This window comes from Chenopodium quinoa, unplaced genomic scaffold (assembly GCF_001683475.1).
Source record: "Chenopodium quinoa cultivar QQ74 unplaced genomic scaffold, ASM168347v1, whole genome shotgun sequence".
NCBI lineage: Eukaryota > Viridiplantae > Streptophyta > Magnoliopsida > Caryophyllales > Amaranthaceae > Chenopodium > Chenopodium quinoa.
Genome location: NW_018742441.1, coordinates 146,426 through 218,514, shown reverse-complemented (window position 1 = coordinate 218,514; position 72,089 = coordinate 146,426). Strand labels below are relative to the sequence as shown.

Here is a 72,089-nt window from a genome sequence, read left to right as displayed (position 1 = left end):
AACCCATATGATTAGTGATTTCAAAGATAGCCTTGTTTTCTTGTTCGGGAGATAGAGCTTGTTTCATGAGTACATCCTTGTCAAATTTGTCAATATCTTCACCTGAGCCCCTTCTATCAATCTTACCTCATTTGCGCTACTCATCAGATGAAGGTAGTTGTAAATCTCAGTTGGTTTGTCAATCAATTCAATTTGTAGGCTGTTGGAGAAGAAAAACAAAATAGGCTAGATATTGTTGCAAGAATTTTTAGAGCAAAGGTATTTGCTTTGAAACATTTAATTTGAATTAAACTTGTGTTTCTGGTTTGATTAGGACGGTGTCCACTCCTGATTCTTGACTTTTCTTTGGCATGAGAAGAGTTGTTCCAAAATGGTAATGGATCAACGGAAGCTTTGCCTCGGCCTCCACCTCCTGCAACAGAAATTGCTCCGGATGTAGTATCAATTAAGGGTGAACCAGTTCCTCTTGAGAGGAAATGTGTCCCTAATACATCCTTGGCAAAGTTGTCAATATCTTCACCTAAGCCCTTCTATTAATCTTGCCTCATTTGCGCTACTCATCAGATGAAGGTATTTGTAAATCTCATATTTGGGAGGGAGTGGGACGAGAAAGAGAGAGATAGATCTAAAGAGAAAGAAAGGTGAGAAAGAGAAAAGAGAGGGGTCGGGATAGAGAAAAAGAGAGATAGAGATAAGCCAGGAGGAGAGGGATAGAGAGAGAGATAGAGGTTGGGAGAAAAAGAAAGAAATAAGAGTCGGAAGAGAAAGAAATACAGATATTAAGAGAAAGATGGACAGGGGAGAGAGATAAAGTGATAAAGAGAAAGATGAGTCGGGAGAGAAAAAGAGAAGGGACGGGAGAGAAAGAGAGAGAGAGCGAGGGAGGCTTACTAAACTGCTCAAACTACACAAGAAAAGTGGATAGGAGGAGGATAAAAGGAACAAGAAGGTGAAAGAAAGCAAGAATGAATAGAAAAGGGAAATGAGATAAGATGAGAATGAAAGAAATATAAGGGAGAGGGTATATATGAAGGAAGAATAGATAGGAAGAACTTTAAAACAAGTTAGTGACTACCACACAAATAAGATCCCTTTATCATCATGTTAATAACACCCCAAACTACGAAACATGATCACAACCACGAATCTTACATATGCTTTGGATATAGGAAAATGTCCAATAAAATTTCTTAATGCGTTTCACTTTGGAGATTGTATGTATATGATACTAGTATATATTTACATCGTGACATATACTTTTGATATTTTTACAATTGCTTTTGGTATTACCCTATAAGTCATGACATTCTACAAACAAGAGAGAGAGAGAGAGAGAGAGAGAGAGAGAGAGAGAGAGAGAGAGGCCATTAAAAAGGAGGAAGGAGAAGAGGGAAAGAGAGACCAAGAAAGAGACATAGAGAGAGAGAGAGTTTAAGGAAATAAAGAAAGGAAGGAAAGAGAAAAACTTTTAAGAGTGTTATAGACACCCATTTGTGTCTCCCCAAAACCAAACCCAGTGATGAGTACCTTTCACGTCGAATCATAATCGAATGAAACGAAAGTGTGGAAAGGTCTAGTGTTGCGGAAAGTTTTATTTTCTTTTCTTTTCTTTTCTCTTCTCTCTGTTTTTGAAAACTTTATTTTAAGAAAACAGCCAATCCAGTTTGGTTGGTCCATGATATGGGTCCAATAGTGGTGTAGTTGTATGGGGCTTGCAAAGACCTTTCCAACGATATATTATAAGCCCAATTCTGATGAATATTGAGGAAGTTATGACCAATTTACTAAACTGGGCCCGGTTTGAGTTTTAAGTACGGCCCAATGATCTAGGGGAGGGCCTAATATGATTTATCATTCCTAATGTAATTAGGAATGGTTTTGGTCTTCTAGAACATTCTAGAAGGTTCTTATCATTCTTAATTCAATTAGGATTCTTTAGAGTTTTAATTAGATCAAATAGCATCTTCGACTGAAATTATATTATTTTATCTTCCAGTACGGGAATTTTATCTGAATTTCGAAAACGCGTTAAAAGCCGGTTTGGCATCCAACCCCAGGCCTTAGCGCCTGGAACCAGGATTGGCGCCAGACGCCAGCCATTGGCGCCTGGCGCTAGCCACTGGTCCTGGCGCCAAGGTGGTTATGTGGTCTTCAGACTCTGTTTTGATAAATTATCTTTTTTTGGCTGATTTTCTCTATAAATATCGTATCAAAACTCCGTTTTCATTCACGGATTGTCAACACGAATACACCAACTATCTTCATCATCTACATCTATTAATCAATTCATCAATTTTCATCAATTCTCATCGATTCTCTTCATTCATCATCTTTCGTTCATCAATCATCAATAACATTGATTCTTTAGTATTCTTTTCTATTTTGCTTTTTAATACAAAATTCCGCATTCACAAGATCTTGATACACCTAGACATATTCGAAGTTGCCTTCGCCCTAGACGTGAAAGGTTTTAATTTCTGAGGGTTTGGTCCCAAATTTCTCTTTCAATTATTTAATTTAATTGTTTTGATTATTATTCTCCTTGAAGTTACTAACGTGTGTATTTTGTAATTAGAAAGAGGTACGAGGCATCCAAGTAAGTACTTTAATGGTTTAATTGATATTATGATGTAGATATCATGCTTAGATTGTTATTTTGATTCCTAGTATCATGTCTAGGGTAACTTTAATATCAAGTATGATTAAAAGTATGATGCTTCCTATATTCTCCCTAATATTTATGATTATTATGATTATGATTGATTATTATTATTTATTATGTTGCTTGATATGCATATTATTATATATTGTTATTGCTTGATCACCTTTTATTGCAGGTTAAAGGGAATTGGTATTTGTAATCACGCTTAATAAGATAATTAATAATCTTGTTAGGGCTAATTGTGATTATAATTCAAGTGATCGCCAATAATAGTTTATTTGTGCATTAAATTTAACCAACATAGATTAAACAGGTTTAGGGTTAATCCTATTGATTGTATGTTAGTCAGAAAGCGCACATGAATACGATCAGAATAAAGTAGAGGCCTATTATTAAGGCAGGTTCAATCTCTTTTAGGTTGGATTTGTACCATCATCCCCGAACCCTTATTTGGTTCATGACCTTATGGAGTTGGCGATCTCTTGGATCGTTAAGGGGTGTAACCTTCACCTCGTGAACGGTTTACAAGTTCCTTAAAAACTTGTTGGCGACTCTTTTGCTCTATCTTCTTCCCTTTTGGACGCCACCGTACTTTAGTGTATGATCACAGTAGGGTTCAAGCTAGTGGGATTTTAAAGGCTTGAAACTATTCCCTACAGTTTTTGGCAACTCCACTGGGGAGGATTTCTATTTTAATTCTTGAATTTGTTTCGGCAATGATTTAGAATGAGTGGATGAGATTCGAAAAGTTCTAAGTATTTCATGTGCGTAATTTTGAGTAACATTATTGTCATATGCATAAAAAGGTTCTCATTGGAAAGACCATCCCTAATGAGTCAAAAACATAGGATTTTACACGTAGGAAATTTGAGAAATGTCTTTCACAACTAGGACTGAAATAACACCGCGCGAAACTGGATGATTTTATCGAGCACAGAAAGCTGCTGAGGCATGTGGGAAGTAGCGTCAGGGGCCAGAGCTTGGTGCCAAATTTTTAGCCGTAGCGCCAGACGCCAGTATTGGCGCCAGGCGCTACAGTTAAAAGTTGGCGCCAATCTCTTTTTGCTGGCTCCAATTTCCCCCAATACCGAGCCAGAAATATGCGTTCTAATTTCGACCGGTTTTTCGTATTGTTTGCTCGATCCTACTTCCTGATTGAATTTTTTCTCATTTTTCTGAAACCCATATGTGTTCTACATATGGACGTAACCCTCTGGGAATTCATGCTCTATCTACCCGATTGAACGCTCCTGGCAACAAAGGGTACATCTGAGATGTTGAGTTCACCAAACCATGGAAGTGAGTTTTTTCTAAAAACTCGCGGTGTTCTATCCACACACGTTAACCCTTCACGGTTAGGCTTCTACGCGGTGCATCTGAACAATTAACCATGGACCCTATTTGACTAAACCATATCCCGAACTTTAGAGAACTAGCGCCATGGTTAGGTTGCGAACTCATTGCATTATATTGTGCCTACTTGACTAATTGTGCATTATTTGTTGCGCATATATATTCTATGCTCCTCCTAACTGTTTGTTGATTTGTGTTGAGATTATAATCAATGACTTAAAGAACGTTTCCTAATTAATTAATTAATTAATTAATTCGAGTCAATAAAGTTTTTCTTCTTTTAATCCGAATTGACCTAGTACGACTTTAGGCATACCCAAGTTGACTAATAATATCGAAAACAGTCCCAGACCGAGGCTCCAATATTGGTGCCAAAATCTGGGCTGTAGCGCCACTGTATGGTGTGTAGCGCCAGACATTTACTAAAAATTCTGGCGCCAACCACCATATTGTGACGCCAGTCCTGTCGCTTGGCCGACAGTTCAGATTATTTGTCGAGTCATCACCTAATATCTAATTTTTCAGTTTCCTGTTTAATTCGGTTAATTCTGCTTAATTGAATCAATATTCGAGTTTAGGCACTAAGTCCCATGGTCTTACACAAGAGTCCAAGCATGTCACTTACACTCAATACACACACTAATACACATGTCTTGACCATGTTTAAGGGAGTCTTGTGTGCGCGCGTTATTTTTCGTCATTTTTTTTAGGGGGGTAAGTCGGATATTAATCCTCCAATAAATAATAGTACTTAAGTTCCCTAAACACATGTACATTATTTCTCCCTAAAAATATGCATACTTTTTTTTTAAAAAAAAAAGCCATAAAGTCAAACTGATTCGAGTCAAGTAATTAAAACGCAAACTGGCTTAATCTACAGTGCGTGGTCAAGAAAGGAAAGACGATTAATCAAAGATAACCTCTTCGTACAAGTCCAACTTTTCGACAAACCTATAGCTCGCAAGAGGAAAGCAAGAGTTATAATGGCAGCTCAGGAAGAAGTTAACGATCTCAAGAACCAACTGGCTACTGTAACTGAGACACTAAAGCTTCTCGCACTTAAGATCGAAGATCCCGCGAAGCAACAACAAATGGACCTCATGCAAGAAAGCCTAAGCAAGTTGTCCAGCGACTACAAGTTTCAAGAACTCACATCCCAAGGGGTCTCGGTGGATAAGGATCTTCTTCCGCAGAAGTTCAGTGCCAACGACATCCCAAAGTTTAGGGCAATCGACAACCCCTACTTCCATCTAAGAGCATTTGAAACAATAATGAGTATCAAGGGTATCGATAAGAAAATTTTCCCTTCTTTGTTTTCGCTATCTCTCGAGACTGTTTGCCAACAATAGTTCTTTTCTCTTGAAAAAGAAAAGACCTCTACCTGGGAATCCATAGCAAACACTGTCGTCGATAGGTACAAGTGCAACGTTCAAGTCGAAACTGACCATAGAGAACTTGAAATTCTCAAGCAGAAGGAGAATGAAGGCTTCACATCTTTCTTTAACAAGTGGAGAGAAACCTCAGCTAAAATGATTGAGGTACCAAGTGAAAAAGAGTCCATGAGATTGTTCATTAAAAATCTCCAAGAAAAATATTCAAAACATCTTAAATATCAAAATAACCTTCATACCTTTAAGGCTGTTTATGATATTGGGATTAATATTGAAGATGACTTAGCTAAATCTAAAGCTGCCAACAATAACTCCAACAGTGGCTGGAAAGGAAAGAAGAACGACAATCCTTCTTCTTCCAAAACCGCCCACTCAAATAATGTTAGCGCCTTTAATCTAGGAGAAGTCCTTGCCATGAACAACCAAGGACAAAAGAAACCGTTTAGGAGAAACTTCACTCCTATTGGCATGAGTTATGACACTGCGTTTGATCGGATAAATGCAAAAGGTCTTATAACTCCCATTGGACCATTTGGAGATCCACCAGTCGAGAAGAGGTTGCCTAATTGGAACCCCAATGCACATTGCAAGTATCATCAAGGAAGGGGCCATTCTACTGAAAGCTGTTGGAAACTTAAGGAAGCTATCCAAGACCTGATTGACAGTAATAAGTTGTCGTTGCCTCCTGCCAGTAAGAAACCGAGTATTGACAATGCACCTCTAGCTCACACATTGGTTATCTCCGATGAAGAAAGCGAAGTTGACCCCTCATCTCTCATTAAGCCTATCAAAGTGACCGAAGAAGAAGAAGAAGAAGAAGAGATCTTTTTCTATGTCGAGGATAATCCTCCAGAACTAGCAAATGAGGTAGAGATACGAATACTCACACTATATCTGAGGGAGACATCACAATTGTTACATGAAACTTTCAAAATTCTGAATGAACTTCGCAAGGAATATGATCAAGAACCTAAGAGAGAATTCACACCAGTAAAAACGACTTATGAGGCAAAACACTTTCCCTTACAAGTCACCGAAAGACCCAAGAAGAGCAGTAAAATTTATACTCCAATTGGGATCCCGTATGCACAAATGTTTAAAATGCTCTCCGAGAGTGGCAAGGTCAAACCTCTCGAACCGAGACCATTTGAATCATTAAAAAGAACAGATAGATATTACTGTCAATACCATCAGTCAGGAGGACACACCATAGAAAACTGCTTCAAATTCAAGGATTTGGTGCAGAAAATGATTGATAGAAAGGAATTAGTCCGAATTCAACAAGAAGAGGATATAAATGTTAATGGAGTATGGGACAGTGATGAAGAATATGTCTATCTAAAAGACATATTAGGACCTTCACCTTCCATATCATGCACCACGGACGACATTTGGGCTGAAGAAGATGCATCAATAGACGTCCTCACAAGATCCGGGAGAATACAACCTCCTGTTTCAACGCAACCCATGCCTACCGTACAACAAGTTCCCATACCTATCATCGAAGACAATGACATTGTTAAACAATTCAAGAAGACAAAAGTTGAGATGAATGTATGGAAGCTTCTGGCAACATCTCGAGAACATAGGTTGGCTGTGATGAATGCCTTGGATAAAATCGGGATAGATTCTGACACCACTCCTGAGGGACTAGCTAACTTCCTCACAAGTGATCTCCCTAGTCCAATTAATCTAATCACCTTCTCTGATAAAGATTTACCCCCGGAAGGCGACAAGCACTACAAAGCGTTAAACCTCACAGTAGTCTACAAAAGAATGAATGTTTCCATGACGCTTGTAGACAATGGATCGACTATTAACGTCTGTCCACTTAGAACTGCGAGGATGCTCGGCATAAAGGATGAGGATTTAACTCCGTCCACACAAGGAATAAGAGCTTACGATAATACTCGACGTCAAGCTCTTGGCAAGATAACCCTAAATGTGACGGCAGGAGCAATAGAACATGCTACTACTTTTCAAGTGGTAGACATCAAAGCCTCATTCAATCTGTTGTTAGGACGCCCTTGGCTCCATGATCTAAAGGTCGTCCCTTCATCTCTCCACCAACAAGTGAAAGGTATAGTTGGAGGAATCCCCATCACCATTGATGCTTCGCCAATGAGGATCAAGTCAATAGAGAATCCAATCATCAACGTGGAGCACGACGAAGATGATGAAGACCTATGGGGCTTTAACGAAGAAGTCTCCTTAATCCAAGAGGATGAAAGGACATCTCTTTGCCACGACCCCCATTCCAACACGATTATCAACACTATGCTGAAGAAACAAGGACACTTCCCTGGGATGACCTTAAGAAAGAAGAAGGGGATAGCAAAATCGATAGAGTCACCTGGCCTCCCTAAACTAGATACTTTCGGACTTGGTTTCAAACCGACTCGGAAAGATCTCAAGCGAGCCCAGGACAAATTGAAAGCACGTAGGGACGCTCGCATTCAAAAGAAAGCAATTCCAATGGATCAGTACCCTCTTACGCTTAATGGTCAGTTTATAAAAGAAGGAGAGGACTATCCATGCTATGAATTTCCCGAACCATTTGTTGTAAATGGCATACGACAACCAGGATTCGAGATTTTCTTGGATTGCTATTTCACTGATGAAATCCTAACTCCCGTCCATAAGGAGAAAGCACCTCCATGCTTTGACTTTAACGTCATGGGATTACTGTTTGGGCGAGAAAAGAATGAGCCAGTTTATGAGGAAGACAACTCCTCACTCATTCAAACGGTCCTACAAAGAGAAAACTTCGACCCCTCGAAGCTAATTACTCCAGCTGAGGGATCACTGCAAGGGTGGCGCAAGACTATCAAGGTGATTACTCCGAGTGGGAGGAAGATATCAATCAAGACAGGACAAGGGCCAATGTTTGAAGAATCGTCAGGGTCAGAGTCAGAGTCTGAGTCTGAGTCTTTCCCTTTAGAATCTTCTAAGTCTTTAGCTATTTCTTCTCCTAGGATAGTTAGTGATCCAGTCCCTGAGGACATATCACTCTTTGATGTAATGATCTCAGAGTATAATAATATCGCTCATTCTCCTTACTTCTCGTGTTCTTCCCTAACCCAAGATGACGAACATTGCTTAGCTAACGATGAAAAAGATAAAGAATTTATTAAAGCAATGGAAACACTTGAAAAGAAAACACCAGTAATTGAAGAGACTGAAACAGTTGACATCTAAAATGATTCAACTCATAAAAGAGAAGTTAAAATCGGACTAACATTGAATAAACAAGAAAGAACCGATTTAATTAACTTGCTTATAGAATTTATCGATGTATTTGCTTGGTCATATGAAGATATGCCAGGCATTAACAGAGAAATAGCTCAACACATTATACCATTAATTCCAGGAATGAAACCTGTAAAACAAAAGTTACGTCGAATGAAACCCGACGTAGCACTTAAAATAAAAGAAGAAGTTCAAAAACAAATAACTGCAGGTTTCATCAAGGTATCCAAATACCCTGAATGGGTCGCTAACGTCGTCCCAGTTCCAAAGAAAGATGGAAGGGTAAGGATGTGTGTCGACTATCGAGATCTAAATAAGGCAAGTCCAAAGGACGACTTCCCTTTGCCACACATCGATATTCTGGTAGACAACACAACAAATCACGCGCTCCTCTCATTCATGGACGGATACGCAGGGTACAATCAGATTCTCATGGCGGAAGAAGACATGGAGAAGACAACTTTTATCACACCGTGGGGCACTTATTGTTACACGGTAATGCCATTTGGGTTGAAAAACGCAGGTGCTACTTACCAACGTGCAGCAACTGCCTTGCTCCATGACATGATGCACAAAGAAGTCGAGGTATATGTAGACGACATGATTGTGAAATCAAAAGACCGTCCAGGCCATCAAGTAGCCTTAAGGAAATTTTTCGAAAGGCTAAGAAAATACAATATGAGGTTAAATCCTTCAAAATGTTCTTTTGGAGTCACCTCAGGTAAGCTCTTGGGGTACGTCATAAGCTCTAGAGGAATAGAGATGGATCCAACCAAGATTAAAGCAATCATGTCAATGCCACCACCCAAGACCGAGAAACAGATTCGAGGATTCATTGGCCGGTTACAATACATAAGCAGGTTCATATCAAAACTAACAACGATATGTGAACCAATCTTCAAAAAGCTCAAGAAGAATGTACCAGTAACATGGGATGACGAGTGTCAAAAAGCCTTTGACTAGATCAAAGCCTATCTCGCAAATCCTCCCGTATTAGCGCCAGAACTTCCCGGAATACCTCTTAGGTTATATTTGACGGTTACCAAAGAGACAATGGGAGCCATGCTAGCACAAGAGATAGAAAACAAAGAGAATGCAATCGAGAAGCACAAGAGCCTCGCTTTGGTGTGGGCCACAACTAAGTTGAGACATTACATGTTGGTGCATACCGTTTTCGTGGTATCTCGATTGGATCCACTCAAATACTTGTTCGAGAAATCAACGCTCAATGGACGTATTTCAAGATGGATAGTCAACTTAGCCCAGTTCGATGTACGGTTTATGCCACAAAAAGCTATTAAAGGATCCGTCGTGTCAGACTTTCTGGCAGACTTTCCAATAGAAGACTCGACACCAATACAGGACAGTGAATTTCCAGATGAAGATTTGATGGTCACCGAAGATGATACTTGGACCTTGTATTTTGACGGAGCCTCAAACCAAAAGGGATGTGGTGTCGGAGTGCTACTAGTATCACCTAAAGAAGAACACGTCTCAATCTCAATAAAGCTTGATTTCGACGTTACCAACAATGCTGCTGAATATGAAGCATGTGTGGTAGGCCTTGAAACAACCCTGGCATTGGGAGTAAAGAAGTTAAGGATATTCAGAGATTCCTCTCTAATCATCAATCAAATATCTAAAAGGTGGAAAGTAAGAGCGAAAGCCTAGCTCCTTACCAAACTTATCTGGAAACTCTTACCAATCAGTTAGAGAAGGTAGAATACACATATCTACCCAGAGAAAAAAATCAATTTGCTGATGCCTTGGTAAGATTAGCCTCAATGGTTAGGATTCCCACGGATATCGAGCAAATGCCTCTAACTATCGAAAAAAGGCACAAACCGGCATATATACAGGCTATAGAAGATGACGACCCAGTCCAAGACGAAGATGAAGAACAAAAAGAAGATCCATGGTACACAGACATTCTCAACTATGTCACCAATGGAGAATACCCTCCTCATGCTGACAAAAGAGCTAAGCGAACCTTGAGACTTTTGGCTTCTCAATATGTACTCATAGACAACGAGCTACATAAAAGGGTACCTAAAGGTCGAGCTCTCCTATGTGTAGGGAAGGTGGATGCACAAAGAATAATGGGAATGGTCCACGAAGGAATCTGTGGAACTCATATAAATGGCAAAATGTTAGTCCAGAAAATAATGCGAGAAGGGTATTATTGGACTACCATGAATAGGGACTGCCATCAATATGTGAAAAGATGCCCTAAGTGTCAAATTTATGCCAACTTACAGCACGTTCCTCCATCTTTTCTCTACACCTACACCTCACCATGGCCATTCTCTACATGGGGAATTGACATAATTGGCAAGATCGCTCCTCCAGGGAAAGGAGGCCATGAATTTATTCTAGTAGCAATTGATTACCTTACAAAGTGGGTTGAAGCACAATCATATGCTAAACTCACCGCAAAACATGTAGCACTTTTTATCGAGAGAAATATCATTTGTCGATATGGAGTCCCACATGAAATGATAAGTGACAATGGAACTCACTTTCAAGCCGAATGTGAAGAATTGCTACATAAATATGGTATCCAACATCATCATTTGTCCCCTTATAGACCTCAAGCAAACAGAGCAGTCGAGGCAGCTAATAAAAATTTAAAGACTATCATCGAGAAAATGACAGAAAATTACAAGGATTGGCCTGACAAGCTTCACTTTGCATTGTGGGGTTATCGCACGTCAATCCGTACGTCAACGGGAAATACACCATTTTCTTTGGTATATGGAATGGATGACGTACAACCTGTCGAACTAGAAATACCGTCTCTACGTATTGCACTAGAGAGTAAACTCGATGAAGTCGAATGGGCTAGGGCACAATATGAAGAATTGATCCTACTCGACGAAAAACGACTAGAAGCTCTACATCACACTCAGTGTTACCAAACTCGTATGGCTAGACATTTTAATAAGAAGGTCAAGACAAGAAATATCAAAGTAGGAGATTTGGTATTAAAGGCACTAAGGAAAAATGTTTTAGATCCAAGGGGAAAGTTTAGACCTAATTGGTCTGGCCCCTACATTGTCAAAACAATCCTGTCAGGTGGTGCAGCAAAATTAACCGATATGGATGGCAATGAATTCTCAAACATGACCAATCTTGACCAACTTAAAAAATACTACCCATTATGGGTGCGGCCACTTTACTTTTCGACATCTCCGCGTTCCAGAATCAACAAAAAGTCAACAAAAGTCGGAAAAGCAACTGGCGTCGCAGAACAGAGCCTGGCGCCAGCAAAAAGCCATTAGCGCCAGACGACGGTATTAGCGCCTGGCGCTAGACCTCAATACTGGCGCCAATTCGCAATTATTGACGCCAATTCAGTAATAAAATCTAGGCGAATTTCGGTGTTTTTTCGGAAAATTTTCGACTTCCGTACTCGAAGAATTTCTGGAAAATCAATATTTTCGGTTTTTTCATTGCTTTAATAAAATAAATTTAAAGTAACAATTTAATTGAAAGCTGAAATTTCATTAATGAAATAAAATTACATTGTTAATGGAATTTAAATAAGGCTGAAATTAATTAACTTTAAATAAAAACTAAGAATCTAATAAATCTAAAGCTAAGCAATGTTCTAGTCTTTCTTCTCCTTCTTTGCTCTTTTCCAATTCTTTTCCGTCTCCTCCTCTTCATCCATTACTTTAGCCAGTAGGCATCCTTTAGAGGACCTACATTCAATCTTAGAATAGATTGTTTCTCCTTCAGCTAGCACCCCATGCTTCTTTTCCACCCAAGCCTTCTTGTCTATAACTTTCCTTTTCCCCTTTTCTTTAGTGGTATTCTTCTTCTTAGGCATTATAGGTGTCTTGAACTCAATTCTTGCACCTAAGAGTTCCTTGGCCAGTGTCACCCTGTCACCTAGACGATTCTTCACATCAGTTCTACCCTGATCAATTGAAGACTTCTTCAGCAACCACTTCTTTACATCATTAGGCAAAGAAGGGGGAACCTTTTGGGTAATCACTTCCCATAAAGGTCTAGCGCTCCAGTACGTGTCAAATTTATCTACTTCTTGAGATATGGGATACTCATAGGGAGGACGAAGATCCCCGGAAGGAATATTTTGAAGCAAGCCATATTGTCTCTTTACTCTGCAGGGATAGTAATATGTCATGAGAGACAAGCTTGGAAGACGGCAGAAAGGTTGCTTGTTAACACCAACCATCCTTTTTATTTTCCACCATGGGATGACCCACTTGATAGAAAAGTCACGTGATTCAAAGACTTTCTTCCACCCATGGCGCCCAATTTTAGGGATGCGCTTCTTTCTTCTTACAAAGCAAGTGGGCGTATAACTTTCAATGTCGTCCGGAGGGCTAATTAACCCTAGCCTTTCCATTAGCCACATCTGAAAAAAAAAAAATTCAATGCAAATAAATTAATATTACAATACAAAAATATATTTTTTAATTTCTGTAATTAAAAATATTATTTTTCTACCTGTAATAAAATTGGAGAAGCGCGAAGGGGTGCTTTTGGGTCCCTTTTCAACTCATCTAGACTAATCATAGTCTCTCCAACTATTAAAGGCATCGGATTTCTCCCTGATTCAATTTGTTCTAGCACAGTGGTTATAATTGATTGACCCTCATTAATTTTACCACTACTAAGACAATATTGATTAAGCATGCAGAATAAGAACGCCCTTCTTCTATATATGTGAAAAGATTCAAAAAGCGGTTTATCAAAATAATAGCGTGCGAATTCTTTTAAGTTCACCACATTTCCATTCACTATCCTTGATAAATACCTTTCCTTCAAATTAAAGAAGCGCTCAAAATCCTTATAGTAATATGCATCTACTCTAGGGATCACTACCAGGTCTATTGCAGGGAAGCCTAAAATAGCACCAAATTCCTCTGGCAAAGGGATAATTTCATCATACCCTATTCTAAAACAATGTGTGTCAATGTTCCAATATTCTAAAGCGGTATGAATGAAGTCTTTGTCTAGATCTACCCCTTTAATGCCATATATTCCCCCCAAGTGAAATAAATCCAATTCTTTTCTTTCTCTAGCATTGAGAGATCGACACCATTCATGAGAATATTGGGTGAAGGTTTTAGTGGCTAGAGACATGATTATTATTTTTTCTAACGAGAAGAATAATTTTTTCACTGGAATTATGTGAATAATCAGCTGAGCAGGGGGCCATTTATGCACAAATTGCGAGGAATTTCAACCTGACTGGAATACGTAGTCAGCGTCAATTGGCGTCACACACCCGAAATTGGCGCCACACAACAGCTCTTGGCGCCACACGCTAGCCATAGCGCCTGGCGCCACGCGCCACAGGCTGGCGCCAGCTGACGCCAAGTCAGCAGGACAGCCGCGCGTGCTCAGTTTGCGTTTTGATATTAAATCAGAGTCGGTTAATGACTTTATGGCCCCGTTTTAATTTCTTCTAAATATCTTTCTATCCTTTTCTTAATTAATTAAATATAGCAATTATGTTTAGTTAATTTTTTTTATTCTTTTTTTGGATTTTATATTAAAATTCAAAAATCAGTCTTTCTCTCCGTTTTATTTTCCCTTTTTATTTTTTCCTTTTGGGGGAGAGAGTCGGATAATACCCTCCATCAATAATAAAAATGACGGAATTTTTGCGCAAAATTGTTATCACATTTGCACACACTAACATACACTAACATAATAATAATACATAATAATAGATTTATAGAACAGAGTGTCTAAATAACAAGTCAAAGGCAAAGTTCTATAAAAAGTCAAAATAAAATACATATACAGAAATAAACTACGGCGTCGGAGAACGTAGGCCCATCATGCCATAAAACTGCACCGTCCGAGGAGTCACCTCTCCACCAGCCTCAGCACCAGTTCCAGTCTCCGTAGGAGGAGGGAAACTCAAAACAGGACCGCTCCAGCCAAGGCCAACCTGAGGCTGAGAACGCGGAGGCTGCTGCGATGACGAGCCAACCTCATACATCCCACCCCCTCTGAAAGCCGAGGTAGCCTCTCCTAACGGTGCAACAGGAACCTCCTCAGAAGAAGACCCTGAGCCCTCAGCAACGTCGGCTCGAGCAGCCTCGGAACGGCCACCTCTACCTCCTGACGAAGTGCGACGACGTCTCGAGCTAGACCTCGTCGGCTCTCTTCGCCCCTTAGGCCTCGTACGGGTGTGAGAAGAAATCGGCTAACCCTGCAAAAAGAAATAAATCAGAAACAAGGTGAAAACTGAAGCATAGTGCAGAAACAACAAGTAAAGAAAAGTTACCTCTCGGACAGCATCGTCTCGACGACAGGTAGCTGCGTTCCTCATCCGGACGAGTTGGCTCCGGAAGGCATCTATGCATCGTGCCATAGCCGAAACCACCTCGCGTGAGAACTGTCAAGGAAAGTTAAGTCAGTAAAAATGCACGATAACTGAATACAAGATTCTGAATTAGAGCTAGACTTACTCTGGTCTGGTGACGAGGAATCGACCGCTCCACGAAGCGCTCGCCCTCAGGAGCCGGAGAAATCATCTCCTCGATCGGCCCGTACATCCCCTGGTAGTGGATGGACATACGAGGTGGCACAAACTTAGTGGGACCCTCCTGATGAAACAAAAAAAAATCAGTAAGGTATTAAATGGGGGCTACTCAGTGAAAAACAAAAAGCCAAGAATCTTACCCTCACATCCTCGGCCGGCACGGGGGCTGGAGCTAACAAAGGAAGTAGCTCCTCAGCATAACTCCGCCCAAGGATCACATGGGACCTCCAAAGAGAACCAGGCTCCTCAGCCATGCTCGACAACTCTCTCTCGTCGAACATGTGGCGTGGTGGAGGAGCAGGAACGACAAAGGCATCGGAAGAGTGCTGTCTAGCAACTCTCTCTCCTAAGTACGCAACCGCTCCGTAGGTCCCCAGAAAGTAACGGCGCTCAGCAGAGTATTGTGCAGCTAATCCAGGGACTGTCCAACCACCCCATGGCCGGTATACTACCTCAGGTCCCTATAAAAATACCAATCGGGTAAGAACATGTATAAAACGTCACAGAAGAGCAAGAAAAGAACCAAAAATCGTACCGAGATGATCCGACTCTGGACACGTGCAGTAGATAGGTCCACATGGTGGCCGCCCCAAGAGGCGCTCACTAGATACCCCCTCGGCGATGGTCTCGCCGGCGCAATGGAAGGAAAGTACTCATAGAACCAGATCTACAAAAAGTTAAAGCATGAGTAAATGCTGCCTAAACATATAGGGCTAAACTTTATAGGGAATAATGTTTACCTCTACAACTTTCCAGAAAGCAGACAAAGCGACATTCGTCCTAAGAGACCGGTGGCGACACGAGTCCCTCAGTGCGCGAACGAAGTTAGTATAGGCCAAGCTAGCCCAGTCATAAGTCCCGATCCGCCGGAGATCACGAACAGCAGGGAGATAGTAAAGCAACGCCCTACTACCCCTATCAGGGGAGAATGTCCCTGACAATAACATCAGCACAAAGATGCGCACCCGCTGATCTGGGGTGGTCGCATCGTCATCAAGAGCCGCTGCCAGCGTCGAGCGGCGAATCCCTCTAGCACTAAACTGAGTCGTCTCGACCTCAGCTCGGGCCCGAACAGCAATCGGCCCCAGTAGTTCCTCGACCTCTGGAGAAAAGACATCGATACCACCGTCGAATGGCAGCGGCACAGAAGAGAACTCCAGTCCTGTGATGAGACTGAAGTTTGTAGGAGTGACCATCATCTCACCCCATGGAAAGTGAAAGGTGTTGGTGGTGTCCTAAAAGAACTCCACCAGAGCGCGTACTACGCTTGAGGCAACCATAGCCTCGGAGGTCTCAAACAGGGCAACCAATCCGCAAGACTCCCATAGGAGTCTCGTCTCTCGATCTCTGGCGATATGCATCCTATACAAATCGCCTAGGCCATCGCAGCCAGAGTCGTGATGTCGTGTCCTTCCAGGCTCGGTTCCCCGTCTCACCCTCTCAGAAATATGGTGGACAGGAGCAAAGAACAAGGTCTGCTCATCCCACTCTGGGAACTGACCAAGCAAAGTGGACGGTGTAGTGTCGTCCTCCACGGGCTCATGCTCCCGTCTAGTGTTTCGGGATCGTGAACCTGAACCTCGTTGTCTAGCCATGCTACATTGTGCAGAATCATCATAAATCAAGGTTCTATAGTATCTAAAGGTTTGCCTAGCCGCATGATACTATGTTCGCAAAAACAAAGTACGTAGTACTAAAACAGAGCACAAATTCGAATTGAGCATGACAACATTTTTTCAAGCAATCAAACAATTTCTTGCAACACTATAGTGATTATTGTGACAAATTGAACAAGAATTGCTAGCAAAACATCAAGAACGAGCCACATTGTTTTTCACGACCTTAGGAGGTCCAACAATGGCGGATTGCTCATTTCTTCGCCAAATTGAGTCAAACAAGTCTCAAATTATTTCCAAGGCAATATACAAACATAAACAATCAATTTCATGGCATAAAACTTGATAAACAAAGCAAATTGAGCATTATAAGTTTCGAATTCTCATGAAATTCGTGAATGAATATGCCAAAAATTCATAAAACCCGGTGTGAGTTGGAAGGAAACTTACATAGATCGGGAATATGGATGAAAAGAGCTTTTATTTGCAACAAATTTGAGCGAATTCGGTTGAGAAACGAATGAGCAACGATCAATTGAAGTTCCGACTTCTTTCGAGCAGCGTTCGCAACAAACCAGAGCACGAAATGAACTGAAAACGGGAATTTAAAGTGATTCCCGTGCTGGCGCCAGTCCCTAGGAATTGGCGTCACATTCTGTGCTTGGCGCCAGACGCCAATTTCAGCGCATGGCGCTAATGCCATAAAACTGGCGCTGATTGATTTTCAGCGACGCCAAAGCAGCCAGCCACCTTCTGGGGTTGTGCTAGTCCTCTGCAATATATTTTGGGTTCCTTGGTACGCCAGTTAGCCCCTCTAAGAAATTTGACATGATTATGTAATCGGCTTGATTACATAAAGTGATCGACCTAATGAAAAGATCGTCTCACTAAGCTTAAAGCGCCTAAGCATTGACTCATTAGCAAAAGGCACCGACATACAGGTTCATTAGCAAAAGGCACCGACATACAGGTTCAAGAGCAAAGAGCGCCGACGTACAGGCATAGCAAAAAAAGCAAAGTTTAGGCGAACTTTTAAAGATCGACGGGTGTGGATCTTCGGTATTTTCCTTTGGGAGATTATCGCATCAAATGAGGATGACTTCAAGAGAAGATGTCTTCGGCATCATTCCCTAGCTTGAGGAAAGTTGTCACAAAGAACTGAAGGTAATTTCGGGCAAAATTGTCTTCGATCATAGATCCTGAGGCATGGAAGATGATCATAATGCGGATGAGAATTATTTCAAGAGAAATAATTTTCGATGATATTCCCTTGGACGTGGAATATTATCATTGCGGAGAGGATGGTTTCAGGCGAAGCAATCTTCTAATTTGGAAGCATTTACAAGGCGTAGCGGTTTTCAAGCGGGATGACATTCTCTAGCTTGCAGGAGGTCATCAAAACAGATCGGTTACTTTCAGAGACGTGTGCTCGACGGTGCAAGATACACGTTTCTTAACTCTTTTATTGTTTAACTAATGCTAGTTTTGCAGGTATCGGCGTTACAAGATTGATTTAGGATCGCAGAACGTTCTGAATCATTCTCCATCCCTATCGATACTTTGACTTTCGTTTTCGAAACTTACGTTTCTCCAAACTCGGTCAAAGTGGGGGCTTCTGTAGACACCCATTTGTGTCTCCCCAAAACCAAACCCAGTGATGAGTACCTTTCACGTCGAATCATAATCGAATGAAACGAAAGTGTGGAAAGGTCTAGTGTTGCGGAAAGTTTTATTTTCTTTTCTTTTCTTTTCTCTTCTCTCTGTTTTTGAAAACTTTATTTTAAGAAAACAGCCAATCCAGTTTGGTTGGTCCATTATATGGGTCCAATAGTGGTGTAGTTGGATGGGGCTTGCAAAGACCTTTCCAACGATATATTATAAGCCCAATTCTGATGAATATTGAGGAAGTTATGGTCAATTTACTAAACTGGGCCCGGTTTGAGTTTTAAGTACGGCCCAATGATCTAGGGGAAGGCCTAATATGATTTATCATTCCTAATGTAATTAGGAATGGTTTTGGTCTTCTAGAACATTCTAAAAGGTTCTTATCATTCTTAATTCAATTAGGATTCTTTAGAGTTTTAATTAGATCAAATAGCATTTTCGACTGAAATTATATTATTTTATCTTCCAGTACGGGAATTTTATCAGAATTTCGAAAACGCGTTAAAAGCCGGTTTGGCGTCCAACCCTAGGCCTTGGCGCCTGGAACCAGGATTGGCGCCAGACGCCAGCCATTGGCGCTTGGCGCTAGCCACTGGTCCTGGCGCCAAGGTGGTTATGTGGTCTTCAGACTCTGTTTTGATAAATTATCTTTTTTTGGCTGATTTTCTCTATAAATATCGTATCAAAACTCCGTTTTCATTCACGGATTGTCAACACGAATACACCAACTATCTTCATCATCTACATCTATTAATCAATTCATCAATTTTCATCAATTCTCATCGATTCTCTTCATTCATCATCTTTCGTTCATCAATCATCAATAACATTGATTCTTTAGTATTCTTTTCTATTTTGCTTTTTAATACAAAATTCCGCATTCACAAGATCTTGATACACCTAGCCATATTCGAAGTTGCCTTCGCCCTAGACGTGAAAGGTTTTAATTTCTGAGGGTTTGGTCCCAAATTTCTCTTTCAATTATTTAATTTAATTGTTTTGATTATTATTCTCCTTGAAGTTACTAACGTGTGTATTTTGTAATTAGAAAGAGGTACGAGGCATCCAAGTAAGTACTTTAATGGTTTAATTGATATTATGATGTAGATATCATGCTTAGATTGTTATTTTGATTCCAAGTATCATGTCTAGGGTAACTTTAATATCAAGTATGATTAAAAGTATGATGCTTCCTATATTCTCCCTAATATTTATGATTATTATGATTATGATTGATTATTATTATTTATTATTATGTTGCTTGATATGCATATTATTATATATTGTTATTGCTTGATCACCTTTTATTGCAGGTTAAAGGGAATTGGTATTTGTAATCACGCTTAATAAGATAATTAATAATCTTGTTAGGGCTAATTGTGATTATAATTCAAGTGATCGCCAATAATAGTTTATTTGTGCATTAAATTCAACCAACATAGATTAAACAGGTTTAGGGTTAATCCTATTGATTGTATGTTAGTCAGAAAGCGCACATGAATACGATCAGAATAAAGTAGAGGCCTATTATTAAGGCAGGTTCAATCTCTTTTAGGTTGGATTTGTACCATCATCCCCGAACCCTTATTTGGTTCATGACCTTATGGAGTTGGCGATCTCTTGGATCGTTAAGGGGTGTAACCTTCACCTCGTGAACGGTTTACAAGTTCCTTAAAAACTTGTTGGCGACTCTTTTGCTCTATCTTCTTCCCTTTTGGACGCCACCGTACTTTAGTGTATGATCACAGTGGGGTTCAAGCTAGTGGGATTTTAAAGGCTTGAAAATATTCCCTACAAGTGTAATTAAGGAAATGAAAATACATTTTAGAAACTTTATAAATTGCTCAAAATTATAAAACATAAATGAAAGAAAATGAAAGCTAAAGGGATAGAGAAATAGAGTAACCAAGAAAGAGGGAATAAATATCAACAATTAGATTCGGAAAAACTTTAATTCTTTCAATAAATGTTATTCATTAACCAATGTGGTTTTGTGACAATTATGGAAATGGTAACTAATTTGTAGCACTTTTAGCATAAACCGTTCAACCTTATAGTAGAATTGTGCTAGATTCACAAGTAAATGTTTTTTTAAATGTTATATAACCATAGTAATAGATAGCTTTAAAGAGAAAGAATGGAAGAAGGATGGATGGAGGAGGAGGAGAGAAAGAGAAGAAGGGAGCGGAAGGAAGAGGAGGAGAGCGGGAGAAATAGAGAGAGAGAGAGAGAGAGGATAAGAAGGAGGGAGTATGATGAGGAGAAGATCAGAAATAGAGGAAAAGAGGGAGGACATAGGAGGAGGAAAGGGAGGAAAAGAGGGAGGGAGCGAATGGGATGAGAAAGAGAGAGAGATAAAGGGGTGAGAAAGTGAGATAGAGGGGTTGGGATAGAGAAAGAGATAGAGAGATAGAAACGAGCCAAGAGGATAGGGAGAGAGATAGAGAGAGAGAGAGAGACCGGTAAAGAAAAATCATTTCAGAGAGCCTACAAAAGATTACTTAACAAAAAAGGGAGACCACTTAAATCGTATCAGTTAAGAAAATAAGAGAAATTAGCTTTGGAAAAAGAGTTACTGAAATGTTTGAAAGAAAAAGAGAAAACACTTTAAATAGATCACTTGAGAATAAAAATCACTCAAGGAAAAAAAATTGCTCAAGAAGATAGATCACTTAAGAAAAATCACTTAAACAGAAAGCCACTTAAGAAAATCAAGAGATCACTTAAGAAAATCAAGGCAATCAGCTTAGGAGATAAATTAAGACAATTAGCTTAAGAAAGGGAGAGAAAGAAAGAGTAAATGAGAGAGACCACTTAAGAAATATCGCCTAAGAAAACTAGGGCAATTAGCTTGGGAAAAAGGCTTACTAAAATGCGAGAGAGAAAGAGACACAAAACAAGAAAGATCACTTAAGAAAATCATTGCAATTATCTTAAGAGAGAAAAAGAGTAAATGGCCACTTAAGAAAAATCACTTATGAAAATAGGATCAATTGGCTTTGGAGAGATGAAAGACCAATTAAGAAAGATCACATAAAAAATACAAGGCAATTATCTTAGAATAAAGAGATAAATATCACTTAACAAAATCAAAGCAATTAACTTAGGAAAACACAATTAGCTTAGGAAAAGGCTTACAGTAAAATGTGAGAAAGAGGGAAAGAAAGAGAGACAGCTAAAGAAAGATAACTTAAGAAAATCAGGTCAATCATCTTAGAAAAAGACAATTATCTTAGGGAGAGAGAGAGAGAGAGGGTGAGACCACTTAATAAAGATCATTTGAGAGGAATTAATTAAGAAAGATCATTTATCAAAAATAGAGATACCGCTTAAGAAAGATCACTTAAGAAAATATTAGGAAAAAAGAATTACTAAACCCCAGAGAGATCGAGAGAGAGAGAGAGAGAGACATAAGGAGAACACTTAATAAATATCACTCAAGAAGAATTACCACTGAAGAAGAAAGAAAAATCACTCAAGAAGAAAGATCACCTAAGAAAGATCAATTATGAAGAAAGAACAATTAAGAAGAAAGATCACTTAAGAAGAAAAGTAACTTAAGAAAAGAAAGATCCCCTAAGAAAATCAAGAGACTACTTAAGAAAGATCACTTAAGGCAAGGCGATTAGCTTAGAATAGGGAGGGAGTGAAAAAGAGACCACTTAAGAAAGATCACTTAAGAAACATAGATCATTTAAGAAAATCGGGAAAATTATCTTAAGAAGAAAAGAGAGATAGAGACCACTTACCAAATATCACTTAAGAAAAATCAGGGCTATTAAACTAGGAGAGTGAGAGATCACTTAAGAAGGCTCACTTAAAAAATCAAGGAAATTAGCTTAGGAAAGAGATAGAGAGACCACTTATGAAAGATCACTGAAGAAAGTCAGGGCAATCAGCTAAGGAAAAAGGCTTACTAAAATGCGTGCGAGAGAGAGAGAGAGAGAGAGAGAGACCACTTAAAAAATCACTTAAGAAAATCATGGAAAAATCTTAGGAGAGAGAGACCACTTTAAAAAGATCATTTAAGAAACACAAGTCAATTAGTTAAGAGAGAGAGAGGGGGGGGGGGGAGAGAGAGAGAGAGAGAGAGAGAGAGAGAGAGAGAGAGAGAGAGGGAGAGAGAGAGAGAGAGATATGCCACTTACGAAAGATCACTTAAGAAAATTAGGGCAATCAGCTTAAGAAAGAGAAAGACCACTTTAAGGGAAATATATAGGGCAATTAGCTTAGGAAAATAGAAGGTACACAACAACAATAAGGGAAGAAGAGATAGGAAAAACTTTACATCAAGTGATAAAAGGATAAGGGAAAGCTAACATGAATTGACTTTATAATATCAACAAAAGCATAAAAACAATTTGGATATAAATTATATTTAATTAATACTTTTAATATCAGCAAAACCACAAAAAAAATATCCTTTTATTAATACTAATATATTTGTAAAAGTAATATATTTTCCAAGACATATTATTATTTACCAAAATTATCTTTTAAAATTTGTATATTATTTAAAGTATAATATAGCAATAACAATAACTACACTGATTAATAGCATACATACACTTACGCTACACAATACTCACACCCGAGATAGAAAGATTACTTAAAAAAGATCACTTACGAAAAGAAAAGTCACTTAAGAAAGATTACTTTAAAATAAGGATCACTTAAAAAAAGAAAGATCACATAAAAAAAATCAAGAGACCACTTAAGAAAATCAGGGCAATTGGCTTAGGAGTGAGACAATGACAGGGAGAGATAGAGAGAGACTATGAGAGAGACCACTTAAGAAAGATTGCATAAGAAAGTTAGGGCAATTAGCTTCGGAAAACACAATTTGCCTAGGAAAAGGCTTACTAAAATGAGAGAGAGAGAGAGAGAGAGAGAGAAAGAGAACATTGTACTTAAGAAATTATAGCAATTGATTAAGAAATTGCAATTAGCTTAGGAAAAGGTTTACTAAACTATTTGACCATTTATGATAAGTATGTTTTCTTAAGGTTATTTTTAATGAAAGATCACTTGAGATAGAGACCACTTACGAAATATCTCTTGAGAGAGAGAAAAAGAGAGAAACCAAGAGAGAGATAGAGAAATTGCTTACGAAAGATCATTTGAGAGAGGTCACTTAAGAAAGATCACTTAATAAAAAGAAAGAGACCACTTAAGAAAGATCATCACTTAAGAAAATCAGAGAAATTAGTTTAGGAAAGAGTTACTAAATGCGAGAGAGAAAGAGAGAAAGAGAGAGATAGAGGGAGAGATAGAGCACTTAAGAAGAAAGATCACTCAAGAAGAAAAAAAGATCACTCAAGAAGAAAGATCACTTAAAAAAGGTCACTTTAAAAGAAATATCACTTAAGAAAGATCGTTTAAGAAGAAAGGTCACTTAAGCAAAGAAAATATCACTTAAGAAAATCAAGAGACCTCTTAAGAAAATCAAATAAAATAAAGGCAATTATTTTTTAATAGGGAGAGAGTGAGAGAAAGACCACTTAAGAAGAAAGATCACTTAAGAAAATCAAGAAATCACTTAAGAAAGGTCACTTAAGAAAATTAGGGCAATTAGCGAAGAGAGAGAGAGAGACCACTTAACCAAACCACGACAATTAGCTTAGGAGAGAGAAAGACCACTTAAGAAAGATCAAGACAATTTGATTTATAGAGAGAGATACCACATATGAAAGATAACTAAAGAGAATCAGGGCTATTAGCTTAGGAAATAGGCCTACTAAAATGCGCAAAAGGGAGAGATAGAGACTACTTAAGAAAAATCACTTAAGAAAATTAAGGCAATTAGCTTATGTGTATGTGTGTGTGTGTGAGAGAGGGAGAGAGAGAAAGAGAGAGAGAGATCACTTAAGAAAATCAAGGCCATTAGTTTAGGGGAGAGAAAAAGAGAGAACCACCTAAGAAAGATCGCTTAATAAAATCAGATCAATTAGTATAAGAGAGAGACACCACTTAAGAAAATTAGGACAATTAGCTATGGAGATATAAAGACCACTTAAGGGAAAAAAAAGGCAATCAGCTTAGAAAAACACAATTAGCTTAGGAAAAGGTTTACTAAAATGCTAAAGAAAATACGATTAACTTAGGAAAATACAATTAGCTTAGATAAGCGGCAAGCTGACATGAATTAACTTTTTAATATCAATAAAACCATAAAACGATTTGGATATAATTATAATATCAGCAAAACCAAAAATAACAATTTAATACTAATATTTTTTTAAAAGTAAAATAGAGAAGGAAATGTTGAGTCTTTTTAAGAGAAAGAGATCACTTAAGAAAGATCACTTAATAAAATAAAAGAAATTAGCGTAGGAAAAAGACTTACCAAATGCTAGAGAGAGAGAGAGAGAGAGAGAGAGAGGGGGGGGGGGCTGGGGAACCACTTAAGAAAGATCACTCAAGAAGAAAGGTCACTTAAGAAAAGAAAGATCACTTAAGAACATTATGACAATTAGCTTAAGAAAAAAAGAGAGACCACATAAGAAAGATCACTTAAGAAGATCATGACAATTAGCTTAAGAGAGACAAGGATAAACAACTTAAGAAAGATCACTTACGAAAATCGGGTCAATTGGCTTTAGAGAAAGAGACCAATTAAAAAAGATCACATAAAAAAAATCACGTCAATTAGCTTTGAAGAAAGTAAAAGAGACCACTTAAGAAATATTAGTTGAGATAATGAGGGCAATCAGCTTAAGAAAATACAATTAGCTTAGAAAAAGTCTTACTAAAATGCTAGAGAAAGAGAGAGAGAGGGGCAACTTAAGAAAATTAGGGCAATCTTAGGAAAACACAATTAGGTTAAGAAGAAACTTACTATGGGGGGGGGGGAGGAGAGAGAGAGAGAGAGAGACCACTTAAGAAAATCAGGGCAATCAATTAGGAAAACACAATTAGCTTAAGAAGAGACTTGCTAAAATGCTATAGAGATAGTGAGATAGATGGAGGAGGGGTGGGGGGAGAGAGGGAGAGAAAAATATCACTTAAGATTGAAAATCGAGCAATTAGCTTAGGAAAAGGCTTACTAATAAAATGTTGTACCACTTAAGCTAATTACGTTTTCTTAAGCTAATTTCTGAAGAAAGATCACGAGAGAGAGAGAGAGAGAGAGAGAGAGAGAGAGAGAGATCACATACAAATGATCACAAGAGAGAGAGAGAGAGAGAGAGAGAGAGAGAGAGAGAGAGCGCACATACAAAAGATCACAAGAGAGAGAGACCACTAAAGATAAATCATTTTAGATAGACTACTTTAAAAAGATCTTTTACAAAAATTGGGAGACCACTTAAAAAAATCAATTTCGAAAATAAGAGAAATTAGCTTTGGAAAAAGAGTTACTGAAATGTTAGAAAGGGAGAGAAAGACCACTTTAAAAATATCACTTAAGAATAAAAATCACTCAAGAAAAAGAAAATTTCTCAAGAAGAAAGATCACTTCTGAAAAATCACCTAAGAAAACAAGAGATCACTTAAGAAAATCAGGGCAATTAGCTTAGGAGATAAATTAAGGAAATTAGATTAATAAAGGGAGAGAAAGAAAGAGTGATAAGAGAGAACACTTAAGAAATATCACCTCAGAAAATTAGGGCAATAGCTTAGGAAAAAGGCTTACTAAAATGCGAGAGAGAAAGAGAGACAACACAATAAAGATCACTTTAGAAAATCATGGGAATTGTCTTAAGAAAGAAAAAGAGTAAGAGGTCACATAAGAAAAATCTCTTATGAAAATAGGATCAATTGGCTTTGGAGAGATGAAAGACAAATTAAGAAAGACCACATAAAAAAAAGGCATTAGCTTAAAATAGAGAGAGAAATATCACTGAAGAAAATCAGAGCAATTAGCTTAGGAAAATACAATTAGCTTAGGAAAAGGCCTACGCTAAAATGCGAGAAAAGAGGAAAAGAAAGAGAGAGACCACTAAAGATAGATAACTTAAGAAAATCAGGTCAATTAGCTTAGAAAAACACAATTAGAGAGATAGGGAGAGAGAGAGACCACTTAAGAAAGATCATTTGAGAGAAATCAATTAAGAAAAGATCATTTAACAATAATAGAGATATCACTTAAGAAAGATCACTTAAAAAAAAAGAGAAATTAACTTACGAAAAAAGAGTTACTAAATCCTAGAGAGATAGTGAGAGAGAGATAAGAAAATCACTTAATAAAGATCACTTAAGAAGAAAATACCACTCAAGAAGAAAGTTCACCTAAGAAAGATCAATTAAGAAGGAAGAATAATTAAGAAGAAAGATCAATTAAGAAGAAAGGTAACTTAAGAAAAGAAAGATCCCCTAAGGTCAGACAATTAGCTTAGAATAGGGAGAGAGTGAGATAGGGAGAGAGTGAGATGACCACTTAAGAAAGATCACTTAAGAAAAAAGATCATTTAAGAAAATCGGGGAAATTATCTTAGGAAGAAGAGAGAGGGAGAAACCACTTACCAATTATCACTTAAGAAAAATCAGAGCAATCAAATTAGGAGAGTGAGAAAGATCACTTAACAAGGCTCACTTAAAAAATCAAGGAAATTAGCTTAGGAGAGAGATAGAGAGACCACTTATGAAAGATCATTAAAGAAAGTTAGGGCAATTAGCTAAGGAAAAAGGCTTACTAAAATGTGTGTGCGAGAGAAAGAGAGAGAGAGAAGAGGAGGAGGAGGAGGAGGAGGAAGAAGAGAGAGAGAGAGAGAGAGGGAGAGAGAGACCACTTAAAAAATCACTAGAAAATCGTGGAAAAGCTTAGGAAAGAGAGAGACCACTTAAGATAAGAAACTGATCAAGTCAATTAGTTAATGTGTATGTGTGTATGTGTGTGTGTGTGTGAGAGAGAGAGAGAGAGATAGGACAAACTTTACGACGTGTGTAAAAGGATAGGGGGAAGCTAACATGAATTGACTTTATAATATCAACAAAACAATAAAAACAATTTGGATATAAATTTAAGTAATACTTTTAGCATCAGCAAAACCACCAAAAAAAAATATATACTTTTATTAATACTAATATTTTAAAAGTAATATATTTCCCAAGACATATTACTATTTTCCGATTATATTTTTTAAAAGTTGTATATTTTTTAAAGTAAAATATAGCAATAAGAAAAAAATAATAACAATAACTACACTGAATAATAGCATACATACACTTATGCTACATAATAGTCACACCCGATTTTTTGGAATACGTAATCTCATCCTTGTTGCATTATTAATAGAATGGAGGAAGTATACATCTTTTCCAAATTAAAAAATTTAAAATATGATACAATCTTTCTTATTTTATAACTCAAAAAAAATTGCCCATATTAGAATGGAGATAGATATTCAACAGTTTCATAAAGCAATCCAGCTTTTCATACAAAAAAAACACATACACAAACACGCATTTCGTATTCTGTTTCACATAAGTAAGATTAAAACTTCACATATAGATTTCAAATAACTTCATTACAAAAGTTACAAGAACCATCAAAACCTTATTTTTGTAAAAAAAATATATAAAGCTAAAAATATATACATCGATAAATAACAAACACTTACGCTCCACCATATTCACAACCGATAAAATCATTTTGCGCTATCGCGCGATTGCTCAACTAGTTTCTTAAAAATTGAGAACATTCTTACTGTAGCTTATAAACAGTATTTTGCCATTAGCTTTACGGAGTATATTGTCTTCTGGACTACACTTCCTACTGTAGCTTTTTCAGTACTCTTTCTCTCTGTAATCAACTAATCACACTCCATCTCTCTATTCCATTGAAGCGTGAGCTGATTTTCTCATCCTCACATCTCCAACAGCTCACGCTACACCATTGGTTGAAGTTTAAATTGGCTGCTACCGCCGGCCTCCCACCCAAGAATATCCTAGCATTTTCCCCAATTTTTCCTTCTCCGATCAACATCAATTTAAACCCTAATTCCTAAAACAGATTCGACACCCACGAATATCTCAATACCACCTCCAGATTTTGATCTTTCTCCGAGCTCTCCAATGAAGGCTTGAAGGGTACTCTGCGTTTTATCTCTCCTCCATTAAAGTAACTCCTTGAGGTAAGATTTTTTATCATTTTTAATAATCATCTAATATCAATTCGAAAATCTAGGGTATATCTTTAATTTGTTTTGGTTGATCTTATCTTATGGAGTAATTTTCTCAAATTCAATTACTGAGGTAATTTTAGATCCTTTTTGGATTTTAAGTCATGTTTGTTTTGATGGGTTTTATTCATAATCAGGGTTTTGTTGATGAAAATGTGATTTTTGTGAATTTTTTTGCGGCTAAAATCTTGTTACCGTAGTAAATTCCAAGGTTGGAAATTCCAATTTTTTTTTTCAGAAATTTGGAGGATTACGGCTAGCTTAGTAGCTTATCTCAAACGGATTGAGGAACTTGAACAGAATGAACATCCTTCATCGTAAAAAATCTCCTGACCTTGTTCTCAAGGTTCGCAAACTCTAATCCTAACTCTCTATGGTTTTATTGCTTTCTTGCTGTGATTGAATTCGTCTTTGATCTTATATTAGCATTTGTTTGGTTTGATTCGGGATTAAATGTGTCGAATTATCAAGGTAATTTTCTCTAAATCTCTACTATTGCATGTTTGAAATAGGGATTTTTTTTTTTTTTTTTTTTTTTTTTTTTTTTTTTTTTTTTTTTGTGGGCTGCTAATACTTCTTTACATAATTTGTGTGTTGATTTTTTCCCTTCGTTCTGAGAATTGTATATGGAGATTGTTTTTTTTTTAAAAAAAAAAATTAATCGCTTTTCTACTGGATCAGATTCGTAGCATTTCAATTATGTGAGTGATTTCTTGCTTGTATGAATTTTTGCAGATGTTTATAATAATTTATTTTCCCCTGATTTTTTTATCTGTGTTTTGGAAGCTATGGGAGCTTTGAACGAATTGAGGAAGCTAGAATTGTTCTTTAAGGATGAGAGCAGGCATGGTCTTTCAGTTATTGATCTTTACAAACTTGTTCAACATGGTAGCTATGTGTTACCGAGGCTGTAAGTTTTAATCTGCAATCTCAATTTTATAGTTGATCTGAGTTGGTGAGCTTAGTTTTGATGAATGCTTTGGGGAGTTGTCTGATGGGTGAACCTTGTCAACTTCTGCTAATTGTTTGATCTAATTGTAGATGCTATTAGACTATATGCTCACTGATTAGGGGTTTTGTGGCTGGATAATAAGCCTTGACCTGATGTTTATTTGGTTTTACACTCATGGTTGAAATTTGGAGTTGAGATTTTAGGTGCTCTTAGATGTTGCGCGTCTTGTTTCTGAATTAGCACCTAAACCGTTCCATTCAACTTATTGATTTGCTTACAAAGCAAAGGTTTTTTTTTTCTCGTTACGATAGATTCTTTGTTTTCCTTTCCTCTTTCTATCAAAGGCATGAAGGATATTCACATATTTTGTCAAGCTTCACTTTGAATTTTTGACTTTGACACCTTACTGCATATTGTTAAACTCCTTATTGTTAGTGAGAATAATAATTTAAATTATATTTAGCTCATTTGAGGATGATACTAAAATTTATGTTATGCTTTTCCAGGTTGTTAACTTATTTAAATTACAAGGACCAGCAGATCTTATTTTACTCAGTTTGGAGATGAATAATGGGCTGGTAATCATTTCAATTACAAGGACCAGTAGGTCATATTTTACTCACTACGAGTCCCCTCGTACCAATATTTTGGTATCTCCTCAGTGCAACACGAATGTATTCAACGAACTATTATGGGTATGGATGTCATCTGCCAAAACACTGTTTATCGTTCATATATTTGTCAGTGTAGACAATTTTCGGTTCTGTAAAGATGGAATATTGAACAAGCAGTTATATAATTGGTGAAAGTATGAAAGGTTATACAAGTAATCTTTTTTATTTTGTAAAGTGAAGAGATATGAATTTTGGAACCTAATTTGATTATTGAGTCAATTTAGGGGGTTCTTTTACTGTGATTGAAGACCCACGGACCCTTGTTTGTTTCCCCCTTTTTTTTCTTCTCACTTTGGCTTCCATTTTCTTTGATCTGATGGCAGAACTGCTCCCATTGTTGCCGACACCTCTATCGTCTACTGCCACAACCTCTCAAGTTTCATTTTCCCCTAACGGCTTGCTGAGGTAATTTGGTTCATTCTCATCCCCTTTTCTTTCCTAATTCTATAATAATGATGCTGAATGAATAGTGGGTTCTATGAATTGGTTTCGGGTTTATTTACTGAGGTACACTGCTAATGACGTGGTATGAATATTCCACGACAATATGTGTGTTTTCTCAAATTCAATTACTGAGGTAATTTCAGGTTTGATTACTGAGGTAATTCCAGATTCTTTTTGGATTTAAAGTTTTGTTTATTGTGATGGGTTTTATTTATAATCAAGGATTGTGATGGGTTTTATTTATAATCAAGGATTGTGATGGGTTTTGTTGATAAAATTGTGATTTTTGTGATTTTTTTTGCAATCTAAATTTTATACTGTAGTAATTTCCAAGGTTGAAAATTCCAATTTTTTCTAGAAAGTTTGGTAGTAAAATCGTCAGTTTTAGGGTTTTTGATCTAGAAAATGGGTTGCATTTTCCCTTTGCTCCTCCTTAGGGTTTTAGATCATCAATATTCTGAGTTTTGAGGGTAGTAGGTCTAATTTGGGAGGTGGGTATGAATATAAGGATAATGGGACGTATGCTCGAGGAAAATCGGAGCCATATGGTGCTCGAGGGAAGGGGTCGAAATCATCAAATTGGTCTGGGCTGTTCGATGATTATGGGAGGGCTAATTGGAGTTAATTAAAACAGATAAAGACTATGTGGAGTGTACCTTTCTGAGAAAGGAAGTCATATCTGTCAATATTACTTCCATCTCCTCAGCAGAAGTCATACTTAGTTAGTCACATGAGTATTAGCCATACTATTCCCTGCCAACTGCTGGTTGTTATTTATCAGCAGCTAGATGTAAGTTATCCTTTAATTAGATTGACTTAGTGGTGTTAAATAAAACTATTTGTTGAGGTAGTGATTAACTGTATCGATATGAAACATTATCTTGAATTAAAGGATTTATGTCTTCCATCAATACTAAGAATGGGCACTATCCAAGGAAGGATCTTGTTTTTGGGGGAACTGTTTTATGGAAAACATCTCTTGCGATAACAGAGAGCCTATTTTCATTTGTGATTAGGCCACTTGAATGTCAAAAACTTTTAACTAATGTGTGCCACAAACAGCAATTATTATCAGCAGTTAGTTAAATAGGCCATTGTTATTTTGAGTTACTCTATTTCCTAGCCAAGAAAGGTGAATTTATAGTAGTTTATGAGTGATTTGCCTAGGAAACTAAGAATAGTCGATTGTGGTTTGTAGGACTCACTAGAGTTTGATTTTTGTGACTAACTTATAGTGAGTTTGAGTGCTGAAAGCCATGATCGCTATTTTTTAAATCTCATTCTGGAGGATTGCTATTTTTTCCTTTGGAATAATTTTAAATGGTGGACTGGTGGTGAGGTGAAGCTGTTATTTTGGTTGAGGTGTGTAGAAGAGAAATGAATGTCATATATTTTTGACAGATTGACAGGGAATGAATGAAATTATGTGAGCTTCCTTACTCCTTAGTAGATTGTAATTACTGTATTGAATTCTTAAATGCTTTGCAAAGTCAATTGTGGAAGAGCTTCCTTACTTCCCAATTCTTTGCATCAAAATTTCAAAGAATCACAAAACTTCATCAATCAAAATCATCCTTTAGTGGGTTACGGAAATTAGTGTAAAATTGATTAGTGCAATTAGTAATTTGTTTTCAATGTTTGTTATTGTCTTATTGATGCTAAAACTGGGTATCTTCTATTGTTGTTATGTTTTCAAAATGAATGGGATTTTTGGCAGATTTAAGCATTTAATTTGAAACTTCAAGGACTCTGATGTTAATGTTTCATTTTTCAATACTGATTGCAGCGAATAGGAACCACCCTTCTACCAATAAAGTGAATAACAAGTCTCTTCCAGCATTGGTAGAGGCAGTCCCTGAAGCTGCCATTGCTAAACATAGCTTCCCCAAAGTTGAATCCCTGAGCCACAAGCAATGGCACTTGCACAGCCTGCCGTTGAACGAGCAGCATAAGCACCTTTCCAGAGATCCATTCCTCACACCAGAATGAAGACAGAGTTTGGGACAATAAAGGAAAGAATATGTGAGTGGGAGCAAGTGCAACCTATAATTTTCAAAGTCATGAAAAAAAGAGGGATCATGGAGACAAGGCTACGGGGGAGATAAAAGGAAATAAATAAAGAAATCAAAGGAATGAAGACGAAAAGCATTTCAAGAGACCATTCTTAATATTTAATTGTGGAAGAGACTTTGAGGCTATAGAGGAGGGAAATGGAGAGAAATTAGGGCCATCTATATGAATAATAAATACATACTTCCTCTGTTCTTTTTTACTTGACATGTTTCTTTTATCACGCTTGCCAATGCAAAACTTTAACGATCAATAACTTTAATTCTCCATAAGTAAAAATTATAAAATTTATATATTATGATAGTACTTATTGAGACGAATTCAAAAAGATCCAATATGAATATGTTTTTCCTTACATATTATTCACAAAAGATGGTCAAAGGAGGGGTGGTGAATAGTGTAAAAGTCAAAGCGGGTCAAGTAAAAAAGAACGGAGGAAGTACATATTTTTATCCTCAAATTCTTTGTATTTCTTTACTAAATAAACCAGTTACTCGAGGGAAAAATGTCCATAAATATAATGGACATACAAACAATGATAAAACAATGACCAAAAGATAATACCGATAACTTAGGAAACCGTGCGCAACGCGCGCAGGTCCACAACTAGTTAAAAAAAAAGTTCCAATTGTATTCTCTCTTCTCTGCGTTGAACATCATCGACCCGATTTCACGAAGAAGCAAATTCATCGATAGAGTTGTTATTGGTACTTTGGCCAAGGGTCAAACATCAACACTAGAAGCCTATTTAGCTTGTTATCGGACAATTACAAAGCTTATTATCACTCCGCCGGACCAAGAGCGTCCTTCAACTAAATATCAGCCCGCCTCTAATGAATTTGCGCTTGTAACATTTACACAATGTTGCTTATGTGAATTAGATTAACTTTTTTTTTTTCTTTTTTTTTCATATGACATTTAAAATTTAAAGAACTAACTATTTTTTTTTTATCTAGTCTTAAACAGTTGCTGAAGTGGTGAGAAATTGCACTCGTGTGAAAGAGTCTACTTCCGATTTGCCTGATGACAAAGCTTTGGAGTTGGCATTGCACACCTTACAAAGTTTTGCAAGTTCCTGCACCGAGACCTTGCATACAATTGGCAAAGCATACATGCTCCATGATGTAGGTGCCACTCTTATTCCTACTACTACTGCTACTTCTACTGCTGCCACTCCTATTGTTAATGCCATTGCCACTCCTACTTCTACTCCTACTCAAACTGCTACTGTCACTCCTGCTTCTGTTGCTACTGCCACTCCTTCTTCTGCTACTGCCACTCCTTCTGCTACTACCACTCCTCTTCTTCATCCTCCTACCTCACCTACTTCTCTCATATCACCACATACTATGCTCACCCCATCTCCATTCTCTTTGAATTATGAGTCTTCTCCTCCTCAATCTTGTAACCTACATGAGACGATCACGCACCTCAAGTTCTACTATTTCAATGCTATCACCCATTACAGAGGTTAATGAATCTGCATTTGGATCATCGGAACATACTTCAAAGAAGCAGCGTGGATCATAGGTGTTAGATAGCTAGAAGCAATTTTTTGGTCTTAAATTATATGTAAATAACATTTTGTTCAGATTTTGATGAAATTATATTTAGTTTGTGTTGGAGAAATGCATATTGACTTTATATATATATATATATATAATAAATCGGATACTCTTTGCTATGATCTTTGTCTTGGATGAATGCATTTTCTGTTGGTTTGTCACAGATTCATATTAGTGCCTTGTGCATTTTTACAGGTTCATATTTTTTTTTTCGAGATAGCTATTGTGTACTTTGGCAGACTCACAGGTTAAAACCGCAAATTCTGCTTGCGGTTTTATATTTAAAACCACTAATGGTATAAGCGGTTTACAAATAAAAACCGCTACTGGCATTAGCAGTTTATAGGTTATTTTTTTTTTAAATTGCTAGTGGTATTAGCTATTTAATTATTATCGTTAGCGGTTTATATGTATAGAACCGATATCACCGTTAGCAGTTCTTTACTGAATTAAAAATAAAAAAAAAAATTATCGAAACTGGTACCAATCATACGTTGACAGTACCGCGGGAATAAGTTTTAAAACCAACGCAATTAGGAAATTAGTTTATAATTAAACAATTTCTAGGGAAATCGTATGGCTAAAGGAAAACAAAAACAAACATAAATAATAATAAAAGGCATAAGGAAAAAATAAATTTCCTTGAGTATTAATAGCTCCCTAAATTCTAAGCTAAAGAAATTACAAAAGATAATAGAAAAATAAAAATAACCAAACATATGCTATACGACGCCCTTATTTTACCAGGTAACGCCCACATTTAAATATGAATAGATAAACATACCCTCGTGTGTATTCCATGTTCTTAGTCAATCTAACATCCTCTCCTCCCAACAAACCACCACCGATCGAAAGCAAGGTCATCGGACACATCGCCAGAATTAAAATCTTTTTTTTTTTTTTTGTAAAGGGGGAAAACGCCTAATTTTTCAAAACTCTAGGGGAGAAACGCCTAGAATTTTCAAAAGTCCCTAGGAGATTCGAAAATTCTAAGCGTTTTACCCCGTAGAATTTTCCAGTTTTTTTTGCGTTTATTGTTTTTATCATAAATTTTGATTCCAAATTTGGATTAAAACAAATAATATATCGTTGGTAAGATCTGAAAGTCTACCTTTCCAACCCATTTGGAATCAAGTCAATATCATTTCTAGATCTTAATATATGATCGAAATAGTGCAAGGGTATTGGTTTTGGACCAAACTTAGTACTTTAGCCATATCTTAAGATCTAAAAATTATATTGATTTGATTCTAATTGGATTAGAAATTAGACTTCTAGAGCTTTCCAAAGATATATTATTTGTCTTAATCTGATTTCTGGATCAAAAGTTATGATAAAAACAAAAAACACAAAAACTGGAAAATTTTACTGGTGGAAACGCCTAGAATTTTCGAATCTCCTAGGGACTTTTGAAAATTCTAGGCGTTTCTCCCCTAGAGTTTTGAAAAAGTTAGGCGTTTTCCCCCTCCACAAAAAAAAACGATTTTAATTCCGGCGATGTGTCTGATGACCTTGCTCTCGGTCGGTGGTGGTTTGTTGGGAGGAGAGAATGATAGATTGAGTTAGAGGCCAAAGAAGAAAAACATGGAATACACGTGAAGGTATGTTTCTCCATTTATATTTAAATGCGGGCGAACGTTACCTGGTAAAATAAGGGCGCCGTTTAACAATCCCCTTGATGACGAGCAATGATGTGGCAAGACCGCTAGACAAAGACAATCAATCGACCAAGAACCAACCCTCAACGAGTAGCTATTGATGCATATATAAGTGTTAGGTCATGGGGCTTCAATAAGCATCGCAATAGCAGCGAGCCATAGCTCACCATCGATTGAAGGCAGGTAGGAGCGAGCTATAGAAAAAATGTCAGTTGTCATATACTTGCTTTTTTTCCCTATCATTTTGCTTCCACTTGCACTACAACCCAACAAAAGTAATCATAAACACTAAAATAGAAATACTCAGTAGAATCATAACCATAATCGTACTGCTACATGATAATGATACATGATTATGCCTGACGAAGAGATCATATACATAATCGTACTGCTTTTAAAGGTGTTCCTACAATGATATTGACAAAAGATATTGATGTTTGACCCCGCCTTAATCACACAACATTCTTTGAAGAATAGGCTTGAATTCCACCAACATATGTAGCCTCTACAGAAGCAAATGCTTCAGCTATAAATTTCTCCCATGAGTTTGTGGACAATACAACAAAATCTGCCCATTTTCCTGGAGATACTGACCCTATTTCTTTGTCAAGAAAACACGCACGAGCTGCTGAAATCGTGTGCCTGCATGCAGAAAATTTTGTTATGTTTAAGAGTTGTTTTTATTGGTTTATGAAAATAAAATGCACAAGCACAAGCTGGAGTGAAGGATTAAGACTAAAATCTCATAGAGGCTTGTACATGTAGTATAGACTCCCTTCTTTTCTTAAGCCAAAATTTCCTTTGGTAGAAGCTAACAACTTTCTATAATGACATAATAGAATTATATGCGATTAGCTAGCTAATTGTAGGAAAGATAATGTTTTATTTACTTATTGTTACTATAATTAACAGGCAAGTTTCAATTTCAGTAAGTTCCTTTCTAATACACATTACTAATGATTATACTCGTAACTGCATAACATTACATGAACTACATCTAGAATATACACTTCCTCTATCCCCGTTTAATTTTACACGTGTAGATGACAAACTTAATAATAATGAGAACACACCATAAGTTTTGTGTGTGTTCCGTGTGTGTGTGGAGTGACCATTCACACCGAAAGACATTCATTCCTCCTGAGCTAAGCCTATATCAGGTTATCTAATCTAGTACTCTAGTATGTTAACTACGCCCCTGCAATATGATCGTGAGAGGAATAAGGCAAGAGAAAGCCTCATTATATAACCTTGCCGGGATATTGAATGTGGGACACTAGGACTTCAAGGTAAGAGAGTGACAAGCCAAGCAAAGCTGACATACTATAACCCTAATACTTTGATAGTGTTTCTAGAGTCACTAACAGAAGAAACTCTATGAGGTTTTCCGTAAGCAGGTCTACAGAATGGCTCTTGAATGATTTTAGTATTCAGATATGACAAACTAAAAAAAGCTCTCACTGGAAACATCAATCATAGGGGGTCTACAGAAGACAAAAGATGAGCCTTACGCATCAAGTGCATCATTGAGTGAGAGGGATTCAGATGGAATCCATGATGTTTCCCACATTGGTGGAACCCTTTTTACTGCTGTCCTAATGTTGTTCTGTAGACACCCATTTGTGTCTCCCCAAAACCAAACCCAGTGATGAGTAACTTTCACGACAAATCATAATCGAATGAAACGAAAGTGTGGAAAGTCTAGTGTTGCGGAAAGTTTTTATTTATTTTCTCTTCTCCCTGTTTTTGAAAACTTTATTTTAAGAAAATAGTCAATCCAGTTTGGTTGGTCCGTGATATGGGTCTAATACTGGTGTAGTTGGATGGGGCTTGCAAAGACCTTTCCAACGATATATTATAAGCCCAATTCCGATGAATATTGAGGAAGTTATGGCCAAAATACTAAACTGGGTCCGGTTTGAGCTTTATATGCGGCCCAATAATCTAAAGGACAGCCTATTATTAATTATCATTCCTAAAACTATTAGGATTGATTATAGTCTTCTAGAATATTCTAGAAGGTTCTTTTAAATCCTACTGGGGTTAGGATTGATAATTATGTTTTAAAGAGTTTGAAATTGAATAAAACTACTCCTTTTAAGAATCCTTGTTTTGTACGAAGTGGAATATATTCAGATTTTATTTTCGTGCCTCATAATATTTATCCAAATTTTAAATGGTTGGATAGATCTTTAAATTATCTTTCCAATGATATATTATAATATTAAATCCGAATTATAACGAAAAAGATATGAATGAGACATGAAACTTTATCCAAAACTGACACCCTTTCACTATTTTGGACATATCTTTTTATCTACAAAATATTTTAATCTGATTTTAATTGGGTTGTAAAGTAGACTTTAATATCTTTCCAACGACATATTATATTCCTTATTTGGACTTCTGGATCAAAAGATATGATAAAAACAAAAATGCGTTAAAAACAGGCTTGGCGCCTGACTCCAGGCATTGGCAAGATCTAGAAACACCTAGCCACTATTTTCTTGATTATTCTCTCTCTCTCTTTTTCTAAACTAGCCTTTTCTCAAATACAAAATTCCGCATTCACAAGATCTAGAAACACCTAGCCATATTCGAAGTTGCCTTCGCCCTAGACGTGAAAGGTTTAATTTCTGAGGGTTTGGTCCCAAATCTCTATTTCAATTATTTAATTTAATTGTTTGTTTATTGTTTTCCTTGAAGTTAATAACGTGTGTATTTTGTTATTAGAAAGAGGTACGAGGCATCCAAGTAAGTACTTTAATGGTTTAATTGATATTATGATGTAGAAATCATGCTTATATTGTTATTATGATATTCCTAGTATCATGTTTAGGGTAAATTTAATATCAAGTATGATTAAAAGTGTGATGCTTCCTATGTTCTTCCTAATATTAATTCATGTTAGTATCATGTTAGGGTTAAAGATTTGATTTTTATTGCTCAGTGACATGCTAGGATTTGTTATTAATCTTGTTAGTATCATGCCTAGGATCTTGCTATTTCTATTATGCTTTAATATTAACGTGAACATGATTATGATTATAATTGTTATAATTTATGATTATTATTATTATTATTATTTTGATGATGATTATTTTATTTATGATGATATTATCATTATTATAATTATTATTCATGATATTGATTATTTATTATGTTGCTTGATATTTATTTTATTGCTTGATCACCTATTATGCATGTTTAAAGGGAATTTGTACTTGTAATCACGCTTAATAAGATAATTAATAATCTTGTTAGGGTTAATATGATTATAATTCAAGTGATCGCCAATAATAGTTTATTTGTGCATTAATATTCAACCAACATAGATTAAACAGGTTTAGGGTTAATCCTATTGATTGCATGTTAATCAGAAAGCGCACATGAATACGAGTAGAATAAAGTAGAGGCCTATTATTAGGGCAGGTTCAATCTCTTTTAGGTTGGATTTGTACCTTCATCCCCGAACCCTTATTTGGTTCATGACCTTATGGAGTTGACGATCTCTTGGATCGTTAAGGGGTGTAACCTTCACCTCGTGAACGGTTTACAAGTTCCTAAAAAACTTGTTGGCGACTCTTTTGCTCTATCTTCTTCCCTTTTGGACGCCACCGTACTTTAGTGTATGATCACAGTGGGGTTCAAGCTAGTGGGATTTTTAAAGGCTTGAAATTATTCCCTACAGTTTTTGGCGACTTCACTGGGGAGGATTTCTATTTTAATTCCTGAATTTGTTTCGGCAATGATTTAGAATGAGTGGATGAGACTCAAAAAGTTCTAAGTATTTCATGTGCGTAATTTTGATTAACATTATTGTCATATGCATAAAAAGGTTCTCAATGGAAAGACCATCCGTAATGAGTCAAAAACATAGGATTTTACACGTAGGAAATTTGAGAAATGTCTTTCACAACTAGGACTGAAATAACACCGCGCGAAACTGGATGATTTTATTGAGCACAGAAAGCTGCTGAGGCATGTGGGAAGTAGCGTCAGGGGCCAGAGCTTGGCGCCAAACATTTAGCTGTAGCGTTAGACGCCAGTATTGGCGCCAGGCGCTACAGTTAAAAGTTGGCGCCAGTCTCTGTTTGCTGGCGCCAATTTCCCCCAATACCGAGCCAGAAATATGCGTTCTAATTTCGACCGGTTTTTCGTATTGTTTGCTCGATCCTGCTTCCTGATTGAATTTTTTCTCACTTTTCTGAAACCCATATGTGTTCTACATATGGACATAACCCCCTGGGAATTCATGCTCTATCTACCCGATTGAACGCTCCTGGCAACAAAGGGTACATCTGAGAGGTTGAATTCACCAAACCATGGAACTGAGTTTTTTCTAAAAACTCGCGGTGTCCTATCCACACGCGTTAACCCTTCACGATTAGGCTTCTACGCGATGCATCTGGAAAATTAACCATGGACCCTATTTGACTAAACCATATCCCGAACTTTAGAGAACTAGAGCCATGGTTAGGTTGCGAACTCATTGCATCATATTGTGCCTACTTGACTAATTGTGCATTATTTGTTGTGCATACTCTATGTGGTTTTTTCTTAACCGTTTGTTTGACTTGTGTTAAGACTAAATAAACTGATTAATGACTAAAGGACTTTGTTTAATTAATTAATTAATTAATTTGAGCTAATAAATAAACATAAAATCGAGTCATAGCTCCTTTAAGTCAACCCAGATTTTTATTCCCGTATACTGCACAAATGTCAACTTGTTTTGGTCATATCTGGAGTTCTAGAAAGAACTACGAGTCTTACAGCCTATGAATCTGTAGCCCCGAGTTTTATCTTTAATTTGGCGTTGGTTTCATCCCAATCAGAGTCGCAGATAAAAAGTTATGACTAAAATACCACAGTCTATCCAGTTTAATGCATATACGTGAAGTCTTAACTTAGTCTTTGCTTGAGTCTAGTCACATAGTCTAGCCACATGGTCATGACACGAGTCTTAAAGTACCATCTAAACTCACTAGTCTTAGCACACACTTTGAGCACATGTCACCATGGCCATGTCTTAGGTTCATGCATGAGTCGGTCTTTTCTGTCATTTGAGTTGGGGGTACATTCTATCCCTAATTCTTCATATCCCTCCACCTCCATCATTTTTTTCTTTTTTTTTTTCACTTTCTATTCCATCTTTCTTCACTCCTTCCATCCATGTGTGTTGAATCGAGTTTGAGTCATATGATTGACAAACAAAAAATGAGGGTAATGATGAAACAACACAAGACAAGAGACGAGCTTCAACGAAAAGATTTCATGACCTCTTTTTCTGTTTCTTTTTCATTTTTTTTCCTTTCCCCAATAAGTCTAGCATAGGCACCTTTTCCTTTCCTTAGATTTATTTTGTAGGATTTTTATTGTTTTCCTTTTTTCTTTTAATAAAATGAGCATTTATTTCCTTATATATGATCATTTCATTGCATTGCATTAAAAAAAAAAAAACAATGTCGAATTAAGCACAAGGTATACCAATGATTTGAGTCACCCCTTGTAGCCACATCATATCTCCTTTCGCCTTTCTAATTTACAAATCCTTTCTTCATAAACCACTTTGAGCTTCGTCTAACGATAGACCTTTCTTTTTTCAACCTACATCTACCTAACCTTGGGATGGGATGGTGTGTAACTTATGCAATTTTAAGAAAGCTTGAGCAAATTCAAAAGAAAGCAATAGCAAAAAATAAACAATAATAGAAAAAGCAAAAAAATAAATAAAAGTGTACAAAAGGGTAAGTGTTCCAATGTCTTTGATATGAAAATATCTTTGATAAGAACACGTCTCAGAGTGCGTCTCTTATCGAGTGCTCGGTACCGTGCCTGAGAAACATGAATGCCAAGTAAGTGATGGACCGCATGATCAGGATTACCCACACTTATTAAAATAAAATAAATGCTAAAGCAAAAGAAAGAGCTAAAAAAAGAGTAGAAAACCTCAAGCATGAAAATACAAATATTCAAAAGCAAGGTTGCACACCTTGGGGGCTTATCTAGGGTCTTGAGCCTTTATCCCCTTCTTCTTCAAACCTTTAGCCTAACCACGTTACAACCCTTAAAAAGACCTTTTTGAGGTATACACACACTTGTGCGAGGTTCGGCTAGAGCTACGTTCGGCCTGATTCCTAACGGATACGTAGGCAACCTCACATCGAGATGCGGCCGTAATAAACATGCATTCATATTCACATTCACACACTTACACCATGATCATATCAAGGGATCTCCAATGCTCATCCCTATTCATTTAGAGCTAGATTTGGGGGCTTAATCCCTATATTATTAGCTTACCTAGCCTAAGAGTCACCACCATTTGACTCTTTTCAATAACATATTTTTCCACACACTTAACCCTTGCGGCCTAGCTTTAGAGTCACTTTCACACACATCACAGATACATGACCAAATATACTTCCCTTAGGAATCCTTTGTCATGAAATCTTAACGCTGAAGCATGCTTCGTCAAAATCAATCATAATTGTCATTACATAGAAGTATGAAGTGCTTAGTCTCCGTGCCTAAGTTACCCAAATACTTTCATCATGGAGTCAACAGTTGAGATAGCCTAGGCTGAATTAATCCTTGAACCTTGAGAGATAGTATCAAACAACATTTGACTAAGCTCATTCAACATGCATCTTCAAACTTTTGATTTTCTTTTTCACGTCTTTCTTTTTCGGGAGAAAGTCGGTACCCTCCACAATTGACGGAAAATTTTTGCTTTTTTGCTTTTTTCGAGTCGTACGATCACATTACAATGCACACACGAGTCATGTACACATTGAGTCATGTCGTGTCATATCATTTTGATTTGAGTCTAACACATGTGTCATTACACTTTGAGTCGAGTCAACCTCGAGTCAGTCATATCGAGTCAAGTTTATACCTTCAGTCGTGTCAAGTCGATGAGTCAAGCAACATTAATCCTTAGGTCAACCCTAAGATAATTAAAAATATTGGCAAAGTTCTATAGTAAAAAATAAATACAGGTGCAGCAGAACAGGGGAGACCCTACTCCAATTCTTGGCGCCAGAGATATCTCAGCAACGACAGAGCTCGAAGCCTCCCAGAAAGGTGATTTCGACCTCATGCAGCAATTTCGGGTTCCTTGGTACGCCAGTTAGCCCCTATAAGCAATTTGACATGATTAAGTAGTCGGTTTGATTACAATTGCAATAAGTGATCGATTTGACGAAAAATTGTCTCACTTAGCTTAAGCGCCTAAAACACTGGCTCATTACAATCGGTTCAAAAGCAAGCACTTAAACGACAATATTTCCAAATATGGATTGTCGCGCATTCTTATTAAACGACAAAGTTTTCCAAAAATTGGATTGTCATCCCCAACTGACAATATTTCCAAAAATGGATTGTCGTGCATCTTCTTCTACGACAATTTTTCCAAGATTGGATTGTCATCTCTGGCAAAGTTTCCAAGCGTGGATTGTCGTGCTCCTTCTTTGTTTGGCAATTTTTTCCAAGTTCGAATTGTCATCGCTGGCAAGTTTTTCCGAGATTGGATTGTCATACACCCAGTTCCCTATAGCAAAATTTCCCAAAGGATTGTTGTAGGTTTCTATTCATCATAAATATCGGCAAAAGTTCCTCAACGTGGATTGTCATTCATTTAAGTAAGTGGCAAATTTTCCCGAAGTGGATTGTCGGTCGACTCTTTTTTGCAAATGTTCCAAGACGCGGATTGTCAATAGTGGCAATATTTTCCCAAAAGGATTGTCGCATACCGTTGGCAAATTTCCAAGGTGGATTGCTTTCAAGAGTTATATTCCAATATGTGGATTGTCGATCATAGCAATGTTCTTATGAAAGATTGTTACGAAGCATTGACAACTTTCCCTAAATCGGATTGTCATACATCATACAAGAGTTGTGTTGGCAACTATTCCCAAAGAAAAGAGGATTGTCATCACAGCAAAAGCACCGACATACTGGTTCACAAGCAGCAAAGCGCCGACGTACTGGCATGGCAGTATTAAGGATTACAAAGCAGTGATCTTTTCGAAGACTATCACAGCGGAAATTGAACATATAAAAAAGAAGCTCTTTGTTCAGAGACGCGTGAACATATCAAAAAGAAGCTCTTTGTTCAGAGACGAGTGAACATCAAAACAACAAGGTGGCGTTCCCTAGATTGTGGAGAGTTGTCACAAACAACTGAGGATTGTTTCAAGAGAAGCAATCTTCGATAGTATTCCCTTGGGTGTGGAATATTATCAAAGCGGAGAGGATAGTTTCAGGCGAAGAAATCTTCTAATTTGGAAGCAGTTACAAGCGTAGCAGTTTTCAAGCGGGATGGCATTCTCTAGCTTGCAGGAGGTCATCAAAGCAAATCGGTTACTTTCAGAGACGTGTGCTCGACGGTGCAAGATACGCGTTTCTTAACTCTTCTATCTGTTTAACTAATGCTAGTTTTGCAGGTATCGGCGTTACAAGATTGATTTAGGATCGCAGAACGTTCTGAATCATTCTCCGTCCCTATCGCTACTTTGACTTTCGTTTTCGAAACTTGCGTTTCTCCAAACTCAGTCAAAGTGGGGGCTTCTGTAGACACCCATTTGTGTCTCCCCAAAACCAAACCCGGTGATGAGTACCTTTCACGTCAAATCATAATTGAATGAAACGAAAGTGTGGAAAGTCTAGTGTTGCGGAAAGTTTTTATTTCTTTTCTCTTCTCCCTGTTTTTGAAAACTTTATTTTAAAAAAACAGCCAATCCAGTTTGGTTGGTCCGTGATATGGGTCTAATAGTGGTGTATTTGGATGGGGCTTGCAAAGACCTTTCCAACGATATATTATAAGCCCAATTCCGATGAATATTGAGGAAGTTATGGCCAAAATACTAAAATGGGCCCGGTTTGAGCTTTATATGCGGCCCAATGATCTAGAGGAGAGCCTATTATTAATTATCATTCCTAAAGCTATTAGGATTGATTATAGTCTTCTAGAATATTCTAGAAGGTTCTTTTAAATCCTAATGGGGTTAGGATTGATAATTATGTTTTAAAGAGTTTGAAATTGAATAAAACTACTCCTTTTAAGAATCCTTGTTTTGTACGAAGTGGAATATATTCAGATTTTATTTTCGTGCCTCATAATATTTATCCAAATTTTAAATGGTTGGATAGATCTTTAAATTATCTTTCCAATGATATATTATAATATTAAATCCGAATTATAACGAAAAAGATATGAATGAGACATGAAACTTTATCCAAAACTGACACCCTTTCACTATTTTGGTCATATCTTTTTATCTACAAAATATTTATATCTGATTCTAATTGGGTTGTAAAGTAGACTTTAATATCTTTCCAACGACATATTATATGCCTTATTTAGACTTTCGGATCAAAAGATATGATAAAAACAAAAACGCGTTAAAAACAGGCTTGGCGCCTGGAATCAGACCTGGCGCCTGGCGCCAATAGCCAATGCCTGGCGCCAACCTCGTTTTGCGTGCGTCAGTCTCTGTTTTGTTAATTTTATCTTTTTGGCTGATTTTCTCTATAAATATCGTATTAAAAACTCCGTTTTTATTCATCAACAATCAGTTTTCTTTCGCAATCATTAATTCTCTAACTCTCTCTTAATCAATCACCAACTCTCATCAAGATTTTCTTGATTATTCTCTCTCTCTCTTTTTCTAAACTAGCCTTTTCTCAAATACAAAATTCCGCATTCAAGAGATCTAGAAACATCTAGCCATATTCGAAGTTGCCTTCGCCCTAGACGTGAAAGGTTTAATTTCTGAGGGTTTGGTCCCAAATCTCTATTTCAATTATTTAATTTAATTGTTTGTTTATTGTTTTCCTTGAAGTTAATAACGTGTGTATTTTGTTATTAGAAAGAGGTACGAGGCATCCAAGTAAGTACTTTAATGGTTTAATTGATATTATGATGTAGAAATCATGCTTATATTGTTATTATGATATTCCTAGTATCATGTTTAGGGTAAATTTAATATCAAGTATGATTAAAAGTGCGATGCTTCTTATGTTCTTCCTAATATTAATTCATGTTAGGGTTAAAGATTTGATTTTTATTGCTCAGTGACATGCTAGGATTTGTTATTAATCTTGTTAGTATCATGCCTAGAATCTTGCTATTTCTATTATGTTTTAATATTAACTTGAACATGATTATGAGCATGATTATGATTATAATTGTTATAATTTATGATTATTATTATTATTATTATTTTGATGATGATTATTTTATTTATGATGATATTATCAATATTATAATTATTATTCATGATATTGATTATTTATTATGTTGCTTGATATTTATTTTATTGCTTGATCACCTTTTATGAATGTTTAAAGGGAATTTGTACTTGTAATCACGCTTAATAAGATAATTAATAATCTTGTTAGGGTTAATATGATTATAATTCAAGTGATCGCCAATAATAGTTTATTTGTGCATTAATATTCAACCAACATAGATTAAACAGGTTTAGGGTTAATCCTATTGATTGCATGTTAATCAGAAAGCGCACATGAATACGAGTAGAATAAAGTAGAGGCCTATTATTAGGGCAGGTTCAATCTCTTTTAGGTTGGATTTGTACCTTCATCCCCGAACCCTTATTTGGTTCATGACCTTATGGAGTTGACGATCTCTTGGATCGTTAAGAGGTGTAACCTTCACCTCGTGAACGGTTTACAAGTTCCTAAAAAACTTGTTGGCGACTCTTTTGCTCTATTTTCTTCCCTTTTGGACGCCACCGTACTTTAATGTATGATCACAGTGGGGTTCAAGCTAGTGGGATTTTTAAAGGCTTAAAATTGTTCCCTACATGTTCAAAGGATCAATGTGTGTAACCTAATACATTGTCAGGAAACTACAGATATTAGAAGTTGGAAAAGTGCAAAAAAAAAAGATAGTAATGGCAAGAAGCTAAGTTTAGTTCGCACAGGCCAATCACATCCAAAAGCTAGTAGTGAGTGACTTGTTAGAAGTGAATGAAAGAGATAAGATCCATGTTCAGCCCGTTGCTTCCTCAATTTTCTTTCTACAGAAATAGCATCATCAAGAAGGTGCATCGGCTGCCAAAATTTACAAGAAATTTCAGAATTTCTGAACAATCTTTTAATATTGATGTGATGCAAAATAGAAACATCATAGGTGAACAAATTGTCTTCTTTTGAACTGGAATCAGATGAGATGAATGATCAAGTATGTTGTAAAGCCAATAAAAAAAGTATTATATGAGAAAATGCAAGGAACAATGTCCCCAATCAAACCTGTACCGAAGCAACAACGTCTTGTTTACCAAATCGAGCAGCTGAACCAGGTGCCAAATGCTGAGTATGTTCAATCTGAAATAACATGACCAAGAACTCGGGACAGTAATAAATAAGATTTAAACATGCAACAATGTACGGTGGTCACATCATAATTGCAGGCCACTTAGCAGATCACAACGAAAATTTACTTACCCTAAATCTTCGGTCCCTTTCTCCATTCTCTGAAGCAACTGAGTCATACACATCCAAGATTAAGTCATTCGCCTTATCGTCAATAGCATGAATGGAGACCTGGTATAGTAATGAAAAGCGCTTATAGAATTTTTATCCTATCCTGACAGCTTGAGCCTTGAGAGCATCTATTGAGTAAAATAAATGCAGTGTCAAGGGACCACCTGCAGCCCAGATTTGTCAGAAAGTGCAGTCATGTCGAGCAGATTGTCAAGGTCCATCACTTGAAAGCCTGAACTCTCAGGATTATCAGCATATGGCTGTATAGGAAAATCAAGAATCAAGAGTGCACAGTTCATCATAATTACAACTTTCATTCCAAGCATTACAAGAATTGACAAAATCTGGTACATAAGCATTCATTAACATCAAAATGACCAATCAGAATCAATTAAAATGGAGTAGATATTAGCTCGTACATGCTAACCTCATAAAAGAGGGCACTGTTAGACCCCAACGCTCCATCTAAGAAAGCCTTGACACCACTAAGGTAAAGCCATTTGCTAACCATACGACCTGTCGTCTGCACAAGATCCTGATTAAGCAGTATATGTAAGCCCATAGTAAATAATTAAAAAAAATAGATTGACTGGATATCTTCAAAAAGAATAAAAAAAAACCAAATAAATATTTTTGATAACAGTACAGTGGTACATACAGATACGCGTGACCAGGTTTCAAGGGGAAAAAACAAACAAACTCTGATCATCATATTTCCAGAAGCATTTGCCCAGTTGTAGACATCTGCCAAACCATATGAAGGGGAAAATTCAATTTAAACATTCAGCAAGAAAAGAAAAATGTTAGAATTATTTGATTGCTATAATAACTAACACATGGTCAGGTCAACAAGCAAATTATCAAACTAAAAAACAAAATATCACGAACTGCATTCCTCTTGTAGGGATTTTAATTAATCACTTGGCCATTGGACTAAAAGCTCTGTCCAGAGGAAACACAATTTGTGCAGATAATATTAAAATGATCATTCAAATAGCATACAAAAAACGGATACAATATGAGAATAGCGTGTAAAAACCAAGAAATATTTCAAGAAAGAGAAAACAAGATAACAACATTATAAAGGAAAAAACTTTTGGAAATAGAGAACATATAAGCAAAATTTGTGTACTTCATAACCTGTAAAATCTTGCCATGGTAACTCTGATGAAGAACCAGGAACATATCTTCCCATATCAACCACTGTTGTTACACCTTTGGTCAAAGCATAATAGCTGGCCTTTACTAATGCTTCCCTCCTTTCATCAATGGTGGGTTCTGGGATACTTGGAAGAATAAGCTGTCTTGCAGCATCTACCAGGAATCCAGTAGGATCTTTTGTTTCTCGAGTGATTCCAGCCATCTTGATTGCCAGTGAATTAGCCAAACCCATATGACCATCCATCCGTGATAGCCAAACCTGCAAGATAGTGTAGCATAAATATTTAAAGCTTCAAAGTATTTAAGCTGCAAAGAACCATGTCAAATTTGAAGTTTTAACTTTACAGGATTTTGAGGACTTATATCATCAATCCAATTTGCCATTGGCAGTTCTCCTCCCCAAAGGTCATTGTTCCATCCACCACCCAAAATCCAAACACCTTCCTTCTTACCTGCAATGTTTTTAAAGACAAGTTTAAAAAAAATTGTATTAACTGAGAAGAAAGAGAACAACCAGAAGGTGCATCCTCCAACATACATAAAAGTCTAGTTCTTTTTTAATCCTAAGATGTAACCAGTGACATGGGTTCAAAATATATACTCTTAAGGGATCAGGATATCTAACTATCAAATCTACCATTTAAAGTAGAACCCACATACTACCATTAGCCTCCCTAGTCTCAACTACCAAATGTTGCATAACCAAGCCTATTTAACCACTGCTGCATTTAAGAGTGATTGTGTACTTCTCTCAACATGAATGTTTACACATAAGAAAGGGTCTCACAAGATCTCATGAGATTTTATCCATGTTCAGACCCTAAATCTAATGTAGAATTGTTCACATTTGACAAAATGAGACATTGAACAGACAACCGGTATCAAAGGAATAACCAGATCATCTTAATGGTGCACATAGCCAATTATGACTATCTATAAAGAGAGTTTATACATGGTCACTGAAAGAAGAAAAATGTCGGCAGTTCCTGTAGCAGGTAAATAAATCTAAACCTGGAAAATTCATAAATGAGAGCTTTTCTCTTCCACCAGCAGCTGAAATGTGGACAGGCCACCAACCAAGCTAAGTTGTAGGTTCACTAGGTTGAGGATTTCATTACAAATGCCATAAATTAACTTCTCCCTTGTATATTCATAAGATCTTATTTAATTATTTTGTTTTGGAGCATCTTTATGCAGCGCATAAAAGAAGATTAGATGCAACAGGTTGTAGAGTCGCAATAGATTGTTCTTGTGCCCAATATTATTCCTTCATGGGCTAGTAGGCTACAGCTGCTCACTAAAAGGATCCGTTTTATTGGTTACTACCAAGATAGAATTGTTCTTGTTACTTTTGGTCCAGGTATGATGCTAGCTAGTACAGTTTCCCATCATATAGATGTCATTTTTTGGTCCAAGCATCTATAATTTGCAAACATAGCCCTCAAGAACGGAAGAGCAAAGGCTCTAGAAGTGATTGGTTACGACAACAATTTACCCATTCTTTATTTCACAATACTTATCCTACTTTCAATTCAAGTGAATTCAAACTGACTGTGCTAATTATATCCTTCTTCTCTTATAGATTAGTTATCCACTAAATATTATCTCTTTAAGTTTTTATAATCTCTTAAATCCAAAGCAAAGCCACTTTATGATGCATGGGATACCCAAAAATAATTTTTCATTCAGCAATTTGTAATAATAATTGTTCCAGCCATTTTGTATTATAAAGCTCCTTAAAGTTTACATACTTTTAACAGCGGCTTTAATCTTCATAACAAACTTCTGTTTCGTACTGACACCATGTAGTTCCACTTGAGTCATCTGCTTAACATGAGATAAAAAGATATCAAATTTCACTGACAACCAAAAGCATTTCAAATATATAGTGGCATGTAACAGGTTAGCACTTAGCAGTAATCAGTAATGTCACATAGACTGGAAGATTAGTGTTCAAACAGCTTCACTTTTGCATCCTACCAAAATAGCAATGCATTGATAATATTTTCTAACATACTACAATATGTTTTTAGCTGTTTTAGAAGATATTAAGAGTACTATTATCAAAATCTACTTTTTTTTTTTTTAAGCTTTTCATAAAAGTTTCCTACTTTTATTACACTCGCAATAAATAATAAATCAAACTTTAGTCACCAAGACTATATATACTCATATAGGACTGTTAATATCATTATGTAACAATTGGAAAAGTCGACCTCAATCTCGTTTGTAATACTTTTAGTCAAATTTGCTTTTTCATTACTTTTATAAACCATCATCAATCCTATTTTTATCACACATCAAAGTGATCAAACCCTTTTGTCCCTACTTATATTCAACTGAGTGAAGTAATAAAAAAAAATTTATTTATTTATATCTCAAACGAGTATTACATGCAATAACCCGAGACATAGACGAGTCCACAAGAGATTCGCTTTTCGGATAAACATGTAGTCCACCATAAAGCAAGTGCAAATGGGAATCTATAAATCCAGGAACCACAACTTTTCCCTCCAAATTCAATTTCTCCGTTGTCCTTCCTTCTAATTCCTTCAATTTAATAACTGTTTCGGTTCTTATTAGCGGAGTAATTCCGCTTCTTTTGCTTTACTGGTCGACACGTTGGGTCAACATTAAGCTTATGGGAGATGAGGTCTGAACTTATCCCGGGCATATCAGCTGCCGAGAAAGCAAACACATCTCTGTTGTCCCGAAGGAGCTGAATAAGTTCACAACGGGTGTTCGGATCAAGGTCCATCCCGATTGTTACACATTTCTCAACGTCTCCTTCGGCCAACTCAACTGTTTCAGTCTGTTGGTCCATGTCCATTGCTGATGGACTGGACTCTTCATAATCTGGCCTGCTGCCTATGTCAGCAGGTGTTCCAGTCTTTTTGTTCTTCGGCTGGCTCTCTGAGTCTTGCGGTTCAGCTGAAGAGCTAGCATTTTCCCTTTCGGGCCCTTTACCTCTGGGTTCAAATCCTTGAGCCGAAGCACTTAGGCCTTTCGGCCTTTTTGTGCTTGGCTCTCTTTCTTTTTCTTTCTCCTCCTCATCCTTGTCGTAATCTGGGCGACTACTGGATGGCTTGAGGTAGTTGCACCTTCGGGCGTCCTTTTGGTTGCCCTGTATCCTTTCGGGGAAGCCGGCGTCTGAGACGTAAATCATCAGCTGATGATAAGTTGAGACGACCCCTTGGATCTCATGAATTATGGGTCTCCCCAAAATCACGTTGTACACTGAAGGAGCGTCAATGACCAAAAATTCAATCATGACGTTCCTGGCTGCCTCATCGCAGCCGATGGTGATAGGAAGTGTCACCTTCCCATCTGGATAAGTTGAAGCCCCGTTGAACCCGGATACCGGGTAGGGTACCGGCGTAAGGTGCTTGGGCTTCAGCTTGATTTGATTGTAGGCCTTTCGGAACAGAATGTTTGCTCCGCTGCCACCGTCAACAAGGACCTTACTGACGTCGTGGTTGGCCACCGTGGCGATGATCACCAACGGATCCTCGTGAGGGAACGTTATCCCCCGGCAGTCGGCGGCTGTGAACGTCATGTTCGGCACCGGCGACTGGGGAGATTGAATGTCAGCGTTGTTCACCTGGTGAGTCAAAGCTCTAAGGTGTCGCTTGTGCTCCCTCCGAGAGTATATTCCTCCCGAGATAACATTGATCGGAGGGAATTTCCCCTCCGGCTTTTTACTGTTCTTCCGGGGGAAGTCGAGGTCTTGCCGAGAGTCCTTTGCTGACTTCTCGGATTCTTTTTTCTCGCGGTGATCCGCGATGTATTTTTTCAAGTATCCCTTCCGGACCATGTCCTCTATCTGGTCCTTCAGTTGGATACACTCCTCAGTGTTGTGTCCCGAAGACTCGTGGAACTCGCACCACTGATTTTTATTTTTTCGCTGATACCACTCTGGGAGTGGTCTCGGCTTTCAGTAACTCTGCTCCTCCTTCGTCACGCTGTAAATTTTGGCGCGTGGAAGAGAGAGCGGAGTGTAGGACTCGTATCTGCCTGTGTATGAGGCAGATTTTTCCTTCTTTGGGTCGCTGGCCGAAGATTGCTCCGAGGCCTTTGACTTTCCCTTCGCCTTATGGCCTTGGCCTTGGCCGAGGTCAAAAAATTGCTGGAGGCAGGCTTCATCGAGCCTTGCCAATATCCAGAATGGTTGGCAAATGTGGTGATGGTTCAGAAGGCAAATGGTACCTGGAGGATGTGCGTTGACTTCACGGACCTAAATAAGGCTTGTCCGAAGGATTTCTATCCCTTGCCGAGGATCGATCAGCTAGTCGATTCGACAAGTGGCCATGCCTTGCTTAGTTTCATGGACGCATTCTCGGGGTATCATCAGATCTTCATGCACCCCGACGATCGAGCAAAGACAGCATTCGTCACGAACGCTGGGGTGTACAATTACAAAATGATGCCCTTCGGATTGAAAAATGCGGGGGCAACCTATCAAAGGCTGGTGGATCAAGTTTTTGCCGATCAAAAGGGCCGAAACATGGAAGTCTATGTCGACGATTCGATCGTCAAAAGCAAAAAACCTGAGGACCATGTTAAGGACCTGGCTGAAACTTTCGCCACCTTAAGGAAGCATCAAATGAAGCTGAATCCGAAGAAGTGTGTCTTCGGCGTGAAGTCAGGGAAATTCCTTGGGTTCATAGTCAGCAAAAGGGGGATTGATGCCAATCCCTCCAAAGTCAAAGCAGCGCTCGACCTTCCTGAGCCGAAAACAAAGCGGGATGTTCAGCGGCTCACCGGAAGAATGGCAGCCCTCTCGAGGTTCATTTCCAGAGCTTCGGATAAGGGGTTACCTTTCTTCAAAGCCCTGAAACTCCCGAAAACAAAAGAGCTCGTTTGGGAGGAAGAGCAAAAAGACGCCTTTAAACAGCTTCGGGAGCATCTGGCTCAACTCCCAACGCTGGCTAGCCCAGCTGAAGGAGAAACTTTGTACCTGTATGTGGCCGTTAGCCCAGCCACCATCAGCGCAGTACTGCTGAAGGAAGAAAGTAAAAGTCAGCAACCGATCTACTTTGTCAGTCATACACTGACGGATGCCGAGACTCGCTACCCTCTACTCGAGAAAGTCGCTTTCGCGGTAGTAGTAGCTGCTCGGAAGCTGAGGCCCTATTTTGATTGCCATCAGATAGTGGTCTTAACTGATCAGCCGTTGGAAAAAGTTCTCGGCAAGGTTGAAAAATCTGGTAGGCTAGCCAAGTGGGCTTTTGAGCTCACCGAATTCAGCATCAGCTACCGTCCGAGGGCTGCCATTAAGGCTCAAGCTCTAGCGGACTTCTTGGCCGAATGCTCATACCAAGAAGCGCTAGACAATGAAAAGAAAGTCTGGACCGTGTTTACGGATGGATCTTCCACCGAAAACGGTTCGGGGGCAGGAGTAGTGATAACTTCCCCCGAAGGCAAATCCTTTGAGTATGCACAAAAATTTTCTTTTAAGGCCTCGAACAACGAAGCCGAATATGAGGCAGCAATCGCCGGCCTAGAATTGTGCATCTCCCTGGAAGCCGATCATGTCTGCCTGAAAACAGACTCTCAGCTAGTTGCATATCAGATTAGCGGCAGCTATGAGGCCAAAGAGCCCTCCATGATAGCTTATCTTGCCAAGATCAAGTCAGTCATTGCAGAGCTGAAAACTTTTGAGGTTCAGCTGATCCCAAGGGGTCAGAATACTCAAGCCGATGCACTTTCCAAACTTGCCAGTTCATCTCTTACCGAGCTAAACAGATCTGTATATGTAGAAGTGCGTCGAGAGAGAAGTGTCGACGAAGCACCTGAAGTGTGCTGCGCTGACCCAGAGCCTAGTTGGATGGACCCCATCCTAGCTTTCAAGCTTCGGGGAGAAACTCCCAAAGATAAAGCTTTGGCCTCCAAGATGAAGAGAACCAGCTCAAGGTTCATTGTCTTCAGGGGGGAACTTCTGAAAAAGTCCTTCTCAGCCCCATTGCTGAAATGCGTGGGACCAACAGATGCAGATTATATCCTACGGGAGATTCATCTCGGCATCTGTGGGAACCACATTGGGGGAAGAACCTTAGCCCACAAGGCATTGAGGGCTGGATATTACTGGCCCACCATGATTGCAGATGCTAAGGAGCTGGTTCGGAAATGCGAAAAATGTCAAAAATACGCTCCAGTTATCCATCAGCCAGCAAGGGATCTTCAGCCGATCCTTAATCCACTCTCGTTTGCCCAATGGGGACTGGATATACTGGGACCATTTCCAGAGGCTGTGTACCAGAAAAAATGGTTGATAGTTGGTGTCGACTACTTCGGTAAATGGATCGAGGCCGAAGCAGCCTCGAACATTACAGAGCAAACTGTCAGAAAATTTATCTGGCAGAATATCATCACTCGATTTGGCATCCCGAGAGTATTTGTCTTCGATCATGGGAGGCAATTTGATAACTTACCGTTGAAGCGGTATACAGATCAGTTCGGCATCAAACTGGCATATTTAGCGGTATGCCACCCGCAAAGTAACGGACAAGCCGAAGCTGCAAATAAACAGATCCTAAATGCCCTCAAGAAGAGGGTGGAAGATCAAAAGTCCAAATGGCTGGAGGAGCTCCCTGGAACTCTTTGGTCCCTTCGGACAACTGAAAAAGAGGCAACGGGCTATTCACCTTTTGAACTGGTGTATGGTGCCGAAGCCGTTCTTCCAGTGGAAATTGGCTCTGAGAGCCTACGAGTGCACCACTTCTCGGCTGAGAATGAGCAACTGATGAGGGAATCTCTCGATTTCCTCGACGAAGTAAGAGACTCAGCCCGAGACAGAATGGCCGCTTATAAGTAGAGAATCAGCAAATTTTATAACCGAAGGGTCCATGCAAGGCCTCTTAGAATTGGAGACCTTGTCCTTCGGAATGCTGCTGCAGTTCAGAAAGGCCGAATCCATGGGAAACTCTCAGCTGCATGGGAGGGACCTTATGAAATCTGTGATGAGCTTCAGCCAGGGACATACCGACTTCGGCAGTTGGATGGAACTGAGTTGAAAAATCACTGGAACGCTGATGTACTGAAAAAATATCATGTGTAAACCCTTCGGGGCAGAACAATCTTTGTAAGTACATTTTGAACTAATGAAAGGCCTTGGAGCCGCCATTTATATAAATGTTTACAACTTTTTATCCTTTCAAAGTTTTCTCGGTTCTATCTACTTTTTAAGGGTTTTTTATTCAGCCTCGTCAGAAACCTTCGCCTTCGGGTAACTGGGTTTCAGATTGCTGACAAAACTCGTCTTTTTAAAGAACACTTGTCTTTCAGCTGAAGTCAAACTTCAGTAAGACTTGTTCTCCAAAGACATGAGTCCATGGACAATTCTGGGATATTGCCTTAACTGAGCCTTGTATCCCAGAAAGCCATTATCCGAAACATTGCCTTCAGTTGGCCCTGTGTTTTGGATTTCCATTTTTCAAAGATAGACAGAAAATCAAGGATAACAGCAACAGTTGAAAATTGTTTATTCAGCCTCGTCTGAAACCTTCGCCTTCGGGTAACTGGGTTTCAGATTGCTGACAAAACTCGTCTTTTTAAAGAACACTGGTCTTTCAGCTGAAGTCCAACTTCAGTAAGACTTGTTCTCCAAAGACATGAGTCCATGGATAATTCTGGGATATTGCCTTAACTGAGCCTTGTATCCCAGAAAGCTATTATCCGAAACATTGCCTTCAGTTGGCCCTGTGTTTCGGATATCCATTTTTTAAAGAACTCTAGTCTTTCAGCTAAAGTCAAGCTTCAGTAAGATTTGTTCTCCAAAGGCGTTATCCGAAGCATTGCCTTCAGTTGGCCCTGTGTTTCGAATACCCATTTTGAAGAAATAAAGAAATTGTTTATTCAGCTGAAGCCATACTTCAATTTCTGGGGGGGCAAGAAGCACTACCAGTGCAAGTTTATGTTCAGCAGAATTGAAGAAATAGTAAAGCATTCAAAAACAAAGCAGCTGAAGAAAAGAACATCAAATTAATAATTTGTGCTCAGAAATTGAGCTACAAGTTCAAATAAACTGTATCGGCAGCCGCCCACAAGCGGAAAATAACAGCTGCCGAAATACGTACAGAAGCAAAAAATTAAACTGTTCTGTACGACAAGGCAAGCTGAAGCAAAAAACAAGGCAAAAAATTCAGAAAGCGGCAAGTCTAAAGTTGAGCGCATGATGAATCGCAAGATTCTGAAGACGACTGCCCGAGTTCCTATGCTTCAGCCCGAGGATCAGACTGGTCAGCATTGTTGATCCCCATGGTGGTCTCAGCCCCAGCAGTAGAAGAAGCAGGCTTTGCACTCTGCCGAGCCTCCCTTTCCCTCTGTTCAGCCTCCAACTCCATTCTCTCAGCTTCTTCTTCGGCTTCCTCAGCCTTAAGAATTTCAGCTTCGACTGGAGTTGCATACTTCATATGAGGGTCTTCGGGATTCTGGACCCATTCAGCACATTTGGACCAGTCCAGCTTCGGCTTAGCATGAAGGCAGACTCTTCGGCACACTCTGAACCCGTTTCTGAAACCCATTTCATATTCTTCCTGGGTATAGACACGGACTTTGAGTAGAGCCTCAGCATCAGCCAACTTCTTCTGGGTCTCCTCCAAGTCTTCCTTGGATTTCTTCAGCTCATCGGCGAGCTTGGAGGAGGAACCTTTCAGCTCATTCAGCTCCTGCTGAACTTGGGAAGCCTCTGTCTGAGCCTGGGCCACTTCTTCCTTTTTGGCCATCAGAAGATCCTCAGCCTCTTGGAGCTTAGCTCTCTGAGCTTCAGCAGCAGCAGCAGCCTCTGAGTGTTGGACATCCCTGGCTTGGAGCAGCTCTTCAGCAGCCATTCTGCTGGCTTCAAGAGCTTCTAGCCGTTGCTGCACTTCAGCTTGTGCAGCAGCTCCTTCCTGGATTCGGCTCTCAATGGCAGCCTTGAATTTGGAGACGTCCACTCCCATGTGCTCTTGGAGGAATTTTTCCCCTTCCATCAGTGGGGGAAAAACTTCCTTCTCCATAGCGTCGCAGAAGGTTCTGAAGGCTTCAGTAGCCTTTTTCTCGTATTCCTCACCCTTCTGCTGCTTCTCTTCAGCTGCTGCTTGCTTCAGCTTAGCAAGCTTTAACTCCTCTTCGGCTACTTTTTTGTCGTGCTCGGAAGCGTCTACCCTATCTTGTAGGGTATCTATCAGCTCTACAGTGAGAGTCTGATTGTGCACGAACTGAAAACAGGAGCACAAGTTAAAATAAAAAAATAATAATAAAATAGAGCTGAATTTTAGAGGAAATAAATGCAAGGAAAATCACCTGCATCATCAGCAGTTGGTTAGACCTGGCTGGGTCAGGAACTGATCTGCTGGATTCGCCCATCCCAGCAGTGGCCTTCAGCGACCAGATTCTTGCCCTATCTACTTCGGACGTGCCAGCAAAATCGCCGAAGTAGGCTGCAGCACCTTCTCGGTTCTGACCCCATATGAGGTCCCAGATGTGATCTGGGATTGGAATTCGGGGGGCCGAGAAACCCATTTCTCCAGATTGCAGAGTCTGGAAGGAAGGAAAGGATGATGACGGAGCTTCTTTAGCTTTGGATGGCTCAGCATCATCCTTCTCAGAAGAGTCAATTATTATGACCTCTTCTTCTTCAGGGGTGAGGACGAAAGCCTCAACCTCTCTTGCAATGTCTGCCGTGAAACCCTCAGCACTGGGCATCACGGCATCCTTATTCTTGTGCTCAGCAGCACTCTCCTGAACTTCTTCTTGGACCCCTCCCTTAGATTCGGGAGTTTTCTGATCCACCTCCATCTCAGGAGGTGGCGGAGGGGTCTTTTGAGGTGATTGAGGTTGTGGCCGGGGAACCCTCGGCGATCCATTGCCTTCCTCGGGTTCCCTTATTTCAACGCCGATGGTCATCGGCCTCCGCTGAAAGTCATGCGGGCCGATGATGGCCATTCTTCGGCGCCTTTTCTGAAGCGGCTGCTCGTCCATGTCTGAGTCTGAAGACTCTTCTTGTATCTGGTCTTCGGGACGAACAGGGGCTTTCCCTTCTCTGTGTCTGTTACTCTCTTCAGACTGTAAAAGACAGGGGGGAGGAAGAATATGAGTACAAAAAAAAAAAAAAAAAAAAAAAAAAAAAGAAGAAGACAAAGTTAAGTCTGAAAGCTCACCGAGGTCTTCAGCAAAGCCTCGTCTTCTTCAGCTGCCCTAGCTGCAGCTTCCTCTTCAGCAGCCCTGGAGGACCCTTCTCCTCCTTCACAAGCTTCAATAACCCGTGCAACCTCTTCGGCCGTACGGGCAGCTTCAGCTTCTTCGTCCAGCAGCTGAAACCAGAGATCTCTCTTCTTCCACCAAGGCTTCTGCCTCTGATACAGAGCAACAGCCTCGATTTGGAAGTGGGAAGAGTCTAGATGAACTTCCCTATGCCTCGGTTCAGTGACAGAGGGGGCCCGATCAGTTACAACTCGTTCTCGGTTGACGCCAAGACGAGCGTAGTTAATGCCGACGTTGGTCTCGTCCCGCTCTGAAAAAGAAAAGGGGAAAGGTCAGTTCAGTTAGGTTGGCACAACATAAAAAAGCGAAGTGAGGAGAAAAAGAGATAATTAAAAAGCCTCGGCCCCAGCCGAAGAAGCTTACCATCCTTAAACTTTCGGCTAAGGCCAACAGCTGCTAGCATGTTCTCTTGGAAAACATAATGCGTATCGGGGAGCCAAGTCTCCGGGATATGCTGCATTCGGCCGCTGACCCCTCGGTTCGGCAGCTTGCCGAAGATATTTTGTTGATTAAGGTTTGGATCTGGTCCGTTGTCTGCGGGGGGACCTAGACTTCCCATGTCGGGATCAGGCTCAGCAAGGTACCGGGGAGCGCTGAAGACGCAAGGGTGGCCCGGGTCCGTGGGTGCCCTAACCCAAATCCATTGACCTCTCCAGTCCTTGTCTGAAGAGTCGTTCGGCCACATGGTTAGGTACTGGGGCCGAGACTCAATCCGGTACCACCCAGAACCATGGCTTCCGTGCCCACTTTGAATATTTGGCACTAGCCGATGAAGCTTTTTGAAGCAGTGCAGGTTCGACACATACTTGAAGAACTTGCAGACCCATAAGTATGTCATCACCCTTCGGATGCTAGTGGGAGTCAGCTGACATAGGGAAATATTGTAATGGATCAGCAAGTCTCGGACGAATAAGTCCAAAGGGAACCTCAGCCCATACTGAAGTTGCCTTGTGTACACCCCCACATACCCCGGGGGTGGACGATGGATTCTATCGGATGCCACGGGCATTCGGCACCAATACCCATCAGCTTCAAAAATGCCGTAATGCAACTCAATTTGCTCGGCAAACCGATACTGTTCGGCATTCTCCACCCACCATGAGTAGGGGCGGTTCTTTATCATGGCCGAAGCTACTTCGGCATTCTCCCACTCTGAAAACCCGGGGAGGATATCCCAAAGGACAGCGGGAACTTCATCGTCCCGCCCAGAAGCGCTCGGTCCCTCCGTTCTCTGAGGAGGAGCCGAGGAAATTGGAGTCGCCCTAATCCCTTCAGCAGGGTCAAACTCTGGTCTTTGTCCATTCCAGGTTCCAATCCTGTTCCTAGGATCGGGAATTGGCCTTGCTCTTCTTGGAGCACGTTCTCTACCTCTAACTCCTCTTGCCATTGATAATTTCGAAGAAAAAAGTCGAAAAGAAAGGGAAAGAGTTCGAATTCGAAGAAAAATAAACTAAAATCAAAGGAATTTACCTTAATCTGAAGCGAAAGTTGCCGATTTACGAGTTCGTAGTGGCAAGTCTCAGTTTCTAAGCTTAATGCTCGGGGAATTTGCGAAGTTTTGATGCGGGTTCTTGAGTTCTCTCGAGAATTCTGGGTTTGTGTTGGTGAATAAGTGAGGAGAGATGACGCGCCTCTGATTATATCTCCAGAAATGGGAATACGGGGAGTCCGCGTTTCAATTTCTCTTAAATACCCCACTAAGTAACCGTTAAACACACGACCTTGCGATTAAACTGCCCATTATCCGTCCAACTTCCACAATCATCCGCCTTAACCGTTGTTATCTCATTAATTACGGTTTAAATTCAAATTTTTGGATTAATTAAATCATTCACTTCCCTCCTTTTCTGGTTAAATCAAACCCGACCCGTCATCCTTCCAAATCGGGTCTGGGGGGCAAGTTGTTTGGGTCCAATTTAGTCCAATTGGGCTTAGGCATTAAATGATCCAATTAAAAGCCCAAGGTCAAGGTTCATCTCTCCAATTGTGCTAAAGTCAAAGATCAGCCCTCAAGGCAAGCCAATTGGGCTAAGGCCCAACTTCTCCATGTATGAAGAGGTATAAAAGCCATCAATATTACATTTTTACATAGATTCTGATAGATTCTCATTCATTCAAGAAAAGCCTCAAGCAACTAACTCTCTTGCATAGTCTTCTCTTTCTACACACTGTACTGACTTTAGCATCGGAGGGGCTTCCTCGGCAACACCCCCGAGGCTAGTTTACGTGTGTTTACTGTGCAGGAAACCTTCGGCCCAACATAACTTGGACCGAATCTAGTCTTCTCCGTTTCATCGGACCTTCGGCAAGGTCCCATTGTTTTCACCCGAAACAATAACTGTAGGCGTTGTTTGAAGTGCGCCTATGTTAAAAGCATGTGTGAATATACTTGACACTCATAGGAAGTGGGAATTGACATAATACGATTAGGGAGAAGGAAAGTAAGGAGCCGCCAACAAGTTTTTAAGGAACTTGTAAACCGTTCACGGATCATAAAAGGCAACCACGAAAAGGGACAACGATAGACAACAACGATTGACCCGTGAAGGTTACACCCCATTCATAATCCATGAGATTACTAACTCCATATGGTTCGGAACCACGAAAGGAGGATCGGGGATGATGGTACAAAGTGAGTCATGGAGTCACATTCGTCCGTATTGGCCTCTACTCGATTCTTATATTGAAAAGCATTCCTGTGATCTCAAAGGCATACAAACAAAATATTCAATTCGCTCCAAACTATTATTTAACTAAATTGGTTGAATATTACTGCACACATAATTCTAAAATATTGGTGATCATTTCAATTAATAATAAGATTAAGAGGGATCCTAAACCGGTTGTCCAAATTATCTTATTAGGCGTGATTTTCAATTACATATTTCCTTTAAACATGTAATATGGTGATCAATAAAAATAATAGAATAACATTAATATTAAAACCAATTTAATCACAATTCCAACAACAAAAAATCGTTAGAAAAATAATAAAAACAAAAGGAGCATGACTCTTACTTTGATTCTGTTTGTTTGCAACTACAAAATAATAAACGAGTTAGTAACTTCAAGGAAATAAACAAACAATAATTAAATTAAATTAAATAAGGTAAAGTTGATTTTGGGGCCAAACCCTCAAACAATTCTACCTTTCACGCCTCGGCTTAAGGACAGAACCACGAGTAAAATATGGACTCCTTTGAGTGTTTGAAGAAGGAATTTTGAAGTGAAAAGGGATAGGCTAGTGTTTAAGCTAAAGCATAGAAAAGAGAAAATAAAATAAGAGAATTATTCGGTGCCTCGTTCATCAGAAATGAGGGGGTATTTATAGGGAAAATGTGCTGAGGGAGCACACGAAACCCTAAAGTGATAAAAACCCTAAAAAAGTATCCCGTGACACGGTCAAACTGTACCGTGCAACGGGAAGCTCCACCGTCATACAGTACACTTTCCCGTGACACGGTACATTTTTGGTGTGATGCGGGAAATTTTCTAAAAACGGGATAAAAAAAGCGTTAAGGGTTTATGTGGAAAAGACACGGAATGTCCCGTGTCACAGGATATCCTACCGTCAGACGGGAAGGATTCCCGTGACACGGTAGGTACCTGCCGTGGCGCGGGAAATTCCAGCCCGTTTTCCGTCTAAATACATTTTTAACCCTAATTTCCTTCGGCATTTTAAGTGCCGATTGATAATTTCGGGCCTTTTCTGACTTTTTATTATTCGGGCTAAAATAAGAAAATAATTAAATAAAAATAAATAAAGGGTTTGGGCCAAAAATAAATAATAAAACAATAAAATAAAAAAGGTTTGGGCTAAAAATTAATTAATAAGTTTGGGCTGAAATTAAAACTATACTTTTACCAATCATCAAGACTAATCCATGGACTGTTCAAAAATATGAATTTAATAAAATACGCTTTTTTAAGCATTCTCAGGATTAAATACTTAACCCGACCAATAGTGGCGATGAAAGGTTGTTCATCATCGGGTTTGGTTTTAGGGAGACATTTTTAGGTGTCTACAAAAGCCCCCACTTTGACTGAGTTTGTAGAAACGTCAGTTTTGAAAACGATAGTCAAAGTAGCCGATAGGGACGGAGAATGATTTAAGACGTTCTGCGATCCTAAATCATTTTGTATACGCCGATACCTGCAGAAAAATGTTAATTCCACAAATAAAAGAGTAAAGGGGTAGAATACGTATCTGACACCAGTGTATTGGTGAAAATCGAATTTGGCAACTTCCTAAGCTTGAAGGAATCCACCGAGTGATATTTGTTGAAACGCTTTCCATGCTTGAGGAAAGCCGACTGAAGAGTTTGGTAGTTTTCTAAGCCTGAAGAAAGCTACCGGATAATATATACTTTCCATGCCTGAGGAAAGTCGACGAACGAATTTGGTGTCGTTCTACGCTTGAAGAAATCCACCGACAATACCTTCCATGCTTGAGGAAAGCCGACAAAGGAATTTGGCGGTTTTCTATACTTGAAGAAAAAATCCACCGATAACGCTTTAAATGCCTGAGGAAATTCGACCTGGCGATTTTCTATACTTGAAGAAAAATCCACCGATAATGCTTTCCAAGCCTGAGGAAAGCCGACTTGGCGATTTTCTATACTTGAAGAAAAATCAACCGATAACGCTTTCCAAGCCTAAGGAAAGCCAACTTGGCGGTTTTCTATACTTGAAGAAAAATCCACCGATAACGCTTTCCAAACCTGAGGAAAGCCGACGATTGCTGAAATTTGTAAGTGTATGATGGTTCGAGTATCCCCGAACGTGGGCCGCAGATGATTCACTATTTTAAGCCGATTATCCGAGCATATTAGGTGTTTAACATGCCGAAAAATAGACTTTGATGCTTGCTAGGAGTATAATGGTAATTTTAGTCCCCTTTTAAGTATTAATTACAATTTTCCGCGTAATTCCAGCGAAAAATAACTGTCCAATTTATGCAAAAAATCGTAAAACCTTAGTCAAAATGTCAGAATATTCGCAAACAACTGTACAAAACCACCATGTCACCAAAAAAAATTCCCGTGACACGGTCAGGGGCCCCCGTCACGCAGAGCTACTTCCCGTGACACGGCAAGGGGGTCCCGTGTCGCGGGAATCAAATGGCTGAAAAATGGTCAATAAGCATCTTTGACCGGTCAAAGCTTGTGCACCACACAAAAATCTGACCGTTACGTGGGAACGGGGTCCGTTGCACGGGATTTCTTGATTTTAAATATCAACATTTTTTCTCATTTTGGCCATTCTCTTCCTCGTCTGATTCTCACTCTAAAAGCTCAAAAAAAATTCTTGGTTTGCCGTGCCTCGTCGACTGCTCACCGGCGCTCGGTTTTCCTTCCCGTCGGCCGGCTTTTACCACCGTGTTGCGGTGGTCTCGCGTCCATCCTTTCTTCTTTTTTTTTATATTTTTTTTTTGCTTTTGCTGTGGGCTGTTGCTGTTCATCTTGCTGTTGTTGCTGTTGTTTACTACCGAAGCTGTCATCGGAGTCACCGGAGCTCCGTCTCCTGTCAAGCTCACCGCGACACGGGACAGCCTCGCCGTGTCACGGTTTTATTTGACCGTGTCGCGGCGGTCTGCTGGTGGCCGGAGCTTTTTTCGAGCTTTTGTTGCTCAATTTTCTGTCGATTTTACTCCAATTTTTTTCCATACTCCTCAAATTCGAACCTCTACAAGGATCTATGTAAGTTCTTCTCAATTTGTGCCTTAAATTTGCTTCTAAAGTAATTTCATGAAAAACCCTTAAAAATCAATTTGGGGATTTTTTATTTTGAGGTTTTATGTTGAAATTCTTGCCATGATTTTACTTGTATATGTATGTATGTGTATTTGTGAGAAATTTGAGACAAAAATTGCATGATTTGATGGAGAATTGAGCAAATCACCATTTTTGGGTACTACTTTGTGAAATGATGTTCATGTTATTTCTTTGTACTTGAAATGGTGAAAAAATGGTGGTAAACCCTGTGAAATATTTCATGATGTATTGATTCATATTTTGCGTATGTACTATATTGTCATGGAGAACATAGTATCATGCGGCTAGGAGAACTATAGTATTTGTTTGTCATGGAGAAACTAAATACCATAATTTTGCCAATTTTTAGCATGGAGGTAAAAATTTAGCATATAATTCAATAAATAACTAAATAACTTAGGAAATGATGCTAAGTATTTAGATTTTTATTTATATAAATATGCAACTTGAATTAAATGTCTTAGGAAATAATGCTAAGCATTTAGATTTTTATAATAGCATGCCTAGGCGACGAGATTGCGATCTTTCTACCCACGGCCGGCGTCGGGCTTTTCGGGAGGACACTCCCACTGTTCCTGTGGGCATGGACGACGATGTCTTAGAGTCCGAGCCTCGGACTTCTACGAGTAGGGGTAGGTGGGTTCCACCACCGTGGACTCCAGACCAGTTGGTTTTCTGCCGTGAAAACCATGTTTCTCATCGCCCACTCTCCGGCATAGTCGATGGCACACTTCGCCACCACTGTTCTAGAGCCGGCGATTTGATCCCTCGACTTCACCAGATCATTACGAGGGATCCTGCCACGAACGCCCTATGGGAATTGGCTGGTTTAGTAGATTTCTATATGGGGGTTGTAGGGTTTCGCAGCCCCCGGAGTTGCGGTGCGACGGTCGTTCGCGCATTGTTGGAGTATTTCTGGGATACTACCAACACTTTTCATTTTGCTTAGGGGGAGATGGCGGTGACCCCTTTAGACTTCAGTATGATTAGCGGGCTGCGCTTCACCGACCGGGCTGTAGGTCAGATGTCTGATCTATCTTGGGGATCGGCTGAGGAAGCTGATTTGTTGGGTCCGATCATTCAGCATATCAGGACCCGACCAGTGTCTCGAGGTGGTCCTAGGAGCGGACGATCGGAGCTGGCTTCAGTTTTGGCTCGTGGCTTTGACATGGAGGATACGACGGCTGAGTAGCGAGTGCGGATCTTCATCCTGATCCTGATCTCTATGACCCTTTCTCCTGATAGGAGTTCACGCGTACTCCTTTGCTACCTCCCCTCTTTGGTCAGGATCCATGAGATAGGATCCTATAGCTGGGCCAGCCTTAGATACGTTGATCTTCTCTTATCGCTACGTCATGGCTGCCGGCAGCTGAATGACGAGTCTCCCATCACCGTCTATGGTCTATGGAGAGTCGTAGAGGTGATGATCTCTTCCCTTTTTGTTTCACTTTAGCTTGTTCGAATCACGTGCTAAAGATTACTTTTCATCGCAGTTATGGTTCTACGAGTACTTCCCAGGCTTGGCTCCTCGCCTGCGTCGTGGAGCGGTCCATGATTTCCCCGTCGGGGCCAGCTGGCGTGATTGAGGAGAGTCGCGGGTGGAGTCCGTCCCTGCACTGCGTGGGCTACTACGCTTAGGCACCTCTTCTGTTGGCGTAAGGATTAGTTTTATTACCTGTTATTTTCCTTCTGACGTTGTTTCCGTCGTTTCACGCTAACTTTTTATGGTTTTCAGGTTGCCATTGATGTCCAGTATCGTCCTTGGGTCGGGATGACTGATCTACCTGAGGCCTTGCGTCTTTCCGCGCACCGCACCATTTTGGTTGGTACCTGGCGCTTTGTCTGGTATTTGGGGGAGCGAGTCGTTCGTCAGCATAGCGGCGATCGCTTTGTGGTGCCTTCATCTCCACCTGAGTCGATGCTGGACTCACGCTTGATCAGAGAGTTGATCAACAGGGGAGAGCGCTATACTTTTCCATGGCAGGAGCTTGTACACATGAAGAGTGACTATGCGCGGGACTTGCTTCCCTCTCAGGCTCCTCCACCCCGTCTTCCTGAGGTATGATTTCTTTTGAGGATCTTCTTTACTAGTCTCTGTTTTAAATAGTCGAATAACTTGATTATTCGATCATATTTTCAGACGACTATTCGCCCTGTGGGGAGGATCGAGATTCCTCCTCAGTCTGTCCGCTATCCAGGGCCGATTGGTATCAACGAGGACCATATTGCTGACGCGCCAGAGGGTTACAGACAGGCGCAGGAGTCTCTGCCCGAGGTCTTTGAGCCGGTGAGTTTTCTTTGATGCATTATTCATCCTTTTAACACTGCTTGTTACTGACTTTTCTTTGTTTTATCCTCAGCCTAACCGCCCGGAGATGATGGGACTCATGAAGCTGGTGGACGCCCTGAAGTATTGCATCATCGAGCTTCGGCATGGTGCGAGTTGTCGGAGCTCTAGCGACGTTCTTGAGGCATCATTAATTTTTACTTCTACCATTTTTTTTATTTTGCATTGTTGACACCTTTTGATTTTGTATCTTTCAGGAGCGACGGAGGTCCTGCTCGCGTTCGAGGCCTAGAGGCTCGGACGAGGAGGAGCTTGGTCGTGGTAGACGATCTCCTGAGATTCACCGGCGTTCTCATTCTCAGCGAGAGCCTCAAACTACTCAGCCATTTTAGGAGGCTCAGTGGCAGCAGCCTCAGTCTTCCCAGCGCTTTCCGGGCCAGAGTCAGGGGCAGCGACAGTCGTTTTCACAGCCTCTACAACCTGAGCTTAGGTCTGTTTTGACTCCCATGGATCCTGGTTCATTTTCAGCTCCATTGTCCGGGATTCCTCCACCGGTTTCGGGCTTGTTCTCAGTTCCGATGTATGGGACGATGCCTTCACCGACGATTCCCGTGTCTTTGAGCCAGTCTACACCGTTTTCCGGCTGGACGGATCCTGCCTTGAGTTTGACTACTTCTAGGGTTACAGGGACTAGTAGGGACACTACTCCCCGTACTCTGATGGTGGAGGGACTCTTCGGCTCACCGTTCCCATATGCTCAGGGTGGAGATGATACTGATTCTGGCTCTAGGGACTTTTGCCCGAGGGTTTTTATTTGTACATACTATGATGACACTTGACATATTTATTTATTACGACTCTTTTGTACATGATTCACGGTCTATGTATTTATTATTATATGTTAGTGTGTGCTTGAAACTCCTTGTGTGTGATTGTGTATTTATTAATGACGCGACAAAAAAACATAAGTGGAGTAATGGAGGGTACCAACCTTCCCCAAAAGAAAAAGAAATAAAAAAAGACAAGCAAAAATAAAATTACCTTCCCCAAAAGAAAAAGAAATAAAAAGACAAGCAAAAATAAATAAAATGATAAAGAAATAAAATAAATAAATAAAATTACCTTCCCTAAAAGAAAAAGAAATAAAAAGACAAAAAAATTAATAAAGTGATTAAGAAATAAAATCTTTAAGTGATGAATAAATAAATAAATAAAATAAAGATAATAATAAGAATAAGAATATAGATAAAAAAAAAGGTGAGAATTTTATTAGAAATAAAACTCTCAGAAAAACTGAAAAATAAACGGTGAAGATAAAATACTATAAAAAATCCGGATAGATACGGGAAAAAAGAAAACGCGTGAAGTGCCGTGACACGGCACTGTTCACCGTGTCACGGCAGAACTTTCCGTGTCGCGGCAAAAGTTCCCGTGACACGGTAGGACTTGCCGTGTCACGGTACGCGTATTACTCAGCGGTTTGTTTTACACGTATAAAAAGATAAATTCTGGGCAGTGTCGAGCGTTTTTGCTATAAAATAAGACCAGTTTATTTATGATATGCATAATTACGAAACACAAAATAATTTAGAATTTCATATTTCAATAATCATGTCTCAGAATTTTGATAATACATTGCGTGACTGGTCTTATTCTTTGACCAATGCTGAAAAAAGAGAGTTAGAATTATTTCATGTCAGGGGTTTGCTAGACCTGCGACATGTAGCTATTGAATATGATTTTCTTAGGGCAGCATTAGATTATTGGAGTCTAGAAACACACTGTTTCAAATTTGATTATGATGAAATTTGTCCCCTGCCGGAGGAATTCAGTGCAATCTTTGGATTTCCTGCTAGAAATCTTATTGCCATGAATACCCTACGTGAATATTATTACCAAGATTTTGAACGCCATCTGAATCTAACATATCCAGATTTAAATAGAATTGTGTGTGGTAATGAAGTAGACTATATTTTAATCGCCCTATCTCTGAGTCTTATCATGTATATCGTAGAAGGGCATATATTTTTTGCATGTTTAGCAAGCTTCTATTTGCAAACGGTAGGGTAGGGAATGCTTGTCTAGAGTCTGTGCTTGAACATGTCGAATCTGGAAGATCTCCTATGCCGACGTGCCTTGGAGAAAAATTTCGTGGCCTTGACGAGGCAAAAGCTGACCGGAAAGCTATCAGGAAGGGCTCTCTGGTACTACTACAGGTAAAAATACGCTCCGAGTAGCCCCCGTGACACAAAACAGGCACTGTGTCACGGTGGGTGTCTGCCGTGACACGGTGAAACCTGTCGTGCCACGGTGAAACCTGCCGTGCCACGGGAATCTCCCTTTTTTATTTTTTTTTTTCCGACTGATTTTTATTTTTATGTATATATTTTTTTCTTTTTTTGCAGATTTGGTTGATGGAGCGTTTGGAACTATTCGAAGCCCCCGACGATGTTGAAAAATATGGCCCTAAAGACCTAGTCCGCAGGAAAAAGAATTACTCTGCGAACATGTCGTATGAAGATTGGAAAAATTTCTTTGCAAAGAGGGAATTTTCCATTCGTTGGGTGGTGCCTTGGTGGAGGCTTACTAGGATGGTTGGCACGAATGATACTCCATATTGTCGTGCTCCTAGTATCTCAAAACATACCTTTTATTGTCCTTCTCGACTGATGCGGCAGTATGGACTTGAACAAGTAATTCCACGCTACAACGATAGTCCTCGTGAAGTATCGTTGCATGAAAGTAACGTTCAAAAGTACGAGGCTTATTGGATTGGAAGACCTTTGTGGACCGTTTCTGCAAGCGACCAAGCCCCTCCTCCTTTATCTAGTGCATACAAGGCATGGTTGAACCCTAGAAGTAGGAGGGAACGATTTGGATCACGCAAGTCTGATGTGGAGTTGTCTTGGAAATAAGAAAGCCCCTCCTAAAGATCGTCTAGGTCCGAGAACACAAGGGATTGAGGTTAAGACTCCTATAATGCCAAGAAATAAGAATTATGTGAAAGGGAAGGGTAAAGAAAAGATTGTCTATAGGGAGAAACAACCGAAAAAATTCAAGAAAGGTGAAAGGGGTGAAAGTTCGACTAGGGGTGTGACGGTTCGGGCTACGAAAGACACATTAATGGTGAAGGCCGACCTAATTGACCAAGAGAAGGATGTTCCTAAAGAGAAGAGAGATTAGATCAATAGTGCTTTGCTTTTTATAATTTATAATTTTTATTTAAAATAAGGCATATGATGCCAATACTTGTAGTCACATTTATTTTAATAATAATAGCACATTTATTTCATCCTTAAAAATAAAAATTATAATGACTTTTATTTATTATTTATTTATCCGAGTCAAGGAGTCGGACGCAATGGAAGAACGAAAATAAAAACTCGAACAATGAATTCGCAACGAATGCGCCACTTAAAACGGAAAACCTGAAATTCCACCGTGTCACGGTGAAAAAAAATCCCGTGACACGTTACAAATTCCCGCGTCACGGCAATTTTCCCTTTTTTTTCGCTCAGGGCCACCGTGTCACGGTGAACAGTACCGATACACGATGGAATTCCCGTGTCGCGGCAATTTCCCTCCTTTTTTTTTTACTCAGGGCCACCGTGTCACGGTGAACAGTACCGTGACACGGTGGAATGTCCCGTGTCGCGGCAATTTCCCTTTTTTTTATCTTGACGCAATGCTGAACTGACGCGCATATTTGATCAACAGAGGGAGGATTTTATTTTTTTAAAGTGGTCGGGTCCCCTTGAGGGGTTGCCTACGTATCCTAAAAAGGAATCAGGCCAAACGTAGCTTTATTGGGTCATGAACCCATGCGACTAGGCATAGAAATTCTTGAGTTGATCCAAGTTGGTCAAATTGTGGAAGCCGTTACCGTCCATGTCTACTAATTGTGCTGCTCCGCCAGACAGGATGGCTTTAACAATGTACGGGCCAGACCAATTTGGTCTGAATTTTCCTCTTAGATCTAACACATTTTTACGAAGTGCCTTAAGCACTAGGTCACCCTCTTTGATATTCCTGGTCTTGACTTTTTTATTAAAATGTCGCGCCATACGTTGTTGGTAGGTTTGGACATGATGCAAAGCCGCCAAGCGTTTTTCATCAAGTCAGACCAGTTCATCGTATCTTGCTCTAATCCAGTCGACTTCATCTAGTTTGATTTCCAATGCGATTCCAAGAGAAGGGATTTCAAGTTCGATTAGTTGTACAGCTTCAACTCCAAAGACCAAAGAGAAAGGGGTAGCCTCGTTGATGTACGAACAGAGGTTCGATAACCCCAAAGGGCGAAATGTAGCTTACTTGGCCAATCCTTGTAATTTTCTGTCATCTTTTTTATGATAGTTTTCACATTTTTGTTGGCCGATTCGACTGCTCCATTTGTTTGTGGTCTGTAAGGTGATGATCTGTGATGCTTGATATGATATTTCTGTAACAATTCCGCACATTCGGCTTGGAAATGTGTTCCATTATCACTGACCATCTCATGTGGTACCCCATAGCGGCATATGATATTTTTCTCAATGAATTGAGCTACATGTTTCGCCGTCAGCTTAGCATATGAGGCAGCTTCGACCCATTTAGTGAAATAGTCTATTGCTGTGAGAATGAATTCATGCCCCCCTTGTCCTGGTGGTGTTATTTTTCCAATGATGTCAATGCCCCAAGTGGAGAAAGGCCATGGAGAAGTATACGTGTAGAGAAGCGAAGGTGGAACATGATGTAAGTTTGCGTAGACTTGACACTTCATACATTTCTTGACGTATTCGTGACAATATCTCTACATAGTAGTCCAATAGTAACCTTGTCGTTGAATCTTTTGGACTAACATCTTTGCATTCATGTGCGTTCCACATATACCGGCATGAAGGTTTTCCATGGTTTTATGTGCTTCTTTCTTGGCTATGCATAAGAGATTTCTTCCCATTGCAGTTCTCTTGTGGAGTTCTCCCCTGATGAGCACATACTGTGAGGCCAGGAGCCTCAAAGCACGGCGTGCCCTTTTATCAGTATTAGGAGGGTATTCTCCTCTTGTCACATAATTAAGGATGTCTGCATACCATGGCACTTCATCTTCTTCCTGTGGTTCTTGTTCATCGTCCAGTGTGTGAACATAAGCCGGCTCATATCTTCTTTCTATGGTCAGTGGCATT

At 39.2% G+C, this 72,089-nt stretch overlaps 1 protein-coding gene and 1 long non-coding RNA gene across 3 annotated transcripts; one reads left to right on the top strand and one right to left on the bottom strand.

Annotated features, from left to right (window-relative positions):
- Nucleotides 1-27,914: 27,914 nt before the first annotated feature.
- Nucleotides 27,915-32,983, top strand: LOC110716201. Of its 2 annotated transcripts, none has more exons than XR_002510427.1 (6): nt 27,915-28,538; nt 28,825-29,057; nt 29,373-29,496; nt 30,045-30,233; nt 30,536-30,617; nt 32,443-32,983. It is a non-coding gene; the product is annotated as an uncharacterized LOC110716201 (long non-coding RNA). The 2 variants fall into 2 exon arrangements; XR_002510426.1 differs by having other exon boundaries at nt 27,929-28,538; nt 28,825-28,932.
- A 3,359-nt stretch (nt 32,984-36,342) lies between these two features.
- Nucleotides 36,343-49,385, bottom strand: LOC110716069 (putative amidohydrolase YtcJ). The gene is made up of 11 exons (XM_021894707.1): nt 48,970-49,385; nt 48,604-48,883; nt 48,122-48,207; nt 47,891-47,998; nt 47,628-47,723; nt 47,425-47,523; nt 47,230-47,304; nt 46,900-47,031; nt 46,784-46,807; nt 37,461-37,552; nt 36,343-36,591 (listed from the first exon to the last, which is right to left on the bottom strand). Exons 1-11 carry the CDS (start codon nt 49,162-49,164, stop codon nt 36,402-36,404), a joined length of 1,377 nt encoding a protein of 458 aa, XP_021750399.1. The 5' UTR covers nt 49,165-49,385; the 3' UTR covers nt 36,343-36,401.
- Between the last annotated feature and the right edge of the window lie 22,704 nt (nt 49,386-72,089).

Coding starts and splice junctions, on each gene's coding strand:
- LOC110716069 (XM_021894707.1), bottom strand. CDS start 49,164: ATGTATGTTGGAGGATGCACCTTCTGGTTGTTCTCTTTCTTCTCAGTT. Junction 47,032..47,229: donor ACGTTGTTGCTTCGGTACAG/GTTTGATTGGGG, acceptor AAATTTTGGCAG/CCGATGCACCTTCTTGATGA. Junction 46,808..46,899: donor CTTTTGGATGTGATTGGCCT/GTGCGAACTAAA, acceptor ACAATGTATTAG/GTTACACACATTGATCCTTT.